Source organism: Cupressus sempervirens, chromosome 11 (assembly GCF_028749045.1).
Source record: "Cupressus sempervirens isolate cs-2001-9-10 chromosome 11, ASM2874904v1, whole genome shotgun sequence".
NCBI classification, from domain to species: domain Eukaryota; kingdom Viridiplantae; phylum Streptophyta; class Pinopsida; order Cupressales; family Cupressaceae; genus Cupressus; species Cupressus sempervirens.
This window is the reverse complement of record NC_143128.1, coordinates 102,566,996-102,639,084: the sequence shown is the minus strand read 5'-3', so window position 1 is coordinate 102,639,084 and position 72,089 is coordinate 102,566,996.

Below are 72,089 nucleotides of genomic sequence, written 5' to 3'. Positions count from 1 at the left end.
ATAAGACTTAGGATAAAATGATCAACCTTAGAAATAAAACAAATTGAATTTGATCAAGGAAATTGATTTGAATTGATTTAATAAAATATTGCAAACCGTTGATTCAAAAAATTTGATAAATTGATAAATTGAATAATGGGGGCCCATAGTCTAGGTGACCATTTTAGGGTGCATACAATTAGGCCATAAATCAATTTCCACATTTGAGTGGACTTTTTGACAACATCTTCAATCTTATTTTCAAGAATACTAAAAGCTCTATATATGGGTGCAAATTTTCTCCCATGCTTCTTATTGGCCTTAGTTATTTGCCCGTTTGTAAGCTTTGGCATTACTCGATCCAATGTAGACTCTCTTATTTCATTTTCCATGTTAAGGCAATAATGCCATTTATTTTCAACAATAGAATATAAATCTTTAGGTATTGAATTGTCAAGTTCAAGTGGGGTGTTCTTGAACTTGGCCATCATGGTATATACTAATTCCTTAACCATGTTTTGTTCTTCCCTACTCAACTTATTAAAATCAATGCTCTTTAAGTTGGTTAAATCTACATTATCTTTAATATTATCACAAACATTTTCTAAATCAGACATGGTGGTGTGACTTACCACTCTAAATTGGTTGTTGTCATCTGATTTAGTCTTTTCTTCATCAAATTTAGGTGGTGTAACATATTTCCTTCTTAGCTTCTTCTTTGCTGGACCTTATTGCTCGGTAGCCTTCTTCTTCTCTTTAGGTTGCTCTTTTTCCTTTTGGGTGGTAGTCCTTGTAGTTGTTCTTGTTGTTGGGGTAGTAGGCTTGGCTGGGCTTAACTTTATAGTCTTTTTTACATTGGGCTAAGTTCTTCTCTTTAGGTTGCCATTTTTCCTTTTGGGTGGTAGTCCTTGTACTTTTTCTTGTTGTTGGGGTAGTAGGCTTGGCTGGGCTTAACTTTAGAGTCTCTTTTCCCTTGGGCTAAGTTGTAGGCTATTTCTGAGCTTTTCTCCTTTTAGGCTCTGGTTTAGTTGGTGCTTCCTTGGCTTGCTATTCCTTGGCACCTTCTTCCTCTTCATCTTCTCCCATGCTTTGTGCCAAGGCAAGTGGCTCTTGGCCCTATTCTTCTTCTTCATCTTCTTCTTCTCCTTCTGCAATCCCTTCACCAAATTTGGCCTTAAGTTTCTTGACCAATTTATCCTTTTTCTTTAGAGTTGAATTAGTTTTCAATTCCATTTCCACCTTGGACTTTACAACATCAAAAGTGCCAAAAGGTTTTGCACTTTTATCAATCTCTTGTGCAAGCAATGCTGTGATAGCTACTGATGCATCATCAATGTTAATTTCATATCTTGATGACCTTGTCCATCTTAGCCTTGGTACTACTACTTGGATATATGTATAATCAATATCAACTAAGCAAAAACTATCATTAATGTGTTGCTCTACTAGGGAGACTAGAATCCTTAGTCTTTGCTTCATGGACTTCTTAAAGTCCTCAAAATAGCTTGTCATGATGGTTTCAAAATTGGTTCCCATTTTCTCTATGTACTCATTTATTTGTACTACTATAGACCTATTGGTCTTCCAACTTATCTTACCAAAAGAGGGAAATTCATTCTAAACATAGAAAAATATGCTTATCAAAATTGATCCAAACTTACACTGAGCACTTTTGGATCTCCTTATTGCTCCTAGGTTCTCCATAATCTGTTGTAGTTGTAGTTCTGGTAGATCATATGTATGATCCTTTTTAACAAGTTTGTATCCCACATCAACTGCAATGCATGGTACACTATTCAATTAGCTTGACTGGTAGAATTTGTGGGATATGACCCTAACTACAAATTCTACAAGTGGATCTTTGATTGTATCAATATTCATGCCCCTTTTGTTCCACTTTGCCCCAGTGTTCTTCTCAATGACTTCTTTTGAGTCACTTCTTAGGGTCTTCAGTCATTCTAGGGTTGGATATCCTATCACCCTATGTATGATTCTCTTTGACAACTTAATAGGTTCACCTTCCAACCATAGGCATCCATCATGAATCCTACTCAAAACTACTCTAATCCATTCAGTCTTGAAGATGACAGGGAAATATAGGGCATGGGTTAAGCCCTTCCTCTCAACAATCTAATATTATTACTTCAATACCCCATTCTCACATAGTTTGTTGTAGGCCTAACAAATTTCCATATCACCAATTGCTCCAACCTTACAATTGTAGCATTTTCTAAAATCTTGTACCTTTACAACTTTTGGTGGAATAATGGATAACACACCAATAGGGTCATTATTGTATGCAACTTTAGGTATTGGCCTGAAATCTAGTTGCTTAACTTCATTGCTAACTAGTTGAACCTCAAACGGTTCCTTGTCCCTGGGATTCCTAGAGCTAGAGGCCACTTCTATAAACTAGGGTTTAAACTTTTAAAATTACATAGCTCAACACTTGAGAAATACCTTATATTGATGAAATAGTGCTTGATCTCTATTAGAATCTGTGCAAAATCTTCAATCTCTAATCACCAATCACTTTTGTGCTCTTCTTGCTCTTGCTTTGTGTTTGTAATGATGAAAAATGATCAAAAAATTGACCTTATACCTTCAATACATAACATTTAATGCTTAGTACATATATAGCTATACACTTGGCTCCTTATGCAATTCTTTCTCTATTAGCTTCCATTGATTTTCCAACACTTGGCATCCACTGGAGTTTCCCTTAGTTTCAATAGGAATTTCCTTTTACCCATCAACCACTACTAACTTGGCTTCAACTAGCTTTGGCTAGCAGCTTGACATATAATAGGATTTTACTCGACATCTGAAGGCAACTTTCCTTATTTGACAACAATGTGAAAACTTTGAAGATTTTAACCTTGCATCTTTATTCATGATGATCTATCCTTCTCATTACTAACTCATTCTAGGAACTGATATATGATGAAATAGTTAAATATCAGTCTCACATAACTTCTTTTGCTTAGTTGGATGAAGTGTGACCACTTTACCCTTTAGGTGAAGTGATCCCTCCATTTGATGTGTTGCATTCATATTTCTTCTTTCATGTCTTATTCATCTCTCTTCTAATGTGCTCAACATCTACCTTGCCTTTTCTTTTGTTTTACTCTGAGTTAGGTGCCTTTGTTCTTGTTGGGTAGTGCTTGCTAATATGACCAATCTTCAAACAACTAAAGCATGTAGTTTGGCTCAACCATGTGCTGTAGCTTCCACTAAAATGTGTTCTTATGCAATTCTCAGGAATGTGTCCATAATCTTTATAGTAGTGACAACTATGTCTTGTATTGTAGTCCCAATTATAGGAATTTTCATTGCTTCTTTTCTTATTTGATGACCATGTGGTCTTGGATCTGCATTTAGAGGCTTTATGTCCATACTTCTAAGAATTGTAGCAATGTCCTTCAAATTTTGGTGCATGCATGGTTCTGGTTCTACATTCATGTGCCTGATGACCTTGTTTGTTGCACTTGTAACAATGTGTCATATTCTTTGGCTTGGCATTTTGACTAGCATTCTTGCTCCTACAAACATTAGTTGTATGTCCTTTCTTTCCATAGTGATGAGAAGTAGGTTTAGAGTTCTTACCTCTATTGTTTCTTTCCTTAGTAGGTTTGGATGATTCTCCTTCTTTAGTGGTTGTATAACCCAAACCTGATGTGTCTTTACTAGATCTAGAGGATTTTAGTAGTTACTCAAAGTATTTGATGGATTCATTTGGCTTCTTGAAGATTTCAGCAAACTCTTTCTCTCTTTTTAGGTCGTTCTGCAGTTGCTCATTTTGTAACTTCAATGTAGTTATCTCAATGTCCTTAACATTCAACTCATTATGGGCATTCATCATTTGACTTAGGGCATCCAATTGCATGTTTGAGATCCTAGAAAACTCTACTGATTTTTCTTCCAATATATTTGACAAGATTCTTTTTTCTTTTTCAATCATGGCCTTGTCTTTTATAGCTTTCTTCTTTTGTATAGTCACCTCACATAGTAGTATTTCTTGTGATTCTTGCTCCAACTTGAGATTTCTGATCTCTTCAGCTTGTGCTCTATTCTTGTCCATGAGATCTACAATTGCTGCATCAAACTCACAAGAGTTATCATTTGCAAATAACTTTGTGGTGTCAATCTCCTTGTATTGGGTGTCATTCTGAGCTATGGAAATCTCTTTGATTCTCTTTAGTGAACTCCTCAAGGCATTTTTAGCTTCATCTAGTTGTTACAGTAAGAGGTGTATCTGTAGTGCCTCTCCTATTTGACTTTTGTAAGTCATCCTAATGGATGCAACCTTCCTAATCTTTTGTTGTGATGGATCATGATTGTGACTCTGAGTGGTCTACATCGTTGAGGTGTTTGGATTTATGTTTCTTTATCAGTTGCATTGATTATGCTTTTGACTGATCTTTGAGATTATGATGTGATTTTTGGTTCACTGAGGTTTGTGCCAGTGGTTACCAGGATCAATGTGGTATCATGAGGTTGTTTTGTGATTACCTTGAGATGTGTGCAGAGGTTGCACTATGTTCTTTTACAATGCTACACTGGACTGGGTTCCTGTAGCAGTGGTTAGTCATGTTTATAACTATGTTTTCTTATGTATTTTAAATGCCTTTTTAATGCAGAGTAATCAATCTTTATTAAATGCATTAATGATTAGAAATGGATTGTCCATGTTGATTTATTGGGTTATGTGCTGCAGGGATTTACCTTGTTATATTTATGATTAGAGAGATATTTGTTACTCATGTTATGTTTACATTTGAGAGGACCCGAGGGTCAGATGTTACTCTTTGATTCCAGTATCATAGATATTAGACTACTATGCTGTTCAATTAATCATATTGCATGATGATGCCATTTTGAGATGACAGTGTGTTTTACGATGTTATCTGGTTATCTAGTATTTGGACATACCTCTGATTTCGTTATGAGATGGATTTAATGCTATGGTTATTTACTTCATTCCTGCGTTGCTATGCCTTTTGCAAACATGAGTGATGTAAATAGATTATTTTAATATAATTAAATAAATGGTTAAATTAGGTGATTTAATACATTTATTGCTTCGGCTATGTTATTATATGCAATTGCACTTGATTGTGTTGTTTAGTGTGCAAGATTTATATCCCTGGCAGTGGCACATGGAGTTAGTGATTCAACCATTCATATTTTACCAATTTCATCCTTGTATGGTCGATGTATCCTTAATTAAATATTTAAATTAAACCTTTCGGTGATTATTAAATCAGAACTCATTTGCATTATGTGATTAGACCAGTAAGCGTGTCTATGCATTTAGAGGTTCGCATTGTCGCGAAAAGTTATTAAGGAGGTTTATGTGTTTTTGAGTTTTCGGGCTTTTTAATTGATTTATTTTAATTTCTGGCAACTTTGCCATAGATGAATTCCTATTTATAGGAATAGCTTGTTTTCGTTTGGGTCGATTCGGGGTTTAACTAGATTGGCTAGTTAAATGCCCTAATCGATTATTCACCCAAAAAGTGAATAAATATCGAAAAAGGAATTTAATTCCTCACTTCTCACTTTCAAATTGGAAAGTTGGAGAGTAAAACCCAAAATCCTCTTTATGAGGATTTTCTATTTTGTTCGTTGTGGGAGCTATGGGCGTGGGATCGTCGCGAGGTTGGGCTCGTTGGATCCAGCTCGGGGAAACCTTGGATTGCCACGATTTTTAGCTACTTCTGCGAGATATTTATTTTATGGTTCAGATTCCCATTTTGCCCTTTTGGCTGTGAGGTAGGGCTTTCCCATTTTATTGTTTCTGCTCCATTTCAGCTTCTATTTTTGGTAGCCGTTTGTTTGGAGGCTGAGAACTAGTGTTCCCCTCCATTTCTGTATGTTAGTTCTACCCGGTTGGGCGGGTATGAATCTTTTCCTATTTTTTGGGATGAGGGTTTGGGATTTTATGCCATTATGCTGGCCATTTTTGCATACGGTATTCGTTTCTATTTATTTTTGGATTTTTGGGGTTTTTGAACCCAAAGGCCAAATGGGTTTTAATTTTGAAGTTTTTCCAAAATTTGGGATTTTTACCTCGTTTTGCGTGTCGCCCTGTTTTCTCAAGTTTTCTTGGCACAATGTGGGTCGTGGACCTTGATAATCCATTTGGATACCAGTCAGACCACTTTTGCACTTTTATGTTGCATTGGGATGCATGTTGCATCCGTACTCCCGACGTTGTGTTCGGTTGAGTTATTTTACACTTGTTATGGATTTTGTTGGACCTTTGCTTTTGTTTCGTGAACGCTAGGATTTGTGTAGAATCCATACTCTTGGATTGAGGCCGGTTGAGTGAGTTCATGATGTTTGGTCTTGTTACATCATTGGGATTCGTGTAGAATCCATACTCTCAGATTGAGGCCGGTTGAGTGATTTCATGATGTATGGTTTTGTTGGCTTTGGGATTCGTGTAGAATCCATCCTTCCTGTGTTGCTTTCAGTTGGGTGTTTTCTTTGCATTGTGTTCTCATTCCTGTCCTTGTGTTATGATCTTCGTGATGGTGGTGCGCCACACACGAGTACGTACGCGTACATTTGTTGGGTGACTTGTGAGGCCCGATCTTCTGTGGATTTGCCAGAAGTTATGATCATTGGGGTTGGGATGGGAGTATGCATGCCCATGGGCACTTGTCATAGGATGAGCATGGGTAGGGTAGGGTAGCATATGGAGGGGGCTTCTATCTTGCAGCTTGGTGAACTTAGTCCCATAGGGTTGGCAGAGGAAGTTTTAAATAAGTAATAATTAAAGAAAATGTGTGACTGATAATAAAACTTAAGATAATAAAATGTGTGTGCGGGGCCCTCCGTTGAGGAGTTGAAACGCATGATCCAAGATTGGGCTTTTCGATGCCAAGTGACTCTCCATGATGTCAACCCCTACTTAGTAGCCTTTTGAGTGTCTGACTAGGACCTTTACTCCTTGCATTGTCTTAGGTTCTTGGTTCAGCCATCATATTGTCTGGCATGAGTGCTAGCCTTGGATGTTGTGCTTTATGTGTGTTTGTGGTTGGATCATTATCTCCATCAGCACAATGGGTGTGGACCTACGGGTCCCACGTGGTTGGGAGGCGTAGCTACCTTCACCACTGCTAGGGATTGGTGTACATAGACGATCTTTTGTCCTAGTGCGACCGTTGCTGGATGTCTTCACTTAGTACTTTGGGTTCCGGAGTATGCTTTCTTGTGATTTATGATTTCATTGGGATGCTTGTATATCATGTTTAGATGATGTTATTTTATTTGTTGCATTCCCTTATTATGATGTTTAGCATATGATTAGATGATGTGATTTGCTTTAGTAGTATATCTGTTGCTTACTACTGTTTAGCATGTGATAGGTGATGTTATCTATTGTAGGATTATCTTATGCTTTACTACTAGCATGTTAGATTTTCTTATGCTTATATTGTTGCATGTTTTAGTAGTGATATTACACGTGCGGGATGGCTAGGATCCACGATGGTCTTATGATGCTATTGACGGTTGGGAGGAACCACGTACTTAGTTTGGTTGTTTTGTTCCTGAGATGTATTTATGTACATTGCGATGTTGCTTTTGTTCTTTGCGATGTTTAATTCAGTGTGTTCTTTGCTGCTATAGTTTAGATGGTTTGATGTTCTTCTTTTTGTGTTGTTCTTGCACTCGAGTGTTCATTCCTCGAGCCTTCGTGGATCTGGTACTCCCTAGTGTGGAATTTCTTTTGTCAGTTTTTCTCCGTTTTTGAGTTTTGGAAGTGTTTTTACTTTCTATGGGCGACATTTGTTCAGCATTGTGCGACACTGATAAAGTATCGCACACCCATAGAAAGAATGTCATACGATACTGTAAAGTGTCGCACGCATTACTGGAGAAATGTCGTATGACACTGGAAGAGTGTCGCATGGCTTTATGAGAAATGTCACGCGATACTTTTCCCGTATCGCACGCCTTCTTGAGAAGTGTCGCACGCAGTAAGGGAGAAGTGTCGCCCTCCCTTAGTGAAAAGTGTCGCACGATTTTTGTGAAAAACCTGCGCGTGCCAACAGCGGGCACTTTTTGTAGTTTTCTGATCTTTTTGAGAGTTGATCTGGATACCCTTTTGGGCGTTCTTCAAGCGTATGTTGTTGCATTTTGAATTCAAGAGGTTTCTTTTGAAACTTAGTTTTTGGGTTTTTGTAGTAGTCCTTCGGGGTTTAAAATATATCGTTTAAGTATAAGTTGACAAATCATTTGAGATAGGTTTCAGACCTCTCGGAGATAAGTTATGGATTCTATGTAATTTCAGGGCTTCAGAAATCTAGACTTAGCCAATTTTCAAGGCTTCAGGATTTCAGGCTTAGCCAAATTTCAGGATTCTGCATTTTACCCAGCTTGGTGTTTCGTTGATGAGTGGTCATTTCTTGTGCCCTCATCTTGTTGTGGTGGTTGTTGGATTTTGTTTGGGTGTGTCAGTTTGGTAGTGGCATTTGGAGATTCGTCGGTTGCCAAGATTGTGTTGAAGTCTTCCGTTGCGATCTTTGTGATCCCTGTATGATGTTGTCATGTGCATTCATACTTGTAAAAAAAATATATCTTGGCTTGATTTGAATCCTTGTTTCCAAGGATCTCTGGGCAGGGCATTACAATATCTCAATCTCCTAATTCTCAATGGTCTTTCCCAACTTGTAGACTTCCATCTCAAGATCTTTTCTCTAATCTATAAGGCTTCTCTTGATGAGAACTCAACTCTGGTACCAATTGTTAGAATTTAAAAGTGAGAAGTATACTTTTTTTTTTGGGGGGGGGGGAGGGGGGTGTTGGAATCATAAGTACTAAACTCTAACCAATAAAAATTTCAACTTTAAAACATTGCATGCATAAACATATAGAAATAACATATAAAGAAAATGCATCCACACAAACACTTGACACCAGATATGATTACCTAGAAATCCTCCATTAAGAAGGTAAAACTGGGGTGGGGATGACACCTACAACTCTTCACTACTAGAGTAATAAAGTTCACATGCAAAGGTTACATATTTTGACCATTCTAATGATCTACCATGTGAAAGGCCTACCCTATTAAAGGCTTACAAAGGATTGTTAGATCCTACCCTATTAAAAGATTTTAACACCTTGTTAGAAGTGTGCCTAGCTAAAGGACTTTAGAACACTCACTTGGAATGTAACCATGTTAAAGGCTTTATACAATGGCTATTAAACCAAACTAAATTCATAATATTTCATTCTATTGTAATAATTGTTAGAGAGTACAATATAATGTTTGACCTGATACACTTATAATATGATATTGCTGATTTCAGATCCTTGTTTTGTCCAATCTGATCCTCATTAATCTGATATGAAAAATGCTATAACCTTGATACTTTTTTTTGTTAATTGATTCTACAATTTTTTCCTTCTTCTAAGTCTCCTTCAATCCTAATTAATTCACCCCTTTCACTTCCTTTAAATCTTTGCTAGCGTTATCTCCTCGTATGCATTCTCTCTCACACTCTGTGTATGGGGCTTCATCTCCTTTAAAAAGATTTCATTACTTAGGGTTAGGTATGAATATATGATTGAGATTCATCCAATTTTCTTGCTCAAATCCTTCCATTTTTCTCATTGGTTGCATTTTGATTATATAGGGAATCAAAATAGATTCGATCTTATCTCTAAGCTTTGAGATCTATCCATATGTTGGCTCAAAAATAGTTTACATCTTAGTTTGTGAAGACACAAATTCTTATGTTGATTTTGTGTTGCTCGAAACTTACTGATTACTGGTGCTCAACACATATTAAAATTCTATTTGGCTTGGCACTTGAACCTGCCCGACATCTATTATTAACTCGACACGTATACTTGCTTGGTACTATCAATTTTCTTAGCATTTGAATGACAAAACTTATTAAATTTCTAGCTCGATATATATTACAACTCAGCACATGAGTGACTCATCACTCATTTCAACTCGGTATCTATATTATACTTAGAATAAACTTAGAAAATAGTTTAAGTGTGTTGACACTCAATTGTCAAAACCAATTTGAGATCAACAATCATGACTCAACCTTTCCTCTAGATGCTATTGTTATATCTTTTGATCAAATCCTCTTCATAAATTAAATAGGTAACAATACTTAATATTGGATACAATTGATTAATTGTATATTCTCTTTGATGTTACAAAAAATGTCATATGATTATCAAGTGCATGCCAAGCTCACTTAAGCATTGGAGATAGTTTTCTATGGCTACTGAGCAATCCAAAGTTTGCCTAGTTTAGAAGGTAGTGTCTACTGACTTAACTTCAGTGCCAAAGGGAAGTTTGTGAAAAATGAGCGTTAACTGAGCTCACTTGATTAATGAAGAAATGTTGGATGGAACTAGTGCTAATTGAGATCACTTGGTTACAAAAGGAACTTTGCGAGTATGTGATGTTAACTAAGTTCACTTAGTTAACACAAGAAAATCATTTCTAGTTAGTGTCTACCAAGCAGGTTGGCTGATGAAGGATTCTCTTATTTTGGCATATTAAGTTCAATGGATTTATTTGATGGTTCTAGCCAAATAAGAAGATGAATATTAATTATTCTAAGTTGTATTTGAGCTAACTTAAAAAAATTAAAGATATAAATAAAAGGTCAAGTTGTGGGCTAGAATGTGTGAAGTATGTGTGAATGCATGAAAGTTTTGAAGATCTAATGATGCAAAGAGGAAGTGAATTAGAAGGACAAGAAGAATATCCTTGTGAAGCTAAAAAAATACATTTGATTAGGGAGGATCAAGTAAAAAATTGAGATCTACAATTAGTAATTTAGTTGCATTCAAATCAGGTCATTTCATTGTTACTTTCTAACCATTGTAGCAGTGATCTAAATCTCCTAATAGAGTCGACTTAACAACTATTTGTAAATCCTCTAACAAGGCCATAGTTTTAATTGTCTAAAAACATCTAACAAGGACACTCCTAATAGGGTGATTAAATCCTCTAACAAGGTCACACCTAACAATGCATTTTGTCACCTTTAACAAGGTGGATCCTAATAGGGCTCACTTCAGAAGAGTGAAAATAGTAACTAGTTGCAATTGGTGATTTTACCAAATTGGGTTTCCACATTAAATCTTGGAGCCAAATGTGTTCATGCTTTTTCTTTTATATTCTTGAAACTATGTTAAAGTAATATCAGATAAACATCTTGATATTTACATAGTTAATGTTTATTGAGCAATTACAGTGTTTACTGAGTTTCAACATTTCTTTGTTTACTAAGAATCAACAAAATGAAGTTTTCATAGAACTATTTTGTACTAACATCTAAGGATTCAAAAATATTTTTTTAGTAACTAATTCACCCCTCCCCTCTTATATTTGCAACAATTGGTATCAGAGCTTTTGGTGCTTGCATAAAAGGTTTCAAGGACCTAAGCTAAAGATTAGGATGTCTTATAGAAGAGAGATTCCAAAATTGAACTGAGACAATTTTGTAGCATGGCAAGGACTTATGAGATTACATCTAGTGACTATCAATGATTTAGGTTGTAAATATCTTGATGCAGAATACAAGACTCTTGCTAGAACATTATTAGTGGAAGACATTGCTGAAAAGAAGAATCATCATATTATGATGATTGTTATTGCATTTTCTCTCACTTAAGTTGAATTTGATGAAGTAAAAGACTACAAAAAAACTCATGAAATGTGAACCAAACTAAAAGACATCTATGGAGGAGATGACATTGTAAGAAGAGAAAAAGTAGAAAGTCTCTGAGGACAATTTGATTAGATGAAAATGAGAGAAGATGAAAACATTACAAAATATGTGAAAATAATAAAAGCTAGTGTGAGGGCAATCAAAGCATTTGGAGGAGACATTGATGACACAATAGTTGTAAGAAAGGTACTTAGAGATCTTCTTCCTATTTATGCAATTAGAGTTTCATCTATTCAAGAAATGAGATGTGATCTAAATAACAAAATAAATTTGGATGCTCTAGTTGGAAGATTGATAGCTTTCGAGTTGGATAACTATTATAACTATGTTTGTAGTTCCATGAAAATTGAGTTTACATTTGAAGCCAAACTCTCACTCAAAGAAAAGAGCAAGAAACCAAAGGGTAATCAATCAGGAAGTGAAGGAGAAACTAAAGAAGGTTCTAACAGTGAACTTGAAATTGTTGAAGTTTTGCTTGCAAATAAATACTCCAAAGGCAGAGAAAAGTACAAAGGATAGATTCTTCTAAACTATTTTTCTTGTGAAGAAATTGGTCATATTGCTGCTAGGTGTCTAAATAGAGAAAACAATGATGAGAAGAAAAGAAACAATTACAAAGGCAAGAAGGAATTCAAGAGCTACAAGGACAAAGGTAAGAAATCTTGTTTTATGGCTAAAGATTCTAACAATAGTGAAGATGAAATAGTATGTATTAATGTAAAAGATGAATTTGATAATGATAGAGATAAGATGACACTTATCTCTAATGTTAGAAAAAATAATACATGGATTATTGATAGTGGCTGCTCACATCATATGATTGGAGATAAAATAAAATTTGAACACATGGAACATTATGATGGTGGTAGTGTGTGATTTGGAAACAATGAACCTTATAACATAAAAGGAAGAGAATGTATCTCTTTGAGCAATGAACTTGTATGTGATAATGCTTATTAGGTTGAAGGACTAAAGAATAATCTACTAAGTGTGATACAGTTGAATAACATTGGATTCAAGGTAGAATTTATGAATGGAAAGGCCAAACTGCTGGATGGAAAAGGAAATCTAGTTGGATCTATCAAACAAACAAAAGGTAACCTATTTTATCTTGATCTCAATGAAAGTTCATGTTTTATTGCTCAAGTAGAAGAAAGTTGGCTATGGCACAAAAGATTATGTCACGTAAACTTTGATAATTTGGTTAAGATAATCAAACTCAAAAGAGTAATAGCTATTCCTAGCTTAAGGAAACTTGATATGGGTCTATGCAAGAATTGCCAAATTGGTAAGATGGGAAAAACTAGTTTCAAAAGAAAAAAACTATCATTTAGAAGAAGTCTTAGAGCTTGTGCATACAAACTTATGTGGACCTATTGGAATAGAAAGTTACAATTAAGAAAGTTTTTTTTATTCTCTTTGTTTATGATTACTTTAGAATGATGACTATCATGTAACTAAAGGAAAAATTAGAAGCTTTTAAAAAATTCAAGTGGTATCTGGCAAGAGTAGAAAAATAAATTGGAAAGAAGTTAAAATGATTGAGATCATACAGAGGTGGTGAATTCATCTCCAATGAATTCAATGAATTCTGCATTGAAAAAGGAATTAAAAGACAAGTATCAATCCCTAGTACACTAGAACATAATGGCATAACTGAAAGAAGAAATAGATCCATCATGGATTGTGTGAGAACATTGATGATAGAAAAGAGTGTTGCAATCAAATACTGGAAGGAAGCTATCAAAACTATAATTCATACCTTGAAAAGAGTACAATTGAAGAAAGACTCAATTCAAACTCCTTATGAACTATGGTATGGCTACAAACTTAATGTAAGTTACTTTAAAGTATTTGGTAGAAAATGTTATAGCTTGAAAGAATCTAGGAAAGGAAAATTTGATGTCAAAGGTGATGAAGGCATATTTCTAGGATACTCCTATAGAAGTAAAGCATACAAATGTTTAAATTTGTCTACTCATAAAATCATAGAAAGTGCACATGTGAGAGTTGACAAGTTTGCAAAAAAGAGTGAAGAAGAAAGTAGTAGAGAGCCTAAGGATTATAGAAGATTTTTTTACTATGAACTTGATACCCTGTCAAATCTATCTAAAAGAGAGGAAGCTTCACCTGTCGAGTCCCCAAAATCTCCAATAGCTACCAAGTTGCAGATAGTATACCTGGAGTCATAGTCTGAAGGACCCGAGTCATAGTCAAAAGTTACCAAGCTACTCCAAGAGTAAACTAAGTCCAATGGACCTGAGTCAAAGATAATGGGACTTGAGCTTGACACTAAAGTTCATAATGAAATTAGTAAATTCAAAGAACCTGTGTTAACAAGATATATCAGAAGGCATCATGCACTTGATCAGATCATTGGAGACAAATTAGATGGAACAATGATAAAAAGCAAATTGAAAGGTATATGTTTACTTGATGAATTAGAACCTGAAAATGTCAATGATGCTTTGGATAATGAAAGCTAGATAAAAATGAATGAAGAAATGGAATAGATAGAAAAGAACAAAACTTGGACTCTTGTTTCTAGATCCAAGGATAAAAATGTAATTGGCACAAAGTGGGTATTCAGAAACAAGCTGAATGAAGATGGAAAAGTTTCTAAAAACAAAGCAAGGTTGGTATGTAAAGGCTATTCTCAAGAAGAAGGTATTGGATATGGTGAAACTTGTCCTCCTATTGCACGATTAGAAGGTGTTAGAACTCTACTAACATATGCAACTTATAGAGTATTTAAAGTTTATCAAATGGATGTAACATCTGCATTCTTGAATGAAATTATTGATGAGGAAGTCTACATCGAACATCCAAATGGTTTTGTAGATCCTAGCAAAAGGGACATGGTCTGAAAATTACACAAGGCATTATATTGTCTTAAACAAGCTCTCAGATCTTGGTATAAAAGACTTCATAACTACTTGATATAGATTGGTTTTCAAAGAACAAATGATAAAAATAGTCTATATATCAAAGAAGGGCTAGATAAGAAGATTGTGCCAATAGAAATATTTGTTGATGACACATTATTCATAGGAAATGATGACTTGTGCAAGACATTTTTAGAAGAAATGAGTAAGGAATTTGAGTTGTCTATGTTTGGAGAGATAAAATTCTTTGTTGGATTGTAGATTCAATAGAAGAAAGATTGTATCTACATTACTCAATATAAATATATCAAGGAGATACTAAAGAAATTTAGAATGGAAGATTCAAGACTAGTTGGAACCCCTATGTCTAGTGGACATAAGCTCTCCAAAAATGATGAATCCAAAGAGGTAGATCAGACCATATATAGATTAATGATTGGAAAATTGTACTATGTAGTGCATACAAGGCCTAATATTTCATTAGCATTTAGTATGGTGGCAAGATTCTTAGCAAATCCCAAAGAAAATCATTTGATGGTAGTCAAAAGAATCATGAGATATCTAAAAGGTACTAAAGAATATGGTTTATGGTATGAAATAGGAGGCAATTTGGACTTAAACATATTTATAGATGCTGATTGGGTAGGAAGTATTGATGACGAAAAAAACACTAGTGGTGGAGCATTCTTTCTTGGCAAAAGACTAGGGTCTTGGACAAGCAAGAAATAAAATTGTATATCTTAGTCCACAACAAAGGTAGAATATGTTGCAACAATAGTTAATTATTCTAACATTTTTTAGTTCAAACAACTGATGATAGGTATGAAGGAAGATATCAAGGATCCAATAGTCATACACTTTGATAACACTAGTGCAATCAATATATCAAAGAATCTAGAAATGCATACCAAAACAAAGCACATTGTGATAAAATATCACTTCCTAAGAGAGTTGGTGCAAGATAAAGAAGTCATATTGGAATATGTACATACAAAAGAATAAATTATAGACATATTCACCAAGCCATTACCTAAGGATGCATTTTTGTATCTAAGAGGTTACCTAGAGGTCATTCCCCTATCTGAAGCTCACGAAATGAAGTTTAGTGATGCATCAACCCAAGCATGTTGAAGATCAATTAGTTGATGTAGAATTGGCAAGGGCATATTGCAAATGAATCAATACTTGAGGTACATTAATATTCAATGAGTATTGTCTTTGGCATGAGATGTCAAAGAGGGAGAAGTTTATTGTCATATCCCATAGAAATTTTGTCATTGAAAAGAGGGAGAATTTTGATAGTAGACAAAAGCTTTTTGAGAGAGGGAGAAAAGAAAGACAGAGTACACACTGATAGAGGGAATTCTCATAGATTAGAATCAAAATTAAACTAAGGATATGTTCCTTATTTTATTCTTGCTTCAAAAATTTCATTGTGTTATGACATGTTATGTTACCATCAATGCCAAAGAAGGAGATTATTGGATATAATTGATTAATTATGTATTGTCTTTGATGTTACATAAAATTTCATATCATTATCAAGTGCATTTTGTGCTCACTCAAGCATTAGAGATAGTTTTTTGTGGCTACCGAGCAATCTAGAGTTTGCCTAGTTCAGAAGGAAGTGTCTACCAAGTTAACTTGGGTGCCAAAGGGAAGTCTGTGGAAAATGAGTGTTAACTAAGATTGCTCAGTTAATGAAGGAATGTTGGATGGAACCAATGCTAACCAAGCTCACTTGGTTACCAAAGGAACTTTGTGAGTATGGAGTGTTAATCGAGTTCACTTGTTTAACACAAGAAAATCATTTTTGGTTAGTGTCTACTGAGTAGGATCAGCTGACGAAGGATTTTCTTATTTGGCATATTAAGTTTAATGGATTTATCTAATGGTTCTAGCTGACTAAGAAGATGAATATTAATTATTCTAAGTTTTATTAAGTTTTATTTGAGCTAACTTGAAAAAATGAAAGATATAAATAAAAGGTCAAGTTGTGGGCTAGAATGTGTGAAGTATGTGTGAATGCATGGAAGTTTTGAAGATCTAATGATGCAAAGAGGAAGCAAATTAGAAGGATAAGTAGAATATCCTTGTGAAGTTGAAAGGGTACATTTGATCAAGAAGGATAAAGTATAAGCTAGAATTGAGATTTGTAATTAGTAATTTAGGTTCCATTAAAATCAAGTCATGTCATTTTTACTCTCTAACCATTGTAGCAATGATCCAAATCTCCTAACACACATGACTTAACAACTATTTGTAAATCCTCTAATAAGGTGGTAGTTCTATTAAAATTTCTAAAGACTTTAAACTTCTAACAAGGCCACTCCTAATAGGGTGATTAAATTCTCTAATAGTCTCACAACTAATAGTGTGTTTTGTAACCTTTAACAGGGTTGGCTCCTAATAGGGCTCACTTTAGAAGAGTGAAATCAATAACTAGATGCAATTGGTGGTTTTTCCCAAATTGGGTTTCTATATTAAATCTTGGTGTCAAATGTGTTCATGCTTTTTATTTTATATGCTTGCAACTAAGTTAAAGTAATATTAGATAAACATCTTAATATTTGCATGTTTAATGTTTACCGAGAAATTACAATGTTTACTGATTTACAACATTTCTTTGCTTATCGAGCATCAATAGAATTAAGTTTTCATAGAACTATTTTGTATTGACATGTAAGGGATTTTGAAATATTTTTGTAGTAACTAATTCACTTCTCCCCTCTTAGTTACTCCTCTTATATTTCCAACACTTAAATCATATAAGTAGTTGTTTTACCAACAAAATAGTAGGTTTGACATTAGTGAAAAAACAATTATTGAAACACATTTATCATACTTGTCTTAATCTATTTTTAACAAAATTAAGAATACCTTTTAGCACTAATTCTTAAGAAGGTTGAACATGAGAATCCTAGGGATTTTAGGCCAATAGCCTTATGAAACACTATTTACAAAATCTTATCTAAAGCATTGGCAAATAGGCTAAAAAAAGTCCTACCAAAACTTATTTTAGAAGAAATGATAGGCTTCATTCCCAATAGATCAATCTTTGGTGGCATTATAATAATTCAAGAAATCATACGTTGTGTTCAAACTAAAAAGGAATCTTGCATGTTAATAAAACTAGACATTCAGAAATATTACGATAAAGTTGGTTTTCAATTTTTATGTAAAATTCTTAAAGCCTTTATCTTTGCACATCAAGGGATAAACCTAATATTTAGTTGAATATTAATGCCTAAAATCTCCTTTCTGATCAATAGAACATAATAAGGTTTCTTCAACATCTTGAGAGGAATCAGGCAAGGGGGTCCAATTTCATTCTTCTTATTCATTATCATGGTAGAAGCCTTTGGCATATCCATTAAAAAGGTACATGATGAAAATAAAATCAAAGGTAACCAAGTTACTATGGGAATTACCAAAATAACACACCACAAATTTTTAGAAGACACCATTCTCCTAGGAGAAAGTACAATGAAAGAGGGTTGAAACTTCAAACAAATTTTAAATACTTATATGGAGGCATCAAGTCAAAAAGTGAATGCTTCCAAATTTTTTTATTTTTTTTTCATAATACATCTCCTAAATTAAAAATAAATATTTTTAATCTTACAAGATATAGGAAAGGAACATTTCCTTGTAAAAACCTTGGTATTTAGTTAGAAAAATGGGATAGAGGAGGGAAAAGTTGGGTGATATAATATTATCTTTGACAAACTAGATAAAAAAATGGAGATATGAAAAGATAAATGACTACCCAAAGAAGGTACAAATACTATACTTAAAGCAATTTTATTAGATATTCATACACTAGGTGTCTTGTCCACCACTTCCTAGGGAGAAAAAACAAATTTAGATAGAAAACTAAAGAATTTCTTTTGGCAAGGTGATGAGGGAAAAAAAAAAAAAAAAAAAACTAGCATCATTGAGATGGGCTCAAATTTGTAAACCTAAAGAATACATGGGATTAGGAATCTAAAAATGGAGCTGGAAAAATGAGGCCTCAAGTGCTAAACTCATTTGGAGAATGTATCAAGTCCATGGTAGTAAATAGGCCAGAATTTTATCCTACAAATATTTGAATAGATCTAATCCACTATCCATCTTTTGAACTATAAAACAACCAAAAGGATATATGATTTGGAATTTTATGATAAGATGTTTCCCTTTAATAGAAAAAAATCTCACATGGGATCTTGGGTAAGGAAAAGATGTCCTATTTTGGGAAGACTCATGGGACAAGCTTCCTTCTCTAGAAAGTTTCATCCTACTAGTTAATATTTTATATTAATCTTACTAATATTTGGGGGCAATGATTCATTGACTACAAATAGAAAATAATGGCAATCAATATAGGGTTTGCCAATGGGAATCCCTTAAAGGAACCATATTTTCCATACAAGAAAAATACATATTTGAACAAATTATAAATAAAAGATAAGTTAACAATAAAGATAGGATGGTTAGACTAATTTGGGGTACCTCTAAGATGAGCACTATAATGTTAAAGGAGGGTATGAAAGTATAATTAACTCCCAACAATTGGACAAGATTGAATCATTAGTTTAAACTTTGACCCATAAAAACATTCACCACAAATCCATCTCCTACATTCACTAAGTAAACTGGAATAACATGTAAAGCATGTACATATAAATCATGTAAACATATAAACATTCACACACATATGACACCAAATATGATTACCCAGAAACCATCCAATGAGAAGGTAAAACTGTGGTGGGGATGGCACCCACAAATCTTCACTACTGTAGTAGTAAAGTGTATCTAATGAAGGTTACAATGTTTTTATTATGAGACATGAACTACCCTATGAAAAGTTTTCCCTATTAAAAGCTTACAAAGATTGTTAGGTCTCACTCTGTTAGAAGTGTGCCTTGCTAAAGGACTTTAACTCACACTTAAGTAAGCATCTTGTTAGAGAATTTCAATACAGCCTGTTAGGACTACTTTGTTAAGATATTTTGACTGAAACCACCTGTTAGAATGTCTTAGCATTGATCATGTGGTTAACACTTGATTTCTTGATGATAGAGCACCTCTAAACTGATGTATTATTGATCCTTCTTGATCAGATATCTCTTTCTTGTATGCTCTTCCCTTCCTCTATTCTCCTTTAACTAATTCTATAATGCAATCTTAGATCATAACTCCTTAGCCACCATGAATGCTCTTTTTGCACATGCAAACTCTTCTATTAGCTCCTTCATACTTCTCTACACCCTAGATCATTTAGGGTTTTTCCTCCTTAAGAAGAGGGGTGACTTAGGGTTAGGTATGAATCAACAACTATGATTCATCCATTTTGTCACTTAAACCTTCCCTTTTTCTAATTGGCTGCATGTAATTGCATTTGGAAATCCAACTTAAGATTTTTCCTTATCCCCAAAATATCGTAATTCATCTTTAAGTCAACTCAAAAATGGTTTACATAGTTTTTTGTGCCATTACAAACAACTATGACAAAACTATGTTATTTGGCATCTGAAGTCTTTGGTGCTCAGCATATAGTATTTTCTATATTGAGACTCAACATATATATCACTTGGCATACACTGCTTTCTCAGCTCCTGAATCACTTGACATACACTATCTACTTGACACTTGAGTGACTCAACACATGAGTGGCTCAACACTCACTGTGAACTCAACATGCTCTATTATATTCATGTTGTGCTCAGTATATACTACTTGTTCAACATGAACTAAGTAAATGACATAAGTGTGTAGATACTCATTATTCAAAACCAATCTGAGATCAACAACCTCCCCCTTTGACATGAGTGTCAAAAACACTTAGTCATGCATTAATATCCTTAACCTTATGAGCATAACATATCTCTTATTTGGCTTATGTACAAAACTTAAAAATTTCAAAATTTTGGGCAACAACTTAGATACCTCAAAATTTGATAACTCCCCCTAAGTTGATTATTCAGTTCTATACTCAAAATTTTGTACTCATGTTGAGTAAATATATATGTACTGATACTCTTTGAATTTATTTTGTTCTTCTATTCTTCTTTGTGCCTATTTTTACCCTCCCCCATTCTACTCTCTATCTCCTTCAAAATTTGGTATCTCCCCCTTTTCTTACTCTCACCCTTTTTGACACTTATGTCAATGGGCTATACACTTATAATATGTTTTTCCAAAATATATTAATGAAAATCTAGTATTATCTTGAGAGATGCATCCCAATTTTCACATGCTACATCCAAAGACTTGATTTGGATGGCCAGCTCAGTAGCAAGGTGGACTAGGCCATCTAATGTTGAAAGATTTGGGTTTTTTTTCATAAGTGTTTTAGCATAGCCTAATTCCTTGTGCAAAATTTCCATGTGTGGGGTGAGTGTTGTCTGGATGCTAATAAGTTTTGCCCTTATATTGGCTTCTTCTATTGACAATGTAGCTAATTGACTCTAGGTTTGTAACAAAATTTTGAAGTGCTTCTCACTTTGAGCTAGATTCAAAGGTAGTTTAGCACTTGATGCATTAATTTGGCTTTCTAGACTCAAAATGTGACTCCTAGCTTCTTGGGTAAAGAGTGTTGGATTACACAATTTAGTGTACAATGAGAAAATGTTCTCAAGTACCTTCTTCACATCCTCAACCCTAGTTTCTAATGCAACTTGTGTTAGTACTATCTCACCTGATATCTTCTCATTTACTTTGCTTTGAAATTTCTTTTCTAATCATTCTAATAATTTTTCATTTGTGTCAAGGTTTGCATCACTAATCTTCTCCACTATATTTTTCAGTTGTTCAATGAGTGGCTTTGTCTCATCTAGATTTTGTAGACTAAATGCATCTAAAAATATGTCTTTTATGTCTAGCAATGCTTACTTCTACCTATGCTCCCTCCTTAGCAGTTCTTGATGCTTCTTTCTTGCTAGGGCTTGTTACAATATGCCCATCTACTCTATGGTCATTGTGTCAAAGTTATATTTTGGTAACACAATTTCTTCATCAAGGCTCACATCTCCATATTGTATCACTTCGTTTTCCTTTGATGTACTTAGACTTAGCACTGAGATCTGCAATGGTGTTGCATCTGTGCTTAGCTTTGAAAGAATATGACTTGAAGGTGTGCTAGATTATGGTAAAGTTACCAGGGCTTGAATTGCAACTTGCTCCTTCACCTTAGGTGTCAACTCTATCTCTTCAGGCTTGCACTTGTGTTCCACAATGCCTTGTGATGAACCTTGATCTTTTGTTGTAGGTGTAGATAAGTCTATCTGACCTATTGCACACTATGTTTCTATAGTGGATTGGGTTTCCACTATATTTTTCTCAATTGTATCAACCTTTTCTAATGTAACTTTAGGTACTTTGTCCAAAGGTTGTACAATAGTGACTTGAGGGGTGAGAGTAGGTGGTTCTTGTGTATTCACCTCTTCCCTTAGAGTTTTAGTCACTTGTTCTTGCAATTCATCTACACTCACCAAAATAGGATTACCACATAATTTGGCCTATAGTGTAGACTGATCAAGTATCTTCTTCAAATCTTCTTCTATAAGGGGATTGATGTTCTGAGCTATGATATTAGAAACATCCTTAACTATTACAATTTTAGTATTCTCACTTGTTACACATGAAGGGCTGACATTAGGCAATTGTGTATCTGATACAATCTATTCTTCTTGCGGCTTTGCCTTTGCTATTGCTTTGTCATCTTCTTTCATTTTTGTCCCTCACTTAGTAGTGTCTTTAATGTCATCATCTTCTTCATCATCCTTCACCTCTATAGGTTCTTGTTCACCTTCCTTCACTATAGCAAGCCCATAGGTTACCTTCCACATTTGTGTGGACTTCTTAACTACATCTTCAATATTATTTTGAAAAATGCTAAAGGCTCTATACTTAGGTACAAGCCTAGCTACATATTTCTTCATAGCCTTAGAAATTTTTTCCTTACTTAGTTTAGGAATCACTTGTGCTAGTGAAGATTCCATTATTTTTTTTCCTAAGTTTAGGTAATAATGTCATTTCTGCTCAACTCTCTCATATAAGCTTTTTGGCATAGAGTTAGCAATTTCTAGTGGGGTTTTCTTAAATTTTGTCATCATGGAATATATATCTTCCTCCACTTAATTCTTTTCTACTTTACCAAGGTTATCAAAATCAACATGAGAGAATCCTAAAAAAATTGCATTATTCTTAACATTTTCATAGAGATTCTCTAGATCTGACAAAGGATTGTGACTCACCACTTTGAATTGGGTATTGTCATTTGATTCTATTTTCTCCTCATCTAATTTGGCTTGTGAAACATATTTCCTCCTTGGCTTGTTCTACACACCACCTTCTTGCTCAGCTGGTTTGGATTTCTACTTGGCCTTTTGAGAAGTCGCATGTGCACTAGCCCTTATAGTAGGTGTTGTAGGCTTGGCTTGGCTTTGTTTGATAATCTTCTTAGCCCTTTTCATAAGTTATTTCTTGGCCTTCCTCTTCTTTTGATTAGTGGGAGTAGGTGCTTCCTTGGCTTCTTCTCCCTTGGCACCCTCAACAACTTCTATCTCCTCTTCTTCCTAATCTTCTCCCATTCCTTTTGTTAAAGTTAGTGGTGCTTGGGGTTGAGAGTCTTCTTCCTCTTCATCCTCTTCTTCCTCTTCTTCCTCTTCATCCTCTTCTTCCACTTCTTCTTCCTACTTGGCACCTTCACCAAAATTGGCTTTCAACTTCTTCACCAACTTATCTTTCTTCTTAATGATAGAGGCATTCTTGAGTTCCATTATGATTTTGAACTTTTCCAATTCATAATTTCCAAATGTCTTGGCACTTTTATCAATTTCTTCTACAAATAAAGCTATGATAGCTATAGAGGCTTCATCTACATTTATTTTATATCCTAAGGGTTTCAACCATCTTACTATTGGTGTAGCATCTTGAACAAAAGTATAGTCAGCATCCACTAGAAAAAAATATCATCATAATGATTTTCTACTAGTGATACTGCTATTCTCAATCTTTTCTTCATTGATTTCTTCAAGTCTTCAAAGTAACTTGTCATCACAAACTAAAAATTGTTGCCCAATTGTTCAATGAATTCACCAATCTATACTACCATTGACCTATTTTCTCTCCAACCAAATATGCCAAATATAGGAAAAGTGTTTTGAACATAAAAGAAAATGCATATCAATATAGAACCAAATTTACACTAAGCACTCTTAGTCTTTCTTATTGCTGCTAGGTTCTCAACAAATTGTTGTAGATGTAGTTCTGCAAGATCATATGTGTGATCTTTCTTAATAATTTTATAACCAACATCCACTATAATATAGGGAACACTATTTAATCTACTAGATTGGTAAAACTTCTATGATATAACCCTAATTACAAAGTCTAATAAAGGATTTGTGATGATATCAATTGTCATGCCTCTCTTGTTCTACATGGCTCCTGTGTTCTTTTTAATGACCTCTTTTGAGTCACTCCTCAATGTCTTAGGCCTATCTAGGGTTTGATACCCTGTAACCCTATGGATTATTCTCTTAGTTATCTTGATAGGTCCATTATCCAACCATAGTGAACTATCATGTATTATGCTCAATAGTATCCTAATCCATTTTTTTCTGAACACATTCGGGAAAACTAGAGCTCATGTCAACCCTTTCTTCTCTACAATTTTGTATTCTTCCTTCAATACACCATTATCACATAGTTTGTGATATGCTTTTCTAATCTTCATATCACAAATGCTTCCAATTTTGCAGTTACAACATTTTCTAACATCTTGCACCATTAAAACATTTGGTGGTATCATGGATAACACACCAGAGGGGTCTTTCTTGTAAGAAATGTCAAGAATGGCTTTGAATATAGGTTGCTTAACCTTATTACTAACTAGTTGAACATTAAAAACCTCCTTACCCTTTACATTCTTCGAACTAGATGCCATTCTATGAAGCTAGGGTATATGAAAATATAAAAAGCATAACTCGACACTTAGTAAATACCTTGCAAGATCTGATGAAATGGTGTTGAATTTCTGCAAAAATCTTCTACAATCACTTTGGATGGATTTCCATATCACTTCTTGTGCTCCTTTCTCATTCTTTGTTTTGAAATGATGAAAAATGAGTTTAAATCGATCAAATACCCTTTTGAAACCTTGCAATTAATGTTGAGTGCTTACACAACTGTAAGCTTGACATCAACCAATTTCAGGCTCACTCGACATCCATTAACATTTCATTTACTTGGCAATTATGAGCTCAACATCAACTAGCTAGTTTATTAGCTTGGAATCCATTGATTTTTCACTCAGCACATATAGGAAACTTTTCATGCTCGGCAACAACATGAAAAACTTAAAGATTTTTCTTGGATTCCAAATAACATCTTGCATCTTTAATCATGCTAATATAATATTTTTAGTACTAAATCCTTTTAGAATTGATGGAAGATATAAGTTTTAAATATTAGTCCCATATACCTCTTTATTGCTTAGTTTCATAAGGTGTGATCACCTAATCCATTGGGTGAAGTGATCCCTTCTCCATTTTATGTGTTGCAATCATCTTTATTTTTCCATGTCTTACTCATTTCATTTATGACATTTTAAACATCTACCTTGCCTTTGCCTTTATCAAACTCACAACTTGGTGCCTTTAATTTTGTTGGGCAATATCTGCTGATGTGACTAGTCTTCAAATAGCTAAAACATGTAGTTTGACTCAACCACCTCTTGTAGTCACCTCTGAAGTGTGTCCTAATACAATTAAAACTTGTCAATATTCTTCATAATAATGATAGCTATACCTTGTATTATAATCCTAGTTATAATAGTTGCCATTCTTCCTTACCTTTGTTTGCCTATTTGATGACCACACAGGTTTGGATTTGCATTCAAAAGCTCTATGTCCATACTTCTAATAGTTGTAACAATATCCTTCAAATATTTTTTGTGCATGGTCTTGGTTCTACATTCATGTGCTTGAGGTCCTTGTTTGTTACACTTATGATAGTGAACCATGCTTGTGTGCTTGACATTCTGATTTATAGTCTTTCTCCTGCACACACTAGCAATATGTGCTTTCTTGCCACAATAATGACAAGTAGGTTTTGAATTCTTACCTTTGTTTCTCCTTTCTTTAGAACTTTTGGATGTTCTCCTTCTTTGGTACTTTTGTATCCCAATCCAGATCTATCATTATTGGATCTAGGGGATATAGTAATTGCTCAAAGTATTTGATGGGTTCACTTGGTTTATTGAAACTTTTACAAATTTCTTTTCCCCCTTTTTAGGTCAGATTGTAATTGCTCATTCTACAACTCCAATGTTGTTATCTCAATGTCCTTGATATTAAATTCATATTTGGCATTCATCATCTAACTTAGAGTATCCAATTATATGTTGGAAATCTTGGTTAGCTCTGATGATTTCTCTTCCAGTTTGTTGCTCAAAATTCCTTTGTTTTCTTCAATCATGGCTTTGTCTTCCATATCTTTCTTCTTCTGGTCAATCATCTCATATAGTAGTATGGCTTGTAATCCTTGCTCTAACTTGAGATTTCTAATTTCCTCAACTTGGATTCTATTATTTTCCATTAGATCTACAACTAGTACATCAAATTCATTCAAGTCTCCATTTTCAAATAGCTTAGTAGTGTCCATCTCTATCTATTGTGTGTCATTCTTTCAAATAGTAATTTCCTTCCTTCTCTTTAAATATTTCTTTAATTTTCTCTTGCTTCATTCAATTGATGTAGAACGAGTTGTATTTCAATTCCTTGATTCTTAACAATCTTTCCCAACTTTTAGACTTCCATTTCCAAGATCTTTCCTCAAAGTTGCAAAGCTTCTCTTTCAAAGAAAAAAGCTATAATACCAATTGTTGGAATTAAAATTTAGGAAAGGTAAAATTTTGAGTGGGGAGGGTGAATCAATAGTTTAAACTTTGACCCATAAAAACATTCATAACACATCCATCTCATACATTCACTATGTAAATTGAAATAACATGTAAAACATGTACATCTAAATCATGTAAACATATAAACATTCACACACATATGACATGGGATATGATTACCTAGAAACCCTCTAATGAGAAGGTAAAAGTAGGGTGGGGATGACACACACAAATCTTCACTACTGCAGTAATAAAGTGCATCCAATGAAGGATACAATGTTTTGATCATGAGACATAATCTACCCTGTGAAAAGTTTTCTCTATTAAAAGCTTACAAAGACTATTAGGTCTCACCCTATTAAAGGATTTCAACACCCTGTTAGAAGTGTGCCTTGATAAAGGACTTTAACTCACAATTAAGTAAGCACCTTGTTAGAGGATTTCAATACAGCCTATTTGGACTACTCTATTAAGAGATTTTGACTGAAATCACCTGTTAGAATATCTCAACATTGATCCTATAGTTCAAACTTGATTGCTTGATGAAAAATCACCTCTAAACTAATGTATTATTGATCCTTCTTGATCATATGTCTCTTTGTTGTATGCTCTTCTGTTTCTTTGTTCTCCTTTAACTAATTTTGTAATGCAATTTTAGATCATAACTCCTTAGCCACCATGAATGCTCTATTTGTGCATACAAACTTTTCTATTAACTCCTTCATACACCTTTGCACTCTAGATAGTTTATGGTTTGTCCTCCTTAAGAAGTCTTAGGTGACTTAGGGTTAGGTATGAATTAGTGGCTATGATTCATCCATTTTTCTGCTTAAACCTTCCCTTTTTTTGATTGGCTGCATGTAATTGCATTTTGGAATCCAACTTAAGATTTGTCCTTATCTCCAAAATATTGTAAGTCATCTTTAGGTCAGCTCAAAAATGGTTTACACAATTTTTTGTGCCATTACAAACAAGTATGAAAAAACTATCTTACTCAACATCTGAAGTCTTTAATGCTCGACATCTATATCACTCGGCATACACTACTTGCTCAACTCCCGAATCACTCGACATATACTATGTACTCAACACTTGAGTGACTCGGCACATGAGTGACTTGATACTCACTATGGAGTCAACATGCTCTATAATATTCATGTTGTGCTCGACATATACTACTTGTTCAACATGAACTAAGTAAATGACTTAAGTGTGTAGACTCTTATTAGTCAAAACCAATCCAAGATCAACAATATATTCCCCTCATGCAAAATAGAATCTAAAATTGTTAATCACTTATTGTTTAAATGTCCATATGCTAGAAAGTGTTGGCAATGATTCTGCCAAAAGCTTAATTGGAAAATAGTATTCCTTGAAAATATTCTAAATTTTCTTAAAAGTTGGCTTTAACCTATGGAAGATATCTCCATATATTCTTATTTGGGAGATATGGAAGGAGGAAAATAGAAGAATATCCTTTAATGAAAGCATGGATACACATACATTCCTAACCAAAGTGGAGGCATGCATTATCGAAGTGGCAAATAATAATGTTAGGAATACATATAAGGAAGAAGGGTGCTTTGTTAAATGGGATATAGAAATGCATAGAAATTGGTTTAACCTAATTAATCCTCCAATGCCTACTCAAAATCTAATAAACTTGCTAGAGTTGAATGTAAAATGGAACCACCTCCAATATGATAGACAAAGATTAATTTCAATGGGTCTTGAAGAGGCAAGCTAAGCCTTATAGGATTAGAATGTATTATCCATTTTGACAAAGATTCATGTTTAGAAAAATGAGCTAGACCCTTAGGGGTATTGTCTAATATTTTTTTTTCTGAACTAGAATTTTTGATCGAGGGTCTAAACCTTAGCCTTAAAATGGGTATTAATAAGTTAGTAATCAAAGGAGATTATCAAATTATCTTAAATGCACTAAAGAAAATAAATAGCCCAAATTAGAAACTAAAATCTAGACTATAATACACTTTCATGATATTAGATAAATTTCAAGAAATAAACATAAAACACAATTATAATGAAAGCAATAAAGAAGCAGATATTCTAGCCAAAAAATATGTACATAGTGAAGCAAGTTTACGAAGATAAATTATTGATTCAATACTCCCTAGTCTTTTTTCAATTTCTTATTCAGCAATACATATGTGAATTTATGGATAGATCCTAATTTATTTAGTCTAGGACTACACCCTTATAGGATTGATATAGATATGGAATGGTTTTCATAGTTAAGTTCTGGTTGGGGGCTAATGTCTTCTATTTTTATTTTTTTGTAAAGGATTTGTAGGCTATATCCTATGCCTTAATTACTTGAAGTAGAATTTTATCAAATGTTCATGTCTATTGTTAGTGTCTTATCTTAGTTTCTCAAGAAAGATATAGATCTTATCCTTAAATTCATATATCTAATTAAAATTTAGGAAAATTTTTGGCTACAAGCTTTATTTGGTTATAGTTTGTGTAAAGTGCAATCTTATCTATTATACATTTAGATCAAGGCTCTTACCCATTTGAATCACTATTCCTTGTAGCCTTTTTTAACATTACTTACTTTGGGTCTAAAGAAGCCCATTATAAGGTGTTAGATTATTCGATAGATGTCTCATACCGGTCTAGGGAAATATCTCAATATATATTATTATGGATCAATCATATGCATAGATATTTGCACATTCAAACATATCCATGATTAAGTATATATTGATATACATATACTTCTATACTTTTATCCATATATTAAATTATAATCTCAATCCAAAATCAATACACTTTAGATTTTTTTCATCTTTTATAATATATAAACATCCTTATGCATATAACTCCCTATACATATTATTTCATAAACTCTTATTTATATTATTTTATGTGTCTCTTCATGTTTATTCCTTTAGTTTTGTTTGGTATTTGAGAAAATTTGTCATAAAATAGAGTGTAGTGCTCAATTTCTTCTTCATTGGAGAGGCATTTGCATTAGTATCAATTAGAATGGTTTGGGAAATATATATTGACATTTGGGTATTAGGTTTCCCCAAATCTATACCTCAACAATTTGTATTATTTGGCTTTTATCCTTCCTAGTTTTACTAAATTTGGCAAGGGGAGGGCTTATGCACATCATATGTTTTCAAAATCTAATAGGAAAATTTAGATACTAAGAGGTGGGGTGAATCACTAGCTATAAAAATTTTAGCACTTCAAACATGAAACATATTTGATGTCTTTACATAAATCCTCATTTGAACTTTAACCTCATATCAATGCAATCATTTTCTTCAACATAGCATCATATCGAATATCTAATTGCATGAATGAAAATCATAAATACATAACACATTTGAAAAAATAAATTGGTTACATAAGAAAACTCCAAAGTGAATGTAAAACTGTGGTGGGGATGACACCCACAAAATCTTCACTACTACAACAATAAAGTGTGCCTATTATGGCTAAAAAGTTTGATCACTTCTAATGGTATACTCTGTAAGGGGTCTAGCCTATTAAAGGCTTACAAAACTATTAAGTCTACATTGATTAAAGGATTTTACATCAAAGCTAGGTGAGTACTCTATTAGGAGATTTACAAAGGCCTATTAAAGCCACTCTGTTAAGAGATTTAAACCCTAAAACACTACTAAAATACTACTTGGTCCTTTATTTTTCACTTCAATTTTGATTTCATATTTCCTTTATACAATGTATTATCATCTCTTTGTGATTTATCTTCAATAACTTCTAATCAAAATTGTTCTCTGCACTACTTGATCACTCTTTGTGATTCACCTTCAACTTTTCATGCTACTAAACTCTTAATTACATTTTCTCCACACACATGAACTAGGTCATAAGTCCTTCTTAAACAATTATTTTTTGAAGCTTCTAGATCCCAATAAATCATCTAGATTCATTCCTTTTCTACTTAGTCCTTGCAATTTTCTTATTGGTGGATTGCCTTACATAGGGATTAATGATCATTTATTAGATGTGTAATCATCTCCTTGATTATTTCCTTTATTTGTAAAACACACTTCCATCTCAAAAAAAAATATTTTGCATAGGATTTTGTGCCATTCCAAATAATTATGTAAAATTTTCTTACTCAACACTAATACCATACTAATTCTTTGCCCAAACTATTATTCTTGTTCTCCCTTGACCTTAACTATACTCATCATACACTACTTTTCTTGGCCTCTATATCACTCAACTTCTATCACTTTCTCTGAAAAATCAACAATTTCTAGAGTACTCAACAACCTTTTTCTTGCTCAATAGTAACTACTTCTCAACACTTGACTAAAATATGTACAATTCTTTAGTACATGGCTTGGTATATATAGGATGGTTTGGTTGTAGTGATGAATGACCAATCCTTCCTAGAAATGACCAAGTGTTTGACACTAATAGACAATTTTTCCTTAGGGATAACCAATCTCCCCTTTTGGAATTAGTGGAAAAAAATACTTGGTCATGATCAACATTGAAGAAACTATAAAATAACAAAACTTTAAAATACTACCCCTATGGGTCAACTCTATACTTTGACTTGATAAACACTATGCATGTTCTAACTCTTCTCTCAGTATATACATGTTCAAAAATCATAACTCCCTTTTACTTGATCATCATCATATTTTACCCTTTTTTTTGTCACTCATGGTTGCTAGCATGTAGGGGTCAAACCATGCTTATCCAAAAATGGTTTGTGGACTTGAAAAATTGTACTTAATGTACTATCCCAATTTTTCTGTATGGATTCAATAGCTTGAATCTCAATCACCAATTTTGTTAATAGATCTACCAAACTATCTACAACTAATAGATTTGGATCTTTTTGGACTAAATCCTTTGCATTCTCTAAATGTATTTGCATAACCTTTAAATAAGGTTTCATTATAGCTTGAATTGATATAAGTTTAGTTCTTATTCTGCAATATTCTATAGTCAATTCAGTGAGCCTCCCTTGCTAAAAATTTAACTTTTATTAGTGTACTACACTAGAACTTGCATCCATTATTAGTGAATTGGCACTATCTTGTAGATATTCCTCTATCTTATCCATTCTCCCCCTTATATCCTTTGTAAATGTGGAAGCATCACACAAATTTTTAAATAATGTATGTACATTTTGAGAAACCTTTTCCAAATTGTTTATCATGTTTGACAACTCTACTTGTGTAATAGTGATCTCTGTTGTAGCCTTCTCCATAACTTTATTTAAAAAAATTCTTTCTTACCATTGCATCAACCTTTCATTTGTATATATGTATGGCTTAGTTACTTTCTTTACAATTTTACTCAATTTCTCAACAATGGGAGCATTCTCATCTAGACTATCAACAAAAAATGAATTAAGAAATATGTCCTTGGTATCATAGAGTACCTATTTATGTGCTTTCTTTTGTTTATGTTCCCTCTTTAGCTTGGCTTTCTTATCCTTCCTTGTAAATAATTCAATTAATATCTTCATCTTATCCTTTGTCAAATTTGATTTTTCCCAATCAATTATAACAATGTCTTCATAAAGTGTAATAGGTTTAGCTTGAAATGCAATAGGGGACTGCACTCTTTTCTTCTTGATTTTCTACCCATTAGAATCAAGAGTACTGGAGTTCGGCATTGGTAACTACAAACATTGTGTTTGTAACTCCATACCCAGTCTTTGAACCTCAATTTTTGTGTCCTTGGCCTTCTTAGGAACTTCACTTGACTTTTTCTCATCTGTGTGTTTGAGTTCAATTATAGAACTCTATTGTCCTACCTCCTTTTTTCCCTCAATGTGAGGTCTCAAGGCTTGTGGCCTTACTTCACCAATAGTAGATTTCTCTAATTGAACATTATGGTCTTCATATTTTTGTTTTCCTTCAAAATTTGTTACAACATTGCCCTATGTGGCTTCATTTATCTGTGTGATCTCTCCTATATAGACTGACACACTCTATTTCTTGGCAACTCTAACCTATACATTACCCTGGCTAAACACTTGGCTTGGTATAGAAACAATAGTAGATGAAAGTTCAAAAAATTGAGTTTCTTCTTGTATCTCAATATTTGGATAATATTTTATTTTTACTAGTATAGGATTAGAATCTAATAGCTTCTCATGGATTGTTAACTGCATAGACTAAATTTGAACTTGGTTTATAATTGTATGTATTATTTCTATCATTTCCTTAATAGGAATCATCATCAATAGTTATAGTATCTTTTTTTCCCATCACCTAATTTTAGTAGGTTATTGAAGCTATCACCAAGATTTACCTTTCCATCACAATATTTAGTGGCATCTAGCTCAACTTGTCCAACCTCTTTCTCTTCCTCTTCCTTTTCATTTTCATCATCAAGCATCAGGCCATAAAACTTCTTCCATATAATTTTTCTTGCTTCAACAACATTCTCTATCCTTTTTTTCAATATCAAATATGCTATTCTTTTTGGTACAAACTTGTTTGTGTATTCTCTCAATGCTAAGCAAGTATAGCATTATTAAATTTAGGCATTATCTAAGTCAATGTGGTTTTCCTTATTTCCCTTTCATTAGTTAGTGCTCATTTCCATTTAGCATCAATCTTATTGTATAGTTCTTCTAGAATCATCTTATCTAATTCTATAGGTGTATACTTGAAAGTGATCATCATATCTATCACTACTTCCTCTACTTTTCTTTTATCAACATTACTTAGTGCATCATATTTTATGAAATGAAAACCTATTGCACTATTGCTTATATTCTAACATTCCTCATCTAGATCCTATGGCTTCTTGTGAGTGGCTATTCTGAATTGACTTAGGTCATTAAACTCATTCCTCTCTACTTCTACTTCTTCTTCATCCTTATTAATGAAGAGCCTTCCCCTTGGTTTCTTCACTAGTTTTCTTGACTCTTCTTCGTTAGAAGTGGACTTCCTCTTTGTTTCACTTGTGACTAGTGTAGGCTTGGTGATCTTTATAGTTAATTTCTTTAGTGTCTTGGAAACTATAATTCTATCTACCATGTACCTTTGCCTTGTGACCCTAGATGGTGTGGGTGTAGGCTTAGTAACCACTTTCTTCAAATCTCTCTTCACCTTGGGGTCTACCACAACAATTTTCTTACCATTGGTTGCCTTACTCTCTATAACCACTAACTCTTTTCCTTTTCCTTCATCATCATCACTGTAAGAATTTTCCTTAGGGAAAAATACCCAATATCAAGAAGCTCAAGCACTAGCACAAAATGGACCAATAAAATATGATTAGAATAACAATATGAAAAATGAATTGATGTACATACACACTAGGAGTGCCTAAATATAAAGGCCTCTAGAATGACTAGGAGTTAGCACACTGATAAGTCTCACAACTAAGCACATGTCCACTAAGAGTGGATTATCCTCCATTGAGCACAAAAGCTAGTGCGATGATTAGAGGATAAGCTTAACATGGGTGTGTCATGTAAAATTATGTTGTAGACACCATGTACTTAATTAGAGAGTGAAAAACTATGTTGTCTACATGACAACTCATATAAATATGCAAACTCCTATGTTGTAGACACCATGTGCTAAATTAGAGTTGCTAATTCTTGTATTGTCAATAAGACAATTCATATGAGTATGCATACCCCTAAGTGTCTAATCTAATAAAAAATAAAATAATGCATTAACCTAAGTAAACTTAAGTAAATTGTAACAATAATTAATTATTTACACTAACACCCCCGCTTAAGTGCAACTTAGGGGAATGCACTTAAGCTTATGAAAACTATAATGAAAATGCATGATGGGTCCTAGCTACTAGGCCATGTTAGGTACCTATGTACAAATTCAATGCAATCTCTCTGAAAATGGAGATAGAGGGAAAACCTCATGGGAAAAACCTTCCCCCAAAAAGAGAGATATAAAAACAAGATGCATGGATGGATGGAGTAATTAAGCACACCCCTACCCCACCACCCCCCCCACCCCCCTCCCCCATACATCATGTATGCACATTAGAGAAGTATGGGAAGGAAAAAACCCTATAAGAGGAAAAAGTCTCCCCCATAAGAGAAAAGAAGAAGAAGAAGAAATGAGACAAGGTAGTCTCCCCCCCGCACCCCCCCCCAAATGTAGAATGTTGATTAGTGATAGCTATTCCAAGATGAATGTAGAAGCTGATCCATGACATCTGAATAATGTTCCTCCTTTTAGGAAGAAACAATATCATAGGTACATATGAGATTTTTCCCCAATGTGTAGAAATAATCTTGAAGATGAATGGTGTCTTTGAAACTTGCTCAACTATACCTGTATCATATTGATGGTCGCTCCTTAACACCTATGAAAAGAATAAGTTTGGATCTAGAAAGGTTGGATGTAGAACATATCCCAAAGAACCAACTATCTCTTTGAATGATAAAGAGACCTCCTGTAACTACTATACATAAGGATCCACAATCATATCAACCTGGTAAGATTGAGCATGTAGAGAATGGACAAGAGAGTTAGAGTATTCCCTCGCAACAACTGAAGAAGGATCTTCTCCATCAAAGAGAAGATTCATATCATCAATAGTGTCTCCCAAATATGCTATGTAGGATACAATAAACAAGCCTAAAATATCTGTTATGTAGCCATCCCCTGATTCTGGAACTAGAAGACAAGGTGTACCCAACTATAATAACTTGCATGGACCTATCATTGTAGTAATGTATGCATGTGGAATGTGCTGATGTTGTGACCTTGTTCAGCATCTATTAATAGGATCTCCCATATATGAACTTATTGAATCACTATCACTATTGTCACTATTAGTTTCAACAATGTATGAAGTATGGAGAGGACTAGAGGATAAGCTAGGTGAACTTTCCTCAAAGTGAACATTCCTCTCTATAAATATCTCATGAATCTTAGGATCCATAAGTCTATATTCCTTAACACTATCGTCATATCCAATAAAAGTACAAGGCCTTGGTGGTGGTGCCTTGCATTCCCTTGAAGATATATGTGCCCATGCTGGACAACCAAAAACTCTAAAATGTTTCACAATTGGTTATCCATCACTTGAAATCAAAAATCCATTCCCTTGAAGAACTTGAAGTTTCCATAAATGCTTGCCCTTTTCCCTATGAAGTGGATGGATTTGAATCCTTAGAAGCATTTGGTACATTCAGTTTTCCAATTCATCTATTCTCTTAGTCTTGCAATGATGCTCATCATGATTTGGTTTCTTGTAATATGAACAAAATAGTTTATCCTTCTTGTTGTTGTTTCCCTTCTTGTTTGAAGAAGAAATTCCTTGTTGTGAGGAGGAAGATTGTTGTGTCTCTGATTGTGATTTGGGCTTCCACTATTTTTTCTTACTATTGGTAAAACATTTTCTACCTTGATTTGTTTGGTTCTCATTACTAGAAACTAATGCTTTAGACTACAATGACTTGAGAATTCCCATATCTATCAACTTGGATTGTTCCAACATCAAAATTTATGTAAATGCATCAAATGAAGGCTTAGTGAAATCACTTCCCAAGGTCAACCTATAAGTGTTGTAACTTGAAACAAAAGATGCATACTCTAAAGGTAGCCTCTTCAATATGTGATGAATCATGTTGGAAATATTCATGATATGACAAGTTACTGAGAGGGGAGGGGTGAATTAGTAACTTCAAAACTCTAAAACAATTCAACACTTTAACCATATATACTATTTACCATTCATTCATCTAATCTACTGCATATATGAGAGATCAAACATTTATAACACATGTACACAATGATTTGGTAAGCCAAAAACCTTCCAAATAGAAAGTAAAACTGGGGTGGGGATGATACCCACAAAAATTTGTTAGTGTAGTATGAAGTTAGCTTGTTAGGGCTTACATTGACCACTTCTAGTGATCTGCCCTATTAGGAGCACAAAGGACTGCTAGGTCCACCTTGTTAGAGGATTTACAAACATACAATGAAGTGTGCACTCTGTTAGGAGATTTATAAAAAGACTATCAAGTCTACCCTGTTAAAGGATTTACAAAACTGATTCACCTGTTAGGATGAAATAGTAGATTTGACTTACAACTTGATTGTTGATTAGATCCTTGAAGTATAGATCACCTCTTGTGATTGATGAATCTTTACTGTTCCTTGTTGACCTTGCTCAGTATTCTTCTCTAGACTACTAATTCACACTTCCTCTTCACAAAACATTACATGTCTATTCCTTGATTCAATCGTCCATACATTGTAAATGATATAATACATTACATATATATCATTCCAATAATTATAATTGCAAGGTTGGCTAAAACATAAGTGAACTAAACATTACTGAGTCATCCCAATAGTAAATTACTCAGGTTCACTAAATTGACTCAATGACCTTCTAATACTTAGCATCCATTGCATTACTCGACATTGTCATGCACTTGGTAGAAGTGAAGGTTCAGTCCTTACTAATCACTTGATGTAGTTCTAAACTTGGTAACCATTGGTGACTCGATAGATGTAGTGTTACTCGATAGACACTACATGCTGAGTTTATCTTGCTTTACTCAGTAAACATTATAACTTCCATGCTGATTTTACACTGAATTCCCATGACACTGTCTAATTGCTTGGTAGACACTGAGATGCTTGGTAGACACTGTGATGCTCAGTGTAAACTATGAATCTTGGTGTAAAATGTGAAGCTTAGTGTAAACTATAAAACTCAGTATAAATTGTGAAGCTCAGTGTAAACTACGAAGCTTGATGTAAACTGTGAAGCTCGGTGTAAACTACGAAGCTCGGTTAACACTAGAATGCTCAGTGGCTATACTGATGTAGATAAGTGTTGTCACTAATGGAAATAATAACTTAATGCAAACAATCTCCCCCTTTGGCATCAGTGACAAAACACTTATAAGCCAAAACATATGTACATAACGTAACTCAATGAATTTTGGTTTTTCAAAATTGATCTTTGTAGAACTCTTTGTAGGACTATTGCATATACATTTCTACATATGTCTTCTTGATGACTTATAATGTATATACAGAGATACTTATGTACACATGCTAACTCTATTGAGTACTAACTCCCCCTTTCACTTATATTGATAACTCTCCCCATTTATTATGTTGAATCTCTCCCCCTTTTCAACAATAATGCCAAAGGACTACATATATACAGTTTATATGGTTACACCAAAGTGTAATAGAAAATATTGATGTACCTTAAGGATGGTGGAAAAAGTATTATCCCAAGTCTGCTACAAAATTTGATAGGTGGAGAGAGAAATTTGAACTTCTGCTGATGATCGAATCATGTGATTAGCCACTGAGAAGTTCTGATCTTGGATCAATGTTTTGCAATGAGCAATATGTTTCTGCATTGTACCCATGATAGGAAGGTTCATGTTCTGGATGTCTATTAGTGTAGACCAGATCCTTGCTTCCTCTCTCAATAGTTTTGCCTACACATGTATTAAATATTTGATTTTGGTGTGATAGGAGGTTGTGGAGGAGTCCACCTTTAGCTTGGATGCACTTGATTTCATATCAATGTCAATCTTATTTAGCTTATCCTTTATTTCTTTAGTAAAACCAAAAACATCACAAAGTTTGGCAAAAAGTGATGCTGCATTATTAAAAGATTTTTCAAAGTTACCCAAAAATATTGACAATTCAACTTGATTGATTGGTATTTTTTGACCAATATGCTCTAACACCTTATTATCAAATTTCCTTTTAGCCTTTTCAATTAGTTTCTCTTGTCTAGAAGAATCTTCATTAAATTTTTGTACTACCTCTTCTAACTGAATCAAAATGTGTTGAGTGGAATCTACTTCAACACCTATAGCATCTATAATTATATCCTTGGCATTCTCAATTATTCTATATTCCTTATCCCTTTCAGACCTTAATTGCTTCTGCATAGCTTTCATCTCTATGAGTTGACTAGCTAACCTCATCTCTTCAATGGTAGTAGTGTCATATTCAATCTTTGGAATTACTATCTCTATGTCTAAGTCAATGTCTTCTTCAATTTCCTTTCCAATGATTAGAAATTTTAATGGATGCTTTTGTTTGACTTCTGTGATGACTAGTTTGACCTTAGGAACAGACACAATAGTGGAGATAGAGGGGCTAGCAGTAAAAACTGGGATAGGACTCAAAGATTGATTACCAATAGAAGTACTAACCGGATAAAAAATTGAAACACTTCCCAAAAATGATGACACACTTGATAGAGTACCCATAGCAGTATATGAACTTATTGGAGTTGAAGTGGATACATATAATGCTGATGAGAACAAGATTATAGAACTTACTAGAATTGATGAAAACAAAATTGTGGAACTTACTAGTACACTCATTGATTATGAAGGAGCTAAGGAGGCTGACTCGGTAGCTAAAGAGGTGATAGACAACTTGGTAGATAAAGTGCTTGGCACATCTATTTCAGATACCTAGAGCTGGGAGGTGGCTAGTGAAGATTGAGCTGTTGTAGTGACTGTTGTGCTCAAAATTTCACTTGCAGAAGCTGTCTCCATAGTAGATTTAATTGTCTTTGGTGGAGAGTGAGGAAGGGATGCAATAACTTCTGCTGCAGTTTTTACAGGATCTTCTTAATATTTTTCTTTGTCAAGTGCTTCTTCCTCCTTATCTTCTTCCTCTTTTTCTTCCATTAGTGCATGAAACTCTCCTAGTGTGACTATGATAGATGGAGTGTTATCAAAATCATCATTGTCACTGCTATCATCATCCTTAATTTCAACAGGATCATTACTAGGCTTTTGCAAATGATAGATGTTCTTCCACATGATTGTTGCATCTCTTACAAAATGCTCAATATCTTTAATTAAAATCAAACATGTGTGAAATCTAATCATCATTTTACCTTCATTGTTCTTGATTGATACCTTTATTTCTGCTTCAATAAGACTCAGTAGAAGATTCTTCAAGGATTGCTCATATATGTCCTTGGTCGTTTGAGTGGCTGACTCGCACCTTGGTTGCCATCTCATCAATAGCTCTTTGAAGATTTGAGGGGCAAGTTGGTCTGGGGAGTATTTCCATTTTCCCATCTTGTTAAGTACCAGTTCCTCAATCTGTATTTTCTTCGCATCGATCTTTGTTTCAAATTTTAATGCCTTAAAATTTTTGATGCCAGCTCCCTCTTCCAATTGTTTCAATCTTTCCTGGAAGGTTAGTTGGGGCTTACTAAATACTACTTCACCTTTATTCTTACCTTTTTCTCACCTTGTGAAAATAGCTGTGGAGGCTTTGGGTGGCTTGGTAATGATTACCTTGCCCTTCTATTTGACTAGCTCTACCTCCTTCTCTGATTCTTCCTCTATATCTTCTAGTTCCTGCTCCTCTTCTTCATCCTCACCTTTTACTTTAGTAAGCATAAGAGGGCTGGTTGTAGTTTTTAATTTGGCTATCTTCCTCTTTCCTTTGCTTATAGCCTAGGGTAGCTTGATTTCAAGCTCAATTCTAGTCTTGGCTTCATCATAAGTGCCAAAGGCAGCAAGCTTAGGATCTACAAGCTCATTTATTGGTGCTTCAATAATGTCCTTGGCTTCATCAATATTAACCTCATAAAGAAGAGGTTTCACCCATGCAACTCGAGGCCTGACTACCTAAATGTATACTTTATCATAGTCAACCATGAAGCATACATCATCTTTGTAATCTTCAACTAGTTTTGGTGGAATTTGGAACCTATTATTCATTCTTTCCTTCAAATCTTCAAAATAATTATCCATAACCTTTTCAAAGTTTTCACCCATGTTAGAAATAAACTCATTAATCTGATATAGAATTGGAATATCTTTTCTCTACACAATAGTTCCTTTAGATGGAAAGAATTTTTGAACATAGAAAAATAAACAAGTTAACAGGGAACCAAATTTGTAGGAATTGTTCTTTGAAGTCCTAATGCTATCCGTATTCTTGTTCAATTATATTAACAATAATTTTGATAGATCAAATTCTATATTTTTCTCTACAACCTTGAATGCCAGATCCACAGCCTTATAGGGCACACTGTTCAAATGACTGGAGCTATAAATTTTGTGGGCAATGATGTGAATGCCATACCTTAATTCAACATCAGATATAGTGCTAACCTTCAAACCTCTACCATCCCACTCAGCTAGGGTTTTCTTCTATAACTCCTCCTAACCTAGGGTTTTGGTAGTTTTGGGTTTGCTGAGTATGGGGAGACCAGTAATGTTATAAATCATCTTCTTGGTGATTAACACTGGCTACTCTAACCATAGTTGCCCATTGTGAACATGACTGAGTATCTACCTGATCCACTTAATTTGAAAACTTCTTGGCATATGAGAGATATGGGTTAATCCTTTGGTCTCTAGATGCTTATGCTTGGGTTTCAAAGAGCCATCAACACTCATTTCTCTTAGGGCATTATCCATTTCTAGGTTTCTAATCTCTTGAATAGAACATCTAAAATGAGTACAAATATCGTTGATAAGAAGTACCTTTGGTGGAGTTTGCGATTGAGCTCCATTGGGGTTGAGTGATTCTACAATTGCTAGAACTAGCTTGAAATTTGGCACCTTCCACTCCACACCTTTAACTAGCATTTCTGAATCTCTTTTTGCCTTGGTGCTGTTTCTACTCTTGAATGCTATTGATGCTCAGTAAAAGATATAAATTTTTTGAACAAATCCTTCACTAGAAAATCACCTCAAATCGCTTGGAATTTGCTTGAGTGCACCTAAAAATCTCTTAGCTCTTAAATTGCGATGAAAAATGAAATCAAATTCTTCCTTTTTGATAAAAATTTTCTCATTAATGCTAGGTACAAAGGTAGCTAAGATGACTTATTGCTTGATAGGCTATCATTCATTCACTTTCTTAGTAGAAGCTTACAACTTGATGATCAAACAAAACTTTTGTTACTCTCAACCTAGCTCGGTTGAGTCTATGACTGACCTTGCTCGGTATGACCTGATTTCTTGTGACCCTTTGTATTTGAAATACTGATTGGATTATTTACTTCCTTTCATTTGGAACTACTCTTGATATAGCTTGATGATATAGTTCCAAATCTTCCTTTATGAATCTAATTGGAAATTGTGGAGTCACCCATTTCTTGAGTGACATGGCCATTATTTGAACTATTCTACTCAGTAGATTTAGGAATCCACTATTGCCTCATCTACTTTTAAATGTTATCAACTTTTTCTTTCTTTTCATCTTCAACTCTTCCTATGTTCATGCAGTTTTTAGCTATATGACCGAGTTCTATGCATGTATAACATCTTATAGTAGTGTCCTTCTTCCTTAGATGATGTCTTGCATAGTTTATACCACTATGTCCATATTCTCCACAATAATGACATCTGCACTAGGTATTGTAGTCCCATCTAGATATTGCTTTAACAAGTTGTTCAGTTGGATTGAATGATTTGGATTTGTATTGGAATGCCTTGTGACCATACTTCTTGCATTTGTGACAATTTCCTTCAAATTTTGGTTTCTCCTTGCATTCATTAGCTTTATGACCATGCTAACTGCAATTGTAGCATTTACCATTGAATTTACCTTTTCCATTTCTCCAACACTTGTTTGATGTGTGACCTAACTTACCACAGTGATTGCAAGTAGGTCTTTGATTCCCTTGAGCACCTTTTTTGGAAGATTCACCTTCTTCATTATATCCAAGTCCTACTTTACCCTTTTTTAATGAAAATTTTGCTCACTTTGTTGATTTAATTGAGTCATGTCTGCTTGAGATTTCATTATCCTTTCATTGACTTGCTTTTTAGTGATTAAGTCATTTTACAAACTTTCATTGATTTTTCTTTCAGATCTCAAGTCACTTTGTAAGCTTTCATTGATTTGTCTTTCAGTGATTAAATCATTCCTCAGGCTTTCATTTTTAGATCTCAGATTCATAATTTCTTCATTTGCATTAGATAGTTGATCTATAAGATCTTCATGCTGAAGGGATTGATTATTTCTTGCCTCTAAGTCTTCATTTTACTTGTTTCTCTATTCCAAAACTTCACATAGCCTAACTGATTTGATTTCTTGTTCTCTTTTAAGCTTTCTTACTTCTTCCTGCAGAGAGCCATTCTTTGCTAGGAGTTCCTTGATTGCCTTATTAGCTTCATTTAAACTACTTAATGGTAAAATATCTTCAATCTTTTCTTCAACATACTGATGGTCATTCATTTGTCTTGCAAGCTCCTTCCTTCCTTTTAGGGATAGGGAAAGATGCTCCTTTGCTTCTTTGAGTTGAGCCATGGCCATTTCCAGATCTAGTTTTTCATTTTCAATAGCTTTGTCAAGTTTGAATATCTCCATTGTCCTTGATCTTTGCTCAAGCTGTCAAACTTTATCTTGAGAACCACAAAATCTCTGATACCAATTTTTGGAAATATTCAAGATATGACATGTTACTGAGAGGGGAGGGGTGAATCAGTAACTTCAAAACTCTAAAACAATTCAGCACTTTAATCATATATACTATTTACCATTCATTTATCTAATCTACTACATATATGAGAGATCAAACATTTATAACACATGTACATAGTGATTTGGTAACCCAGAAACCTTCCAAATAGAAGGTAAAATTGGGGTGGGGATGATACCCACAAAACTTCGTTACCACAGTGTGAAGTTAGCCTGTTAGGGCTTACATTGACCACTTCTAGTAATTTTCCCTGTTAGGAGCACAAAGGACTTCCAAGTCCACCTTGTTAGAGGATTTACAAACATACAATGAAGTGTGCACTCTGTTAGGAGATTTATACAAAGACTATTAAGTCTACCCTATTAAAGGATTTACAAAATTGATTCAATTCTTAGGATGAAATAGTAGATTTGACTTACAACTTGATTGCTGATTAGATCCTTGAAGTATAGATCACCTCTTGTGATTGATGAATCTTTATTATTCTTTGTTGACCTTGCTCAGTATTCTGCTCTGCTGCTGATTCACACTTCCTCTTCACAAAACATTACATGTCTATTCCTTGATTCAATTGTCCATACATTGTAAATGATATAATACATTACATATATATCATTCCAATAATTATAATTGCAAGGTTGGCTAATACACAAGTGAACAAAATATTACTAAATTGACCCAATAGTAAATTACTCAGGTTTATTGAACTAATTCAGTGACCTTCTGATACTTGGCATCCACTACATTACTTGACATCATCATGCACTTGGTAGAAGTGAAGGCTCAGTCCTTACTAATCACTTGACGCAATTCTAAACTCGGTAACCATTGGTGACTCAGTAGATGTAGTGTTACTCGATAGACACTGCATGCTAAGTTTACCTTGCTTTACTCGATAAACATTATAACTTCCAAGCTTGGTTTACACTAAATTCCCATGACATAGTCTAACTACTCAATAGACATTGAGATGCTTGGTAGACACTATGATGCTCAGTGTAAACTATGAAGCTCAGTGTAAACTCTGAAGTTTGGTGTAAAGTGCAAAGCTTAGTGTAAACTATGAAGCTCAGTGTAAACTGCGAAGCTCGATGTAAACTATGAAGCTCAGTTAACACTAGAATGCTCGGTGGCTATACTGATGTAGATAAGTGTTGTCACTAATGGAAATAATAATGTAATGCCAATAGAATCAATCTATCATCCTTCATGTGATTACCACAATCCTTAAGTAGTGCTCTCAATTTATTGGCTTTGTTGACATATTCTTGAATTGTTTCAAAATTCTTAGGATCCAATAGAAGCAGATCATCCTCAATTTTGAATCCCTTTTCCTCATTCACCTTACCATAAAACCCTTCAAGTTTCTCCCAAGAACCCTTGGCATCCTTAAAGCAATAAATGTGGAAGAATAGATCTCTATGAACACGACTCCTAATAATTCCTAAAGCCTAGTTGTCTTTAACTTGCCAATCAACTAGTGCAGTAGCATTAGTGAGTTTTACAATCATACCACCAACATATAGATTTAAACTCTTTTTCCATTAGTCTACTCCATACAATATCTTTCCATGTAGTATAATTGTGTGAAGTTAAAAGTGGAGTTTTAGGTGAAACCATGATGCAAAATTAAAAGAGCACAAGAGAGAAAGAGAGTCACAAGAACACAAGACACACCCCCCCATTCAATCAATCAAAGAACACCCCCACCCCCCCCCTCCCAAAAGAAAAAGAAAAAAGAATGATGATACTTTATATGTAGTGCATTTACAACAAGCCACTTGTCAAAATGGACAAAAGCAAGCTTTTGATTTTGCTATTTACAACCTCCTTTTCGAGTTCAAATCTGGTACTTAGCAATGTAGCTCAGATATACAATAAATTTGAAGTTTAATTAAAGAAATACAATGCAAAAAAGGACCTATTTCTAAAAGTGGTATTTCTATCCACACAGGCCTATAATCTAATTGCAGATCTAGAAAGTAGACACAAAATTATGAACTTTCAAAAAAAGGAACTTGAATACATGTCCAAATGAGCTTGAACTAAGCCTTTGAAGTTGCAAAATTTAGGATTTGTGATTTGTAGAACAATTCAGGAATAGAGATCTCAAAAATTATGTATTAATGTGTAGATCATGAAATTCTACCCTAAAAAAAAAAAAAAATCTTGAAAAAAGGAGCTCGTATGAGGGAGATATCACTGTTTGAAAATCACCTCTGCAATTATTTTTCTTGAATCACCGCCATCACACCTCTAAAAATCAATTGACTCTAGATTTCACCTTAGATTTCCAATTTTGATGAAACAAAAGTTGATTTGGGTTTTTTTTGACCTTCTGAATATGATGCCAATATTTGATTTGCACCAACAAGCTCCAATCTTGTCCTGCGAAAATTCTCTCCTATTGGCCTAAAATGCCAATTTTTTCGTAGAATTTCAGAAATAAAATCAAATCCGAAAGAAAAAATGAAAAGATGCAAAAATATTCAGATATAAAAAATTAATTGTATAGATCTAAAGAGATGATACCAATTTTGCAAATCAGGCCTTCGAGTTTCGGTTTGCAAAACAAAATTTCCTCAAATTTGACTATGGCCTAGGGTAGGCAAATTTATAGTTAAAATTTGCCAAATTGATGCTCTAGATGAAATGGTGAGGTCCTTTTTGGCTCTAGACACTCTTAATGACTACAATACTCCATATATGAATCGAGGTCCTTTGAGAGATGAGGCAAGAATGGTCTCCAATGGCTATGTGAAGAGAAGCTCCCTTAGCTCTGATACCATGTAAGAGTTTTCCTTAGAGAAAAATCACCCAAGATTAAGAAACTCAAGCACTAGCACAAAATGGACCAATAAAGTATGATCAGAATAATAATATAAAAAATGAATTGATATACATACACACTAGGAGTGCTTGAATATAAAGACCTCTAAAATGACTAGGAGTCAACACAATGATAAGTCTCACAACTAAGCACATGTCCACTAAGAGTGGATTATCTTCCATTGAGCACAGAAGTTAGTGCGATGATGAGAGGATAAGCTTAACATGGGTGTGTCACATAAAATTATGTTGTAGACACCATGTGCTTAATTAGAGTGTGAACAATTGTGTTGTCTACATGACAACTTAGATAAATAGGCAAAATTCTATGTTGTAGACACCATGTGCTAAATTAGAGTCACTAACTCTCGTGTTGTCAACAAGACAACTCATATGAGTACACATACTCCTAGATGTCTAATCTAAAAATAATAAAATAATGCATTAACCCAAGTAAACTTGAGTAAAGTGTAATAATAATTAATTATTTACACTAACAATCACCTTCACTCTCATCTTGATTACTAAGATCTTCCCATTTTCCTTTAGAAATCATTAGTGGGGCTTCACCAAATGTACCTTCCAAGTTATTTGTCATTTTCTTCCTTTTCCTATCTAGCTTTGGAGCCTTTTTTTCCATCAAAATATTGATCTTTGCAGTCACATAAGTTCCAAATGGTTCAACATCTTTATGAATCTCCTCAACCAATAACACAACAATTGTTGCTAACACTTCATCAATGTTCACCTCATAGTGAAGAGATCTCAACTATGTAAATCTTGGTATGAAAGATTGAACATGGGTGTAATCAATATCTACTAAGAAACATATATCATTGTAATACTAGTCTACTACTAACTTAGGGATCCTAAACCTATTTTTTCATCTTTTTCTTAAATTCCTCAATACATTTGTCCATAACTGCCTCAAAGCTCTCACCCATTTGACTTATAAACTTATTAATTTTCTAGGTAACATGTTTCTTCTTATCTCAAACTATATTTTCTATTATAAGAAATGAATTATGTACATAAAAGAATATGCAAACAATGGGAGAACCAAACCTACATAAATTATTCTTAGCTTTCCTTATGGCTCCCAGGTTAAATGGTTGAATTAGGTATCTATAAATGCTTCATACATGTGTTAGGTGCACAATGACTATCTTGGCCAACTCAATAGAACTCAGCAAACAAACTTCCTTATGATTCACTCAATCAATTCCACTTACTTGATTCATACTAATAACCAACCCAACACATCAATTTTCACTCAGTCGATGGCACAACTCAGTTAATACTACAACTTAGTCTTCACTAGACTCCAATACTCATACTCAATCTTTACCATCTTTCCAACTTTGTACCAAAATTAATTGTTCATTTTAAAACCTTAGGTTTGTCCTTGTACATCTAATATCATGTTATTTTGGACTTACATACATATAATATTAGGAAATAATGTATAATTTATCAATTTGAAACATAGTTCCATACATACCCTTTTATTTTAGTTTGAGGTGGGGGAATCACCTAATCCATTAGATTCAATGATCAAAACTTCACCATTTGTACTATTGCCTCCATTAGTTTTCTTCTTCTAGGTTTAATTCATCTAGGTTCTCACATCATCAGTATTGACCTTAGCTTTTCCATTATTCTCTTCAACATTGGGTGTTGATGCTTAGTTCATACAATTCTTTCTTAGGTAATAGGCCTTCTAACAATTGAAACATATGGGTCTGAAATTTCTCTAATTTCTAGATCTTCCTCTGAGATGTGTCCTAGCACAATTTTGTACAATGTCTCCATACTTTCCACAATATTAAAAATTTACCCAAGTATTGTAATCCCAATTTATGGTATCACCTTAGGTTCTTTTCCTTGACCTTTAGGTGTCCAATTGGTCTTTACTTAAGATCTTTATTCTTGTGCCTTATGACCATACTTTCTACACGTATAACAATAGCCTTCAAATCTAGAATATTTGGTGCCTTATTGACCTTTGATCTACACTCATGTGCTTGATGACCTTGTTTGTTACAATTGCAACAATAAACATTGAATTTGGGTTTTGGATTTGACTTACCAATTTTGATTCTATAGACATTTTCTATATGGCCTAGTTTTCCATATCAATAGCATGTAGGCTTCTTGTTCTTTGGTTTTGCAGTGATCACATTCCCTTGTTCTCCTTACTTTGATGTCTCTCCCTACTTGGCACCTGATAGGAACTTGAAATAGCCTAGTCCATAAGTGTCATGAATCTCCTTGGTGCATTCATTTGTTCATTGAGAAATTTCATAGCTTCTTTAGGTTTTTTCAACCTTTGAATAAGTTTATTTTAATCTTTCAACTCATTCTTCAGTCTTTCATTCTCTGATTTCATATTTGCAATCTCCAAATCCTTCCTAGGTATCTCATGATTTGTACTTAGTAACTAATTGACCATGTTAAATTGGTTGTGAGTTAGCCTTTGTACCTATTTTTTCCTTTCATCAAGACTTGTACTCATTTGCCTCTTATCTTAATAATCTTTTTTCTCTATCCTTTTTATTTTGTTTAGTAACTTCACATAGTCTTATTGCTTGCATCCAAGTTCTCTTTGTAGTGTCATAACTTCTTTATTCATAATTTTTTTCTTCAAAAATTGATTTTCTATTGTTGCATCAATTCACTAGAATTGTCTTTATCAAAAAATTCTTCAACAATCTCTTCTTTGTATTGGGTGTCATTTTGTTGAATTTCCATCTCTTTCCTTGTCTTTAAGGATTACCTCAATTTCTCCTTTGTACTCTTGACTTGTGCAAATGCAAGTTAAACATCAAGCTTCTAATTCTCAATGATATTTCGCAGTTTTTAGGCTTGCACCTTCAAGATCTTTAACTCCCAAGTGGTTAGACTTTTGCCAAGAGTATAAAGATTTGATAGCAATTGTTGGAAATATAATAGGGAAAGTGAGATACCAGGGGGGGGGGGGGGGGGTGGGGGTGAATCAAGATCTATAGAAATTTTAACACTTCAAACATCAAACATGTTTGATGTTTGAACACATAAACCTTGATTTGAACATTAACCTCATATCAATGTGATCATTTTCTTCAACATAACATTAGTTATAATATCTAATTGCATGAGTGAAACTCATGAACATATAACATGTTTGACACAAATATTTGGTAATGCAAAAATAGTCCAAGGTGAAGGTAAAACTGTAGCGAGGATGACACCCACCAAATCTTCACTACTGCAACAATAAAGTGTGCTTGTTAAGGATACAAAGTTTAATCACTTTTGATGATCCACCTTGTGAGGGGTATCCCTATTAAATACTTAAAATACTATTATATCTACATTGATTAAAGGATTTTACATCGCAACTAAGTGAGTACTCCATTAGGATACTTATAAAGGCCTATTAAAGCCACTTTATTAAGAGATTTAAACCCTAAAACACCCATTAAAATGTATTAGTACTTGATTCTTTGGTTTGAACTTTAATGTTGATTTCATAACTCCTCTATGTAATGTATTATCACATCTTTCTAATTGACCTTCAATAATTTTTTCTCAAAATTGTTCACTACATTGCTCGACCACTCTACCTTATTCACCTTCAACTTCTCATGCAACTAAACTCTTACTCACAGATACTCCATACATGAAAAATAGGTCATAACTACTTCTCCAATAGTTATTTGATGAATATTCTAGATTGCAATCAATAGTCTAGATTCATTCCTTTGGCCACTTAGTTCTTGCAATTTTCTAATTGGTGGATTTATATTGTTGTAAATACATATTTACTATTTACACTTACTTAAGTTTACTTAGGTTAATGCATTATTTTATTATTTATTTTGTGAGACACTTAGGAGTTTGTGTACCTTTATGAATTGTCATGTTGACAATATAGAAGTACAGAACTCTAATTTAGTACATGGTGTCTACAACATTGTTTTGCATGCTACACCCTTGTAGGCTTATCCTCTCATCATCGCACTTACTTCCATGCTTAATGGAGGATAACCCATATCTAGTGGACATGTGCCTAGTTGTATGTCTTATCATGATGTTGATTCCTAGTCATTCAAGATGCATCTCAAAGGCCTTTATATAAAGGCACTCCTAGTGTACATTTATATTGAATCGAATACATATCGATATTCTAATCATACTCTTTCTAGTCTACAATTGTACTTATGTTTGAGTTCTTAGTTCTTGGGTAAATTTTTCCCTAAGGTAAATTCTTACATGGTATCAAAGCTTGGAGAATTTCTCTTCACATAGCTATTCAAGACCATTTTTGCTTTAGTACCTTGGCTTAGATTTCGAGTACCAAAGAAATTGGGAGTGTCTAGAGCTGGAACAAACCTTTCCATTGTGTTTGGAACGTCGATTTGGTACAAATTAGCTATAAATTTGACTACCCTAGGCCAAAGTTTATTGTGAGGATTTATTTTTTTGAAAATTGGCACTCAAAGGCCATGTTTTTCAATTTGGGTATGGTCATTTTGCAGTTTTAATTAATTATTTTTGGATTTGTAATTTTATTTTTCTCTGCCATTTTCATCTATATTTTTTCAAAAAAATTTTGCCGTTCGGGTAGCAAAGAATTTTTTTTTGCATAGATATCGGGTAGTCACACCCTGGCCCTACATAGGGAATATTTTGCAAAATATTCCATCCATTTTCAATGGGCATTCATCATAATTCTGATCAACTTCTCACATTTTGATGGTCTACATCAACAGGCTGAAACCTCTACAAGTTTTGACAAGCTCATCCAAAGATCAATGATTGAAATTCACTAGCTCTGGCCACACCTCCCAGTGGGTGGTTCCCTTTGTTTTACATCTACGGACTATGCTTTTTAAATAACCAAAAATTCCCACTCGCAAGCAATGTGGGATATTTAAAATATCCTAGCCGCCATCTTTTCTTCTTCCAACACTCGGTGCCACTACAACCACCCAATGCCAAATTTTTATGGCAGCCACTACTATCGTAGGACAAGCTGTCATGTAGCAACCCATAGGGTGCCCATGCATTCTTTGATCCTCTAGACACTGTAGAACAGAGAACGATAGTAGACACCACGCGACATACCTAGGCATCACCACGTAACCCTTTAATGTTTGCATATATAGTCAACTCATAGACCAACCTTATTGAGTAGGTCCCATCATGTGGAGCATGCTAATTTGAGCACCCAATATTCCACCTACTTAGACTAACAACTTTAATTTCCTTCAGTTGCCATGTGTTCTCATTAACACTTCATCAAGGGTCCACATCTATAGTCCATGTGTACACTTTAGTAACATGTTGGAAGCCACCTTAGACATCCATATAGCCACATGTCCTCCACCATACCACCCATGTGTCACTATTCCATACATTGTAACGTCCAGTCAGCCTGCCACGTCATCCAGGGGGATTTTTTTGCTGACATCATTTGAACACGAGGTTAAATTTAACAGCCATATGATCGTCATTTCTAGGAATTTTATAACTATGATGATGGCCATTTGACCATCAAATTTAAGCATGCTTTTTTTTTCCTAGACCCCTCTTTAGATGCATTTTTTATTTGGTAGCCTAACTTTGTGAGTCCATAACTCGATCATTCAGACACCGAATCAGGTGCATCTTTTTGATTTTGGGTAGAATTTCTTGAGATTTTTAGCGGTGGTATTTTTTTTCTAGTTTTGGTACAAGGATTTGTTAGAATTTGTGTTTATTGGTGATTGTACTTGTTCAATCCTACATTTTGCAACTTTAAATGCTCCGTACAGGCTCATCTGGACACTTTTTTAGTTCCATTTTTTTTGGAAGTGTGTTATTTTTTGTCTTCTCAATTTTAGAATTAGGACTTTTTCTACATTGTATTGCTCTGATTACTTTTCAAAATTGTTGTACATTTGAGCTAGAGTGCCTAGTGATAGTTTTGGGTCTCAAAAAATAGTTGTGAAAAGAAAAATTAGAAGTCCACTTTGTACATTTTGACAAGTTACCTTTTGTACTCGCACTACATATAAAGTTTCAAAAGCATATTTTTTGGGGGGGTTTTTAGAATGAGTGAAAAGTGGGAGGGTGTATACTATGCTCTCTCTCTCTCTCTCTCTCTCTCTCTCTCTCTCTCTCTCTCTCTCTCTCTCTCTCTCTCTCTCTCGTGCTCTTTTCATTTTCTACATCATGGGTTCACCTAAATGTCAACTTCTAACTTCAATTAATTATTCTACATGGAAAGATATTGCATGGAGTAGATTAATGGAAAAAAGTTTTAATTCTTTATGTTGATGGTTCAATTCCCAAACCCACTAATGCTACAACACTCATTGATTGGAAAAAACAAGACCAACAAGCTTTAGGAATTATCAAGAATTGTGTACATAGAGATCTCTTCTTCCACATTTCCAATTTCAAGTAATTTAAACTTGCATGGGACAAACTTGAATCATTGTATGGTAAGGTGGATGAGGAAAAGGGTTTTCAGATTGAGGATGATCTCCTTCTATTAGATCCAAAGAACTGTGACACAATTTAGGATTACAATAACAAAGCCAATGAGTATAGGGAACTACTTAAATATTGTGGAAATCCCATGAAGCATTACAAGTTGATTCATCACATCCTAAAGAGGCTACCTTCAGAGTATGCTTCCTTTGTTTCAAGTTGACTATGGGAAGTGCCTTCCAAAAGCCTACTTTTGATGCATTTTCAAAGATGTTGATTGTTGAAAAATCTCACTTGATAGATTTCGGACTTCTCACATCAAGAAAGACCAAATAATTGGTGGCTAGGGATGGGAACCAATCAAGTCAAGTAAGAAGAAGTTCTAACAAAAAGAAGAAGTAGTAGCAGAAGTATAAATCACAATTTGAGACACAACAATCCTCTTCATAGAAAGGCAATTCTTCTTCCAACAAGAAGGGAAGTAATGAAAAGAAGGACAAACTTTTTTATGTATATTGAAAAAAACCAAATCATGATGAGCATCATTGAAAGACTAAGAGAATCAATGAGTTGGAAAACCTACTCAGGAAGAACAAAATTCAAGTGCCAAGTACTTCCAAGGATTCAACTCCAACCTCTTCAAAGGGAAAAGGGCAAACACTTATAAAAAATACAAGTTCTTCTTCAGAATGGATTCTTGACTCAAGTGCCTCCTATCATATGGGTTCTTCAAAGGGAGACTTTTCTTCATTAAAGAAGTCATAGGTACTACACATCTTTGTGGGAGATGATACAAAAATGGAAGTTGAAGGGAAACGGCATTGGAAATGGAAAATAGGGAATTCAAAGATGTTCTCTACATTCCAAATCTTAGCTCCAATCTCCTCTCAGTTTACCAAATCACTCACCTTGGAGATGGTAATAAAGTTGAGTTCCTTCTAGATTCAATAATGGTGTGAAGTCTAAAAGATGATTCATTGGTTGTAGTGAGGAAAGTCAATCATGACAAGAGGCTTTATTCCTTCTCCTACTTTGTGCCTAAGTCTCTTTCACATGCCTTGTTAACTCAATCTAATTCATAAATCAAACTATGGCATGAGCGGTTTGGTCATCTTGCCTTCCACTATCTTCAACAACTTTTCTTAAAACACATGGTGAAAGGTCTAACTAACATCAACTTTTCTAAGGGTGAGTGTTCATCATGTTCAGTGGATATGTATCTCAAGGAGAAGTATGATAAAGGGAAGTCTTCAAGAGCACCAGTTGTTCTTTAGTAGGACCTTTTGCAGTGACATCAGTCAGCTAGGGTTGCTACATCCTTACTTTTGTTAATGACTTTTCATGCTTCACATGGGTCTACTTCCTTCATCATAAGAATAAAGTGTTGAACAAGCTTCAAGCCTTTAAGATTCATGTTGAACACAAATCTAGGAAAGCCATCAAGGTTCTATAGATGGACAACAAAAGTAGATATATGGATAGAGGACTTAAAGAATTTTGCAACCTTGAGGGAATTGATCTTCAGAATTCACCAACATTTAGTTCGCACAAGATAGATCTTGCAGCTATAAGGATTAGGACTCTTAAGACCATGCCAAGTTGCATGATACAAACCAAGTCTCTTGATCCTACACTTGAAGTTGAAGCCATTAGTAGTGCTACTCACATACTTAACATGTCTCCTCATAATGCCCTAGATGGGAAGACTCCTTTTGAGGCATGGTGTGGTAGAAAACTAGTTGTGAGTCACTTTAGGGTCTTTGATTTTCCAACATAGGAAAACATTTCTTCCAGGGGATGCAAGGAACCAACACCAAGGCTTTGTAATTTCATTGGCTATGAAAATGGTGCTAAGGCATATAGACTTATGGATCTAGAGACTCATGAGATTTTTGTGGAGAAGGATGTTCACTTTGAGGAAAGTTCACCTAGCTTATCCTCTAATCCTCTTCACACTTCATATACTATGGAAATTGATAGTGACACCAGTGATAGTGCTTCAATAGATTCAGATACGTGGGGTTCTATCGATAGTTGTAGCGAGAGGTCACTAGATCAGCATAGTCAACATGTATATATTGCCATAGTGATAGGTCTAGCACAATAGGGTACATCTTGTCTTCCAGCTCTAGCTTCAGTTGATAAATACATGGAAAACATTGCAGGTTTGTTCTTGGAGTCACACATCATAGAGTTGGGAGACATCCTTGATGATTTACATCTTCTGTTTGATGAAGATGACCCTTCTATAGTTGTTGTGAGGGCTCATTCTAACCCTCATGTCCATTCTCTACATGATCAATCTTTATAGGTTGATGTGATTGTGGATCCTTATGAACACCAGTTGTGAAAGGTCTCTTTATCAGTTGAGGAGATAGTTGGCTCATTGGGATGGATTCTATAGACATCCTTGCTAGATCTACATTCATTCTTTTTAGCATTGTTGGAAGAGGCAAACATTAGCATCGACAAAGGGACACTTGAGTAGGTTTTATGGACACCATACATCTTTGTGATTGTACCTTTGCCATTGTTTCTTCAAAAGGGGAGGAACATCATTTTACACTCATGGACCAGCTTCTTCCTTGGAGTAGCAATCATTGGTCAGCATTCTTCATTTGGAGGGGGGACTACCTTGTCTATCTTCCTCTCCTTTCTTATAGAGGGGATTTTTTCCTCCTACGAGGTCTTTTTCTTCTCATTCTTCACTATTGCATATACTTGTTGTATGTCATAATTGGGGGTCTTGATTACTCCATCCATCCATGCATCTAGCATTTTCATCTCTCTTTTTGGGGGAGGGTTTTTCCCATGAGGTTTTCCCTCTTTCTTCACTTTATGAGAGATTGCATTTTATTATGTACATGGGTACCTTACATGGACTAGTATTCAAGACCCATCTTGTACTTCATTCTAGTTTTTGTAAGCTTAAGGGCATTCCCCTAAGTTGCACTTAAGGGGGGGGGTGTTGGTGTAAATATATATTTACTATTTACACTTGCTTAAGTTTACTTAGGTTAATGCATTATTTTATTATTTATTTTGTGAGACACTTAGGAGTTTGCATACCTTTATGAATTGTCATGTTGACAACATAGAAGTACACAACTCTAATTTAGCACATGGTGTCTACAACATTGTTTTGCATGCTACACCCTTGTAGGATTATCCTCTCATCATCGCATTTACTTCCATACTTAATGGAGGATAACCCATATCTAGTGGACATTTGCTTGGTTTTATGACTTATCATGATGCTAATTCTTAGGCATTCTAGATGCATCTTAGAAGCCCTTATATATAGGCACTTATAGTGTACATTTATATTGAATTGAATACATATCGATATTCTAATCATATTCTTTCTGGTCTACAGTTGTGCTTGTATTTGTGTTCTTAGTTCTTGGGTGAATTTTACCCTAAGGCAAATTCATACCATTTCCTTACATAGGGATTATTGATCCTCTATTGGATGTGTATTCAACTCCTCAATCTTTAAAATTTTTGAAGAAGGAGATTGTTGCAAATAGATTGACACAAGTATGATAAATGTGCTTCAATCATTTTTTTCTCACTGATGTCAAACCTACTATTTGTTGGTAAGACAACTTCTTACATGATTTGAGTATTATCACTTATTTGATTAATGAAGAGGATTTGATCAAAAGATGTAACAATAGCTTCTAGAGGAAAGGTTGAGTTATAATATGAAAACTAGTATAATAATTAGCTAAGAAAGTGGTAACATAATGCATTGATAATATACTTAAGGTTTTAAAAGACTGGTTACACTAAGCAAGTTTAGAAGAACAAGTATAACAAAGTTTATCTATAAAGCTTGATTGAGTGGATAGTAGGTACTAAGAAAATTTGGTGCAAGCGAAATAGAAAATTAGTTAGAGTTGAGTAAAAGTTTATTTTAGTGTATGTTGAGTAACATAGTGGATGCCGAGTAAAGTTTAGTTGATGCCAAGCACCAGTAAACTTTAGTTCATGCTAAGTGATTTTACAGAGGATGCCGAGAAATGTAGTATGTGTCAAGTATTAGAAGCAATTAAATGCTAAGTGTCAACATTATATGAAAGATCATGAATTTGATAGATCTAAGATGAGAAGTTTATTTTCTTGAATTGTGTGAACTATGTGAAAGATAAGATTGATGAGATGGTGATATAGAATCTATGGTAAATAATTTTGAGGCAAATTCAAAGAGAATTGAAGGAGAAGGTTCTAGAGAGGGGTTAAATGAAATAAAGGATCGATTCATTGAATCCTACCTAACTTTTCCTAACCCTAAATTGGAGGATGGAGAATGAATGATAAAATATCTTAATTTCATATTTATAGGGATGGCTAGTCATAAGCAAAGGTTGTCATGTGCAAGAACCTAAGGAAGACAAAGAGTCTAGGGTATTGCTTCATTTAGTGACCTAAGTAAAGACTCTACATTAACATGTTAAGCAAGAAGGATTAAGGGTATGGATGCTTGAAGGGTGAACAAGCTATCAAAGATGAAGTGTGTGAAAGCCAAGTAGAATGGATGACTAAAATAAAGATCTATAATCTACAAATGGAGTTGTAAGTTGTTACTAGATTAAGCCTTACTGTTACTCTCTAATACTTGTAATTAGTCTAGAGTAAATCCTTTGGATTAAGGTTGACATAATAGTCATTTGTAAATCCTCTAACCAGGTGACATCCCATGTGAATGGTCTAAAATCCTCTAATAAGGCTTACTCCTAATAGGATGATTGAAATCATTTAACTAGGTTACATTTAATAATGTGCATTATAACCTTTAATAGGGTTGGCCTTTCATAAGGCATCACTTCAAAAGAGTGAAAAATAGTAGCATATTACTGATGTTTTTTCCCAAATTGGGTTTCCATGTAAATTATTGTATCAAGTGTGTTATTGAATCTGTTATGTTTCATGTTTACATTTTTGCAAATTGATTTGACATTAACCTACAAGTTTTAAGTCATTGCATAATCTTATGGATGCATGATGATAAATGTTTTATGGGTTTAGAAAGCTGTGAAATTTTTTAATTATACATTTGAAACTTGGATAACTAATTCACCCCCCATCTTAGTTATTCTAAAGAACTCCAAAAATTGGTATTAGAGCCATCTTCTTAAGGGGACTAGTTTGAAGGTACTAGAAGTTCAAAGATCAAGATGTTGAAAAGAGAAGTACCCAAGCTTAATAGAGATAAATTTCTTGCATGGTAAAGTATGATGAAGCTAGACCTTGGAGGACTTGGAGATGATTCATAATCTACCATTACTACTAAGCATGTTGATCCTATTAGAGCTCCAACTACTTAGGATCTGAAAAAGAAGAAAGAACACGACTAGGAAATGTTGGAGATTACCTTTTCCCTAAGCTATGCTAAATTTGATGATATCAAAAGTCTTGGTAGTGCAAAGAAAATGTGGGATTCTCTACACACCGTCTATGGAGGAGACAAGGATTTTGTAAGAACCAAAGCTAAAAGTCTCAGAGGTAAGTTTAATGATATGAGAATGCAAGAAGGTGAGAATATTGCTCAATACTGATCTAGGATAAAAGTTGTTAATGCAATAAGGAGAGCTACTGGTAAAATAGATGATGACATTGTACTAATCAAAGTTTTGAGAACACTACTACCCATCTATGCTATAAGAATTTCTACAATACAAGAAGTAAGATGTGTACTAGGGAATGATCTAATTCTTCACGGTCTAGTAGGTAGGCTCACCACTTTTGAGCTATCTAACTTTGATAATCACAAACCTAAAAATATTGAATATACTTTCAAAGCTAAGTTGTCATTAAAGGAACCTAATGAGAAGAAGAAGAAGAAAAAGATAAAATATGTGTCCAATGATGGTGATATAGATGAGGAGGATGTAGATCAACTTGAAGCACTACTGGTAAGAAGATTTCACAGAGGTAAAGACAAGTTTAAAGGTAAACTACCTATCATTTGTTTCAATTGCAATGAGGTTGGTCATATTGCTGCTAGATGTTTAGAGAAGAAGAACCATAGAAGTGGTGACAAGTACAAAATTAGAAGAGATGAAGTTAGCAAGGATTACAAAGACAAAAGCAAGAAGTCTTCCTACTGTTGGCTTGGTTTTTCACCATTTATATTTTGTTGCACCCAATAGTGAAAAACCCTAGTGTTATGTTCCAAAATCTTGAGAAATTAGGTCAAGACCTTGGGTGAAATTTGTTGAATTCCCTAAAACCTTGTTTATTTTTCCCTAACCCTTGAAAAATGGTCAAAAAATATATTTCAAACAAAATTGTGCGAGACAAGCTTATCCTAAGTTTTCTTTCTGCAAAGATTACTTTATTATTTTACATAAAATAAATCCTTTTATTTTTTAAGATTTCTATAACTACATTTATATTTTAAAAATATTTTATCAAGCTTTTTAACTATGGAAATCTACTTTGGTTGACTATCGATCTCTCCAAGATCGATGATGAGCACATGCTCGCAATGGGAAGTTGCATGATTTTTAATGAAACTAGGAAAGTGCCTTGATGACATTTAGCCCTTGCTGACAATGGGTTTTCAATGTGTTGCAAAGAATCAAAGCTTGTCAGTACTTTGTCAGACATTTTGTAGAATTGTCAGTACCTATTGGTGCACATTTCATTTTCTTGTAATATCATTGGTTCAACCAAGTGTTGAGGTTTCTTCTTACTGACATTTCATTTGGCCATTGATATTTGGAAGATCAATAGTGAGTGCTTTACCATTTTGAGAATATGCAAGGTTTTTAACCAAAGTGGGCAAGCACCAACAAGACATGTGGCATGGTGATGTCATGGGCCTAGAAGTTCTAAAAGGTAATAATGCATTTTGTAGCATTGTCAAAATTGTCAGAGTGTGTTTGATTTTTTGGTAATGTCATTGGTTGGAAAAGGGTAGTGGGCTCCCTTTTGATGTTACATCATTTAGCCATTGATCTTAGGAAGATCAATGGTGGGTGCTTCATTGCTTCATGAAAATGCATGCTTTTTAAGTGAAGCGGGCAAGTTCTTGCTTGATGTGTGGCATGTGTTGATGTCATAATTACAGTCTTTAAAGATTTTGATATACTCTATGTTGTTGGCAGTTGTCAGACATGCTGACACACAAAGGAAGCATTTTATTGGCTGACCTACCTAACTAGGTCTCAAAAGGATATGATTTCATAACATCATTAATCTTAGATAGATCAACAAATAGTGTTTACCCACTTTGTCAAAATGTTTGAACATTAAGCAAAGTAGGGAAGCACCTATGCACTGAGTGGCATAGTGGGACTAGTTTTTAAAGGGGTTTCTGAGTCACGCCAGGCTGGAAAGGTTTGATGAATTAGAGTGTAGTAATTGGTGAAATATGACATGTATGTGCCAAGTTGGACATGTGTGTTGTTGGAAATGAGAATGGAGTAACTGAGAGGGGAGGGGTGAATCAGTTACTACAAAAACTTTTCCCACAAGTCCCTTAAGATGTCAAAGGAAATACTCATTGCTGATACTCATATAATCAAACTGAAAACACAAGAAACAAGAGACAAGAGACACCAGTTTTAACGTGGAAACCCAATATGGGAAAAACCACCAATGTAACTAGTTACTGTTTTTCACTCTTCTGAAGTGAGCCCTGTTAGGAGCCAACCTTGTTAAAGGTTACAAAACACACTGTTAGGTGCAACCTTGTTAGAGGATTTAATCACCCTGCTAGGAGTGGCCTCGCTAGAGGTCTTTAGATCAATTCAACTGAATTGCCACCTTGTTAGAGGATTTTACAAAAGGCTGTTAAACCCACTCTGTTAAGAGATTTGAAAACACTGTTACAATTGTTAGAAAGTAACAATGAGTGATCTAAAATAAATACAACTTATCTTTGCTGATACAGATCTCTGTTCTGTTCCTCTGGATCTTCTCTGATCAAATGCAACTCTGCATCACTGGTCCTTCAAAAATTTGCTCTGACCTTTCTTATAATTTGCATATTAGATATTCAATCATATCTGCTAGCTTGTTCACATTCATACATCCATACTTGAATTCGCAACTTGATCCTTCATATATACCTTTCAAATTATTAAGTCGGCTCAAATACAAGTTACAATTATAAATAATTGTGCTATAAGTCGGCTTCATACATTACATAAAGTAATTAACTTTAATTATTTAACCTTCGAGAAATCCTTCGCTGGCTGACTTAACTCAGTAAATACTGCACAAAAAATAATTCTTGTGTTAACCGACTGAGCTCGGTTAATACAGAGAATTTCATGAAATCCTTCAGTCGCCGAGTGAACTCGGTAAACACCGATTTCTCCGACTTTCCTTTGATGACCGAGTGAGCTCGGTTAACACTGTCTGTTGCTTTTCTTCGATGACTGAGTGAGCTCGGTTAACACTGTCTACTATTTTTCTTCGATGACCGAGTGAGCTCGGTTAACACTATCTGCTACTTTTCACTGTCTGCTACTTTTCTTTGATGACCGAGTAAACTCGGTAAATACTGACAGCCTATCTCATATCCTTTGTTTACCGAGTGAGCTCGGAAAACACTGAACTTCCTTTGTTTACCTTGCAAGCTCGGTAAACTCTGTCAACAACTGTACTTACCTTCTGAGCTCGGTAGACTCTGTCTGATGACTGATATGACATTTGTGTAACATCAAAGACAATCAAGCAATTATCAATTATATCCAACAATCTCCCTCTTTGGCATTGATGGCAACACAACATGTCATAGCAAAAATGAAATTTGAAAACAAGTCCTTATCAGCACAATGTGTCATCACAACAATTCTTCCTCTTTCAATAATCTCCCTCTGTGAAGGAATTACATAAGAACTTTCTTTTTCACACAAATTTCAGAAAGATATGACAGTAAAGGAAATCTCTCCCTCTTTGACAACAAATGCCAAAGACAATAGAACTTAAATGAATTGGAATGTACCTGTAGTACTGATTCATATGCAAAGCTTTCAGATTTGACTGCATCAACAGATAGATTTTCATTTTGGTATGCGTTGATGCATCACTAAAACTTGTTTTTAGTGAATTTCGGATAGGGGTGTAACCCCTAACTTACCTCTGAGATACAAGAATGCGTCCTTAGGTAGTGGCTTTGTGAATATGTCAGCAATTTGTTCCTTTGAATTGACATATTCCAATCTGATCTCCTTGTCTTGTACCAATTCTCTGACAAAATGATATTTGATTGCAATATGCTTGGTTTTAGAATGCATCACTGGATTCTTTGATATATTGATTGCACTAGTATTGTCACAGAACATAACAACTGGTTCTTTGATTTCCATCCTCATTCCTTGCAATAACTGCTTAAACCAAACAATATTTGAGCAATTTACTGCTGCAGCAACATACTCTGCCTCTGCTGTAGATTGGGATGTACAATTCTGCTTTTTGCTTGTCCAAGAAACCAATCTCTTTCCAAGAAAGAATGCTCCTCCACTTGTGCTTTTCCTGTCATCAAGGTTTCCTGCCCAATCAGCATCAGTAAATACTTTCAAATCCAAATTACCTCCAAATTTATACCATAGCCCATAATCTTCAGTTCCTTTCAAATATCTCATTATTCTTTTGATTGCCATTATATGAGTTTCTCTTGGTTTTGCTGAAAATCTTGCTACAATACCGACTGCAAGGGCAATATCTGGCCTAGTATGTACTACATACTGCAACTTTCCAATCATAGATCTATACAGTGTTTGATCCACTTCTTTGGATTCATCTTCCTTGGTAAGTTTCAATCCAGTACACATAGGGGTTCCAACTGGTTTACAATCCTCCATACCAAATTTTTTTAATATCTCCTTGATGTATTTTGACTGTGTGATGAAGATGCCATTCTTACTTTGTTGGATTTGAAGACCTATAAAGAATTTAATCTCACCAAACATAGACATCTCAAACTCCTTGTTCATTTGTTCTGAAAATTCTTTGCATAGATCATCATTGCCTGTGAAAACAGTGTCATCTACAAATATTTCTGCCAAAACAATCTTATTATCTGGACCTTCTTTTATATACAAGCTACTGTTATCATTAGTCCTTTGAAAACCAATCTGAATAAGATAGTTATGCAATCTTTCATACCATGCTCTAGGAGCTTGTTTTAGACCATACAATGCCTTGTGTAATTTGCAGACCATGTTCTTCTTATCTGGATCAATAAAACCTTCAGGTTGTTCAATGTAAACTTCTTCATCCAGTATTCCATTGAGAAATGCTGACTTGACATCCATCTGATAAACTTTGAATCCTTTGTGAGCAGCATATGCAAGTAAGGTTCTTACACCTTCCAATCTTGCAATAGGAGCAAAGGTTTCTCCATATTCTATACCTTCTTCTTGAGCATATCCTTTGCATACTAGTCTAGCTTTGTTTTTTGATACCTTGCCATCTTCATTTAGTTTATTTCTGAATACCCATTTTGTTCCAATCACATTCTTATCTTTGGGTCTAGATACAAGAGTCCATGTTTTGTTTTTCTCTATATGTTCTATTTATTCATTCATAGCCTCAATCCAACTATCATTTGCCAATGCATCTTTGATATTTCTAGGTTCAAAATCAGCAAGTAAACAAGTGCCTTTTAACTTACTTCTTGTCAGAGTTCCTTTAGATTTGTCTCCAATGATCTGATCTGGAGCATGATGCCTTCTGACATATTTAGCTAACACAGGTTCTTTACTTCTTGAATGAGTTTCATTGTTGTCCCTTTGTACTTCAGATTCTTGCTGTTCTGGCTCGGTAGATTCAGACTCGGTAGATACTTGCTTGGTAGAGTCTGAAAGTGACTCGGATTCTTTTAGCTCGGTAAAAACTTCCTGTATCTCGGTTTGAACTTCTTGCAACTCGGTCATTGATGACTCGGGAGTTGAGGATTCCTGATTAACTGGAGTATTTGGTATAGTATCAGGTTCAATGTAAATAAATCTTCTGTAGTCTTCAGGAACCTTCTTGCTTTCTTCTTCTGATTTCTCTGCAAACTCATCAACTTTCACATGTGCACTTTCTATGACCTTGTGAGTAGATAGATTTAAACATCTATATGCTTTGCTTTTACAAGAGTAACCTAGAAATATTCCTTCATCTCCTTTTACATCAAATTTACCTTTTCTAGATTCTTTCAGAATATAAAATTTGCTTCCAAATACTTTCAGATAACTTACATTGGGTTTGTAGCCATACCATAATTCATAGGGAGTTTTGAATGAGTCCTTTTTCAGTTGTACTCGGTTCAAGGTATGAACTGCAGTGCTGATAGCTTCCTTCCAGTATTTGATAGCAATGTTCTTTTCAATCATTAGGGTCCTTGCACAATCCATAATGGATCTATTTCTTCTTTCAGCTATCCCATTTTGTTATGGAGTTCCTGGTGCTGAAACTTGTCTTTTAATTCCTCTTTTAATGCAGAAGTTATTGAACTCATGTGAAATGAATTCACCACCTCTGTCTAACCTTAAGCATTTCAATCTTTTCCCTGTTTCTTTTTCTACTCTTGCCAAGTACCATTTGAATTTCTCAAAAGCTTCTAATTTATTCCTTAGATACATAACAGTCATCATTCTTGAGTAATCATCAACAAAAAGAATGAAGAACTTTTCTCCAGTATAACTTTCAATTCCAATGGGTCCACATAAATCAGTATGCACAATTTCTAATATATCTTCAGACTGATAGCTTTTACTTTTAAAACTAGTCTTTCCCATTTTACCAATCTGACAATTCTTGCATAAACCGACCTCAGGTTTCTTTATATTAGGAATGCCTCTTACCTTTTTGAATTTGCTTATCTTCACTAGATTATCAAAATTGACATGACACAACCTCTTATGCCATAACCAAATTTCTTCAATTTGAGCAATAAAACATGAACATTCACCAGGTTCTAGGTAGAACAAGTTACCTTTAGTTTGTGTGCTAGATCCTATCAGCTTTCCTTGCTCATTTAACAGTCTTGCCTTTCCATGCATGAATTCTACCTTAAATCCAGTATTGAGTAATTGTGCCACACTTAGCAAGTTATGTTTAAGACCTTCAACCCAATAGGCATTTTTGCATATAAGTTCTTTGGTTAGAGAGATTCTTCCTCTTCCTTTTATGAAACGAGGTTCATTATTACCAAACTTTACACTGCCACCATCATAATCTTCAAACCGATCAAACTTAGTTTTATCACCAGTCATATGATGAGAGCAACCACTGTCAATAATCCATGTATCATTCATACTTATATGAGAGATAAGAGCCATTTTATCTTCCTCATCACTATCAGAATCATCTTTCACAGCAATATAAACAATTTCATCTTCACTATTATCAGAATCCTTAGAATTTTCAGCCATGAAACATGATTTCTTACTTTTGTTCTTGAATGATTTGTAATCTTTCTTTCTATTCCATTTATGACCCTTCTTTTCATCATTGTTCTGCTTGTTTGGGCACCTAGCTGCAATATGACCAATTTCTTCACATGAAAAACAGATTAGAGGAACTTTACCTTTATATTTTCCTTTGCCTCTGGAGTATTTCTTTGCCAGTAGAGCTTCAATTACTTCAAGATCACTGTCTGAACTTTGGTCTGATTCATCATCACTTTCTGACTCTGATTTCTTTTTGCCTTTATCTTTGAATGAAAGTTTGGCCTCAAATGCTGATTCAGTGTTTTTGGAAGCTGGAACATAGTTGTCAAAATTGTCTAGTTCAAATGCGGTTAGTCTTCCAACTATAGCCTCCAAATTGATATTATGATTTGCTTCACACCTTCTTTCTTGAATTGCAGAAACTCTGATTGCATAGATGGGAAGCAAGGTTCTGAGAAATTTGCTTATAACCATCTCTTCTTTGATATCACCTCCAGATGCCCTGATTGCACTGACACATGCTTTGATTCTATCAACATATTTGGCAATGTTTTCATCCTCTCTCATTCTCATTTGGTCAAATTGTCCTCTTAGACTTTCTGCTTTTGCTCTTTTCACATTGTCATCTCCTCCATAGATTTCTTTCAGCTTGTTCCACATGTCAAAAGCGGTTTGGCAATCCTTGATATCATCAAATTCTTCATAGCTTAGTGTAGATGCAATGTCTATCATCATATTGTTATGAGTCTTCTTTTTAGCAATATCATTGACAGATAATGTGCCGGAAGGTTCTTTGTATTTTTCATCAAGATATTTCAGTCCTGTATCACCAATAGTAGCCAAATGAAGTTTCATCAATCCTTGCCATGCAGAGAAGTTATTTTTGTTGAGTCTTGGAATTTCTCTCTTGTAAGACATCTTGATCTTTGGCTTAGATCCTTGAAATCTTTTCCTGCAAGCACCAATAAGCTCTGATACCAATTGTTGGAAATGAGAATGGAGTAACTGAGAGGGGAGGGGTGAATCAATTACTACAAAAACTTTTCCCACAAGTCCCTTAAGATGTCAAAGGAAATACTCATATAATCAAATTGAAAACACAAGAAACAAGAGACAAGAGACACCAGTTTTAACGTGGAAACCCAATATGGGAAAAACCACCAATGTAACTAGTTACTGTTTTTCACTCTTCTGAAGTGAGCCCTGTTAGGAGCCAACCTTGTTAAAGGTTACAAAACACACTGTTAGGTGCGACCTTGTTAGAGGATTTAATCACCCTGCTAGGAGTGGCCTCGCTAGAGGTCTTTAGATCAATTCAACTGAATTGCCACCTTGTTAGAGGATTTTACAAAAGGCTGTTAAACCCACTCTGTTAAGAGATTTGAAAACACTGTTACAATTGTTAGAAAGTAACAATGAGTGATCTGAAATAAATACAACTTATCTTTGATGATACAGATCTCTGTTCTGTTCCTTTGGATCTTCTCTGATCAAATGCAACTCTGCATCACTGGTCCTTCAAAAATTTGCTCTGACCTTTCTTATAATTTGCATATTAGATATTCAATCATATCTGCTAGCTTGTTCACATTCATACATCCATACTTGAATTCGCAACTTGATCCTTCATATATACCTTTCAGATTATTAAGTCGGCTCAAATACAAGTTACAATTATAAATAATTGTGCTATAAGTCGGCTTCATACATTACATAAAGTAATTAACTTTAATTATTTAACCTTCGAGAAATCCTTCGCTGGCCGACTTAACTCGGTAAATACTGCACAGAAAATAATTCTTGTGTTAACCGACTGAGCTCGGTTAATACAGAGAATTTCGTGAAATCCTTCAGTCGCCGAGTGAACTCGGTAAACACCGATTTCTCCGACTTTCCTTTGATGACCGAGTGAGCTCGGTTAACACTGTCTGTTGCTTTTCTTCAATGATCGAGTGAGCTCGGTTAACACTGTCTGCTATTTTTCTTCGATGACCGAGTGAGCTCGGTTAACACTGTCTGCTACTTTTCACTGTCTGCTACTTTTCTTTGATGACCGAGTAAACTCGATAAATACTGACAGCCTATCTCATATCCTTTGTTTACCGAGTGAGCTCGGAAAACACTGAACTTCCTTTGTTTACCTTGCAAGCTCGGTAAACTCTGTCAACAGCTGTACTTACCTTCTGAGCTCGGTAGACTCTGTCTGATGACTGATATGACATTTGTGTAACATCAAAGACAATCATGCAATTATCAATTGTATCCAACAGTGTGTACTAGTGGTGCCACATTTTGTAAAGCTTTATTTGCAAAATATAGTAATTTTTCATGATCATTGATCTTTGGAAGTTCGATGAGCAGTGCTTCACTGCATCACAAAGATGTGAGGGATTTATCTAAAGTGGGGAAACACTTGCTTGACACATGGTAAGGACTTTAAAACTTTAAAGTAGCATTTTTAATTTTAAACAAGGTCATCTAATGTTGTGTGATCGACAAATGAATTCAAATTTGAGGCACATCACAAAAATAACTGTTAAAGGTATTAATGCTATTCAGAGCTACTTCATGTGACCTTAATGCTATGATATGACTTCCAGGTTTACCATTATTGAGCTACACAATTGAAAAAAATTTAGAGCGCAAGGGTTTCCAAAGCTAGGGCATAAGATTCTGTAAGCTTTTTAGTGATTTATAGAGCAATTCATAGAGAAAAAAAATTAGAAATCAGTGGGTAAGTGGTCTATAACTCCTAAAAATTTGAAAATTTATAATTGTGATAAGAAGAATTTAAGATGCCTCACCGAAAGGAATTTTTTGGCCAAACAGATTACCTTAAATGAACCATTCACGATGAATTCCTTTAATGATTACCTTCATTTGTGAATGAATTAACAAAAGGGAGAGAACTCACCCCTAAAAACCTTAGGTTGGTTGTAGGTGAGGGTTTCTATGATAGAGCCAATTAGGTAAGAGATGCACAAGCATTAGTAGGGGTTTAGAATTATTCAAAGAATGGTTTTCAGAATGCAACATGGACACCCCATTGAGTAATGTTTGGGAGTTTGACATTGGAAAATTGGTTGTTCCTAGGGTATTTTTTGACAGTGACCTATTATCTAACATGGCCAAGAAGTATGACCCCATCACTAGAATTGTAAAGAATCATGCTAGGGGTAATATTTTTAGGGTTTCATTTTCCTTGATTACAAAGGTATTCAAGCTTAACCCTAACCAAGAAATCCATGAAAAAATTGATATGAACAAATTTTAAGCAAGATATGATGCATAGAGGGTATAATTGAGGACATGGCCACTACAACAAGTTGTAAAAATTGGGTCATTACCTCTGGTTACACTTAATACCCCAGAACCTTTGATGAAGAAATACTTTAATACTAGGGCATAGGCCCTATATTTTACTCTCTAAAAAATATTAGGAATGGATGGGTAGGATTATATCCAAGGCTCTATTGCTCTCATTATGGCTTAGACTTTGCAATTTGGAATGAGCACAATTCTTGATTTTGCTACTTTCCTAGCTGAGGAAATTGACAATGGTTTAGTTAGAATAGCTCAAGGTAAGGTGAATAGGCCTTTTTGCTAGTATTCTTTGTTAATGTACATATGTTTTTACAAGGGAATCATTTTCTTCTCCAAGAAAATGAACTTAGAACTAGAAAAAAATTGAGAGAAGCTCCCTGTTTAGTTATGGAGCACTGACATGACTTGGGAAGTCACAAATGCTAGCTATGTAAGATTTGATAGATACTTTGCTTCAAGGCTCAGATTTCTTTTGAAATGGGATAGTCCTACAATCCCACAACCTTTATTAGAGCTAATCAGACCCAAGGACCATGCCAAGGGGCTATTGGTTAGTTATAATTAGGGGGATGTAATCCCATACCCTATTTTTACTATAATTAGAGTTTATGTTTTCTTGGGAAAACCTCATGTATTACCTTTCCATGTGCGTTTAAAGATAGGAATTGAAAAGTTACTATGGTAGATTGGGTTAGTTAAGGAAAGGGATATATTGGGCAAAGGTAAAGGCACTTTCTTCCCTATTGTGGTTGTTATACATGATTTTGTTTTTGTTAAGAAAGGATGGAGGAATCTAAGTTTATTTTTAGATAGATATCACATGGCCCAATCCCATGCTAGATACATTGACCCAGAGGGATTTTATGACCTAGGGAGATAACCAAAGCTAAGGCTATTATACAAAAATGTGTATTTCCCAAAGGATGTTATTAGAAATATTTTTTCATTGCAGGAACAAGAAGTCAAAAAAGAAAAGTGGGTAGTTTATAGTAAATTTTTAGAATTTTTCAATGCTTTTGAAGCCAATTATAACCCCTTGGTAGATAAGAAGTATTGGGGGGGGGGGGGGGAATGCACTAATGAATAATTTTGTTGTGATAATGCAAACTTGGAATGAGAATAAGATAATCATAGTTAAAGCCTATCCATATAAGTCTACAATGGTGGAGAGGAGGATAAATAGAAAAATGATGGTTGCTCCAAGCTAGTATATGCTATAGAGGAGGGCTGGATATATTGTGGCTCAAAATACATAGCACATTCCCCCCTATAAAAGGCCAAGATTAGAGAGTCCACCTAACACCAGTGCACCTAAGAGACAAAGGTTAGAATAGGGATCCTCTTCTCATGTAGGAGAGTATTCATCATCCCAAACCCCACCCAGAATAGATGATGAAGCATATCTGAGAGAGCAATTGAGGCAAATGGGAGGGGAGGGAGATATCATTGTCACCACTGCTGATATAGAAAGAGGATTGCCTGAGAAACCTCCTATGCCATCCTTTGACCTTACCATTGCTGATTATAGAGGTAAAGAGATCGATCCCATCATTGTACAAGCATCCCAAAAGTTTATAGATGATGAAAATTTTGTTAAATCTAGGGCTTTTGAACAATTTTTGTGGAGAAGAAATATAGGCAATTTTGAGGAAAAGTCTACAAAAATAAAAGAAGAGAAACCAAACAAATTGGACTCTAAAATTGAGGAAGAGGTAAAAGAAATTTTTTTAGAGGACTTTGCCCATCTAACACCTGAGGCTGAGAGATAGTTGGATAGAGAATTAGGAGTTTTGGTTCTTCCTGAATGGGACATAGCTAATGCTATGATTTTTTATTCCATTAGAAAGGAGAAAGATGTGCAATATAAGAATGAAGAAGAAATATTACAAGTACATAGAGGGGTAAAATTTAGTAATGATCACCAAGCTCTAGTTATATGGTCTATTGAAAAAAGAAATATGACTAGGATGAAAAAGATTTCAAGTGTTGAGCATACTGGTACACTCAAAATGTATAGAGTAGATGAAGTTGATAGTGGGGAAGTCACCAAAATGGCTCAATAAATGCTAGCTTTTGGAGGTGTGGTAGCTAGGAAAGAAAAGAGTAGATTCTTAGAGCTCAATGCCAAGTTTGAAGAAATACATAAGGCATATGAGGAAAGAGGGAATAGGATACAATTGTTGGAGAATCAAGTATCCTAGATGAACAAACAACTTGGAAAAAGGAAAGTGGGAGAGTCCAGTAGGCCAAGAATTGCATATCCTCGCCTCTCAGTTGAGCCATTCAAATCTACCCCCATTGTTGAATTTCTTGATAACCCACAGAGACCTAAGTTTGATATTGTTGAATAGTTTGAAGAAAAGAAGAATAAGCTATGGGAAATGCATGTTGAATTAAATAATCAATATGAGGAAAAAAATTAGGAAAATAATTTTGTGCTTGGAGGACAAGATTGATTGACCAGCTTTCTATGATCAGTTGGCAGGAATCCTAAAGATGTGGGTTGAAATAAAAAGAGAGGAAGATACATTGAAACCCATTGTGTAGAAATGGAAGGAAAGGGATAATGATGTTACTTCCATGTGTATCTCTATCATCAAATTATCATGTGATTAGATAGAGAAGATTTTTGATATAGTTAATAATTTGACAGAATTTGATGAAAAAAGGGTTTTTGTCTAGAAGAGGATAACAAATTGTTTTTCTAAGAATATAACGAAGAATTTTGATCTCTTTCCTAGTGCACTTTAAAAGATTGATAAAATAAAAGAAAAGGAAGAATGGAGAAAGGAATTAGATGATTTCTTATGCCACATAATGAACAATGTTATAAATGAAAAGGGGCATGTACTATGGGCAATGACTAATGAATAATTTATCAAAGTACAATTGTTCTATAATACTATTAGAAAAGATTTTGTTGAAATTGAAAAGATTGGGAATTTCTTAATAAAAAAGCACCACAAAATCCAAAATTTTGATTGGCTCAATGATACTATTTTCAACAAATGGAAGGAAGAACTTTTGTCTTTAGAATAGGTGGTAGCAAAAGAAGATGATGTGGCAACTGAGGACTCAAAAATAACTGTTTCCCTAATAGTTCATGATGATGCCAGTGGAGATTCCCGAGTTGAAGTAAACTTGAAAACATCAAAACCAGACACATCATTAGCAAAGCTAACGGCTACATATTTTGATGATTCAGAATAGTACAAAAGCCAATCATGGAATTCAAAGCATTTGAAGATGTAATAGAAAATGGGCCCACCATGAATAATACTTTGATATTAAGTTTTTTTGTTACATAATTTTTTTAATTTTTTATAGCAATAAATTTAAATATCTTTTGTCTAAAGGATAGTTGTCAGTTCTCTATGCCTAAAGCTTGTTGCATCTCACATTATATAAGTGAGATTCTAGGGCTAGAGAAAGCATCTAAATTATTGCATGTTTTAGTCTTTACAAAAATTTGTTCAATCCAGTTTTCTTTATGTACACTTTGTGATATGTTTTCTCTACAAGTTTATGAGAATACATTAATTTGATATGGTTTAGATATTTTGTCTTGAGTCATTCTGAGTCTTGTTCAATTGTATACAATTTTCAAAGGAAATGAATACAAAGATGAACTATCCCCATATCTATTCTTGTTGAATCTTGTCTCCATTTTATTACCTGGTTATGTTGAAGTTGTATGAGCAAGGCTTATTCAATTGAATACAATTAAATAAAATTGTATGTCAATTCACTATTTTTTAAAAATTCAATGAATTAAGTAAATGCTTCAGTGATATTGATATGATTTCCATGGTAATAGGAACGATGTTTGTACGGATGAGTTTTAATGAGAATTATTGATAGTATTGATTGTAATACAATCAATTAGATCTAGGAATTGAATGGACTTTGAATCCCAATGAGATCTGATTAATTTAGTCTATAGATGGAAAGATCACAAATAAGCATCAAGCTTAAATCCAAAATCAATTTTATTTTACTATTTGAAGAATATCAATGTTGGTCAACAGTGATTTGCATTTAATCTCTGAGCCTTAGCTAGCTACTATTGTCAAAAGCACTTGTAAACCTATGAACAATTTTGATCAAATCTTCTTTAAGGGATGTGTGTTTGTAGTAAAATGTCAAGGAGTGAACCAAATATGTATATGATGGTAGATTGAAAATT